Below are 72,089 nucleotides of genomic sequence, written 5' to 3'. Positions count from 1 at the left end.
ATGGGTCAGCTCTTTATAAATTTAGCTTAAGAAAAAAGAAAAACGAATAGTTTTCCCTCTTCTCAAAAAAGACCTTCTTGGTCTTATCTGTACTTCAAGACCTCAACATCATTCTTCAAAAGATCCAATTGCTGTAATCTTACCCAAGATCTGATATATTAAGATCTCATATGATATCACTCAACTCTGATTAAGTTTATGTAGTATTAATATTTTTGCTACAAATTAAAGGATATATGATGTTAAAGACTTAAGTTAAGTTCTTCATAGTCTACACTAGATTATACGAATATTAGATTAAATTTATATTGCATCTTTTTCCAGTAGTGTCAGTAACTTTTTGTATTTCCAACGCTGTAGCTTTTTATTCATCATTACAATCGTCTTCTGTCATCTACTAGTACACTACTGTGACATTTTGAACAAGTTACGTCATTTAGTTTGCTTCAAAAATAGAAGAAAGTGATATTTATGTGCTTATCAAGCACTAATATTTGCATAAAAAACGAAAGCAAGGAAAGGTTTTATAAATAGCATGTGTCTCTACACTATCACTTTAATTATTTTACCAGCGCAAATCACGTCGCACGTTGAGACATAAGAGAGGCCAGAAATCGTCACAAATCCATAGGATATGTGACGATAAGAGAATGAAAGTACTTGAACAAGTTTTTAAAGTTTTTTAGTAGCCATGATGGATTCTTATCGTTTATCTTGAAAATAGTAATACAATCACCAGTAAATATTATTCACATCTTTTGGACAGCCTTGATTTTAATTTTAAGCAAAAATGGCCGCATTTGGCGAGGAAGCAGTTTTTTTTAAAATATAATTGGAGTACCAATTGTTACCCCTACCAGCATACTTTCCAGATTTAACACCCTGTGAATATTTCCTCTTTCCAAATCCAAAGAAATGGCTGAATGGTAAGACAACTGTGTGGAATCTTTTCACATATACATATATATTAGGTTTGATGCCATTAATATTACTTTTGTTTACTAAATTAATTTGTTGATTGTACTATAATAATTTAATGGATACTTACGGTACAGTATGGACTGATAGGTAGTGGAGGTTAGACGCAGAGCAATTGTTAAAACAATAATCAATCAATTAATTAAAACTACATGATATTAATTATAGTACTATTAAAAATATTTATACTTATGTGGCATTTATTAGTTAAACTGTTCTAAACAAAAACCAGCTATCATATATAGCTAATAAATACGTTTGGAGTAGAGAAAGAACTAATGTTGTACCTGGAAATCGAACAAGTGGTATAATAAATCGAATAGTTTGGTATTTTAATATTTCTATTTTTATTCACATTACAACAATCATTTAATAGATTTTTGTGACATGTTGATATAAAACACTTTCAAGCTAGATATTCTACATCAGATACAAAAAAAAAATATTCTAAATTAACAGACAATGCAATGCAAGAAAAGAAATGTGGTTCTAATGATGATTTGATTTTGTTAATTAGGCATTGTTGTCCAAGCTCTTAAACCCAAATTCATAGCATTAGAGATTGAAGAATTTTAAATCCGGACCAAGAAAGGATTGAAAAGTTTTCAGAATATACAGGAACTTTTAAATATATATTTCGGCATATTTTGTCTTAAGGTAGGGGATGTTGGCAGCATCATTTAAAATTCTGCTTATAATAAGTGCCTTTAATGAAAAATATTACTGGAATTTATAGTCCATTGTATATAGAAAAATACTATTATGATATTAATTATGCAAATAATCGCTTAACTCTTAAAATCTTATACAGAATAGAAAATTTTCAAGACTAGTTCAGATTGGTAAAACTGTGAACTCAAGCTATTATTATAGTTATCTTAGGCCAATATGAGGTTTATAATTTGGAAAATTTTTGGAATAAATATATTGAGGTCGAGGGAAATTATATTGAAGATAAAGTTCATTTGTACAACTTATTGAACGACGTAGTCTATATAAATTTAAATAAGTTGAATCTAATGTAATGAAAATTTAACGTTCCATAATATTAGAAAATTATTTTTGTATAAATTAAAGTTTTAACTAGAAAAAAATCATTTACAGGCATATACTATCAATGTCTCTATAAATAAAATATTAACTAATATGTTTCAGAAAGCAACTAAATACACACATGCAGTAAATGTAATATCAAAATATGTTGCATGCGAGGCAAATAAAATATTTTACGTCCATTTAATGTAACAGATGTGAAGAGCAGAGCGGAGTTATTGAAGCATCTTTCCTGTCAAAGAACCACTCCTAAATGCATGTATTATATTTTCGCAGGAAAAATCATATTTCCTTATAGCAAATATGTTTGTACGTTCATAGGAAACTCACATATTTTCGTTGTACCACTCGGTAGGAAATATAAATTATTTGTGGATTCTATTGAAGAAAAATAGGTTTTACGGTATATAAATAATTGTTTATCTGAAATATAACAACAGATATGTTTACGGCGTACTGATTTTAGATTTTTGAAATATAATATATTCATATACATTTCATACAGTAATATTCTATATATATATATATATATATATATATATATATATATATATATATATATATATATATATATATATATATATATATATATATAGACCAAAGCTGTAGATGGCGCGCATGTATGTTTTGAAGGTCGTGGCTTCAGTATATGATAGCTGAGTCCCTTACGAACAGTGTGGCAGGATTTTTAACGCGAATATTCACTACAGACGAGACATGGGTATACTATTACACACTCGAAAGCAAGATGTCTTCTAAGAATGGAAGAAGATAGAGAAAGGGGCGCCAGTCAAAGCGAAGACAACCAGGTCCGCGAGTAAGGTTCTGTGCAGGGCGTTCTGGGACCGGCGGGGCGTGCTGTACGTCGATTTCCTGCGCACCCAACGTACCATTAATGCTGCTTGCTACTCTAACCTTCTGAAAACGCACGTGGAACCCGTTTATCGCTCGAAGCGGAGGAGCATTCCAGCACGGAGTGCGATTATTCTCCAAGATAACGCGCGGCCTCATACCACGCGTCTCACGCTCGATACAATATAGGAATTAGGGTGGGAGGTACTGGAACACCCCCCACCTACTGACTGGATTTATCACCCTGCGAGATGTTTGGATCACTGAAAGCCCTCAGAGGTCAAAGATTGAACACTGACGACAAGGTAGAGGAGTTCGTGCGCACATGGCTGTCCGAGTTGCCCAAAAATTTTTCGATACCGGCATCAAAAAATTTCCGGAAAGATAGACAAAATGCAAAACTAGTGAGGGGAAATACCTAGAAAAATTGTAAATTTTAAATTTTTGAAATAGTAAATAAACGTGTCACAGTATTGGTCTCGATAATATTTAAACCACTGTCGTATATACAAACCTATATCATTCATCTTTAGGGAGTTCGATAACCGCAAAAACTCCTTCCTTCCTTCCCTCCATGTAAATTAACCCGTGTATAAGTAAATAAAGCTGCAGAATCAAGGCGAAACACCTGGGATATAGTTCCCTTCGGAATTTATTTTTCGTATATTTTGGTTCGGGCTCAGAGCAGCTTTAAAAGCTGTTATTACCCGAGCCAAGAAGCTAAATTTCCACTGGCGCGCATTAATTTTGCTTATTCGTTGCTGCAAACTTTTCATGTTTGCCCTTGTTATTTAATGCTTCTTTATATTCGACGTAATTTTACGCAAAATATTTATTGCTTATGAGATTTCTTAAATGGGGAAGGTCTAAGCGCGAACAAAGGTCTGGGAATCGGTGGTGATAAAAAAAATTATTCGAGTATTCGTTATTATAATATGTGAGAATAACAAGTAGGCTTTTTCGGCAGTATAACTGGATTGTTTTGGAAACTAATCAGGTTTTTTCACAATCTTGTGTTGATTTTATGAAGAAAATCTTTGGCAAAGGTTATTTTTGTATCACCATTAAATAAGTCACCAATCGTCTGGAATTATTGACCGTTAACATTACTTAAATTTAATTAAATATATCTAATGAAAAATTGAACAATTTCAATATGATTAAACCAGGTCTAAAACGTAAAATTAAAATGTATAGATGAGTTAATCTTGTAAATTTCGACTTCTCAATATCTGAACTAATTTCGGCTGAAGTTTGGCATGATAATCCATTGGAACCATTTCTGTATCAGCTCTATACTATTTATATTCTAGAAACTACAAAAAATACTTGAAATGCTATGGCAAAAAACATACATCCTCCTAGGGCTCTAAAAGATTTAAGATCCTATACCTATATATTAATCCTATAACCTAACATCAAAGAAATATATAGTCTATTCAAATGTAGTTTGCATATACGTCATCTAAATATCTGACGTCAAAATGTTGACGCATCAACTCCAGTTTTAGGTCAGTTTGACTTATACGAGTACATAAAACAAAATTCTAACCTAAATAAAATAATTTAACAAAAATGTTATCAAATAGAATTTATTTTACCATTATAGTACAACTTACAAACTACATTTAATTATACAACCACAATAGTTTATACATTAAAGTTATAACTACTTATCACTATTGCTTTCAAAAATTTTGCATACGTCTGATCACCGGACGACTTTGACAGGCTCATTCGTGTACGTGTTGGAGCTAATCAGACAGCAGTGGGTCTGTTTTTAACTAGAATAAAATGAGAAGGAAAATATTGTGTTGTTCTGAAACTAAATTAGAATTAGCGGGTGGCAATACATTAAACATCTTGATGACGTATATACAAAAAAGCATTGAATAGACTATATGTTCCTTCTTTCCTCTTATATTATTTATTCCATTCTATTCTAGTTGCCTGTCTAGATTTTCTAATTTCGATTCTTTGGCATGTAGTAGAATAATTAATTTCCCATTCCATCTGGTTATAAAGATATTGGTAAGTTCTTATCGTGCATCCTGTTAATTTTATGTTTCATTATATTTGTAATTATATTTAGCATTAAGAAGATTGGTCTTCCTTCTCCCTCGTGCTTATTTCACTCTCCCCACCATATATAACTAGTTTTGCTAAAGCTTAAGTTTTCTGACTTGATTGGCATAGTGGTCAAGGAGACAAAACAGTCCTCCTACTGTTGCTATAGTCGCGGCTTCGAATACTACTGGGACATGATTGTAAATTTATGTTTGTGAGTGTTTAAAATTTGTGACTATCCTAGGCAAGAGTGTAAAATTCGACAGGGGAAATAATCCCAATCATGTCAGCAACCAGACTGATGAAATAAGCTCTGAAATTGCAGTTTCTGAGCTAGCCCTAGATGGTAAAAACGGGGCCCTAAATTATAACAAAAAAAATTTCATTTCCAAACGTCAAAAATCAAATATTAGGTGAGCTTAATTCTAAATAACCAAAGAATAATATTGATAATCACATAACCCACCCAGATTAGTCGTACTAAATCTTTTTTGGGCCACCTTTTGTATTCGTTTTTTATCCAGATGAATATAATGGCCCACGGTCCGTGGTAGGGGCAATAAATTTTTCCGAAACGGACAAAAGCAGCTTCGCTACATAAATATGTACCAACAATCAGATACTGTAGCTGCCGCTGTATAATCCGTCACTTAAAGATTAATTTCCTGGTCGGAAAGGAACATGTCCATTGGCGTAACGCATGGCACGGAGGGTGGTTTTCCTGTACTGCTCCTGCCCCCAAAACCATTTAACACTCCTTTTGATATCAATTAAACTCGAAGGAATAATATATTGTATTTCGCGAAACCTTTATAACAGCTTCTGCACTTGAAATATATTTAAATCTTTTTTTGTCGCTAGACTAGCTTGCCTTAATACACTAAAGCAGACTTCTAGTCTTCAAAAAATCTGTTGAAATCAGTTTTTTAAATGGTCTCTAAAACTTTTATTCTTTAAGAGCTATTAACTTTTATTGATTTTAATATTCTCCACCTAGAAAATAAATATTCTTGAATAAGCTTTTTGAACCTAAAGGGCAGCCAGAAATTATTTATCATCTATTAGGAATTCAAATTCCATTGTTTGTTTGTTGACTTGACTGCACAAATTCATATAGACAGCAGAACAAGTTATGCTTCTCAATATTTCTTTACCATTCGATATGCTTAGTACAATCTTAATTCACTAATTAATTTTTTACTACTGTTCTGTTGTACTTACATAAATATACAAGCAAAACATGTACGGGATTAATACATCCGTATGTATTTCTCAATTTAGAATAAAACTAATCTAAATCAGCTATACTTAAAAATACACTTATACACTAAACTAGTTCGTGTGGTTTGGTTAGCTTCAATCTTCTGATTTCTTGCGTGTTGTCTAGTAGCTTCCACGTTGCTGCGATTTAGCAACCTTGTTTCATGTTTTAGGGCGAAATCTTGAATCACTTCAGTGCAGCCCTTCGGTGGTTACGTAGCGATAAGTATTGGTAATTATTCATAGAACTTTATTTTAGGTGCGTTAGATTACCAGTTGGTTTCATGTTTTAGTGTAGCCCCATATTTGCACTCCAGAGGTCTAAATAGACTTTAAGATTAAATAGACTATATAACATATTACTACCAAATATCATATCATCCCTACTGAATGGTTGCAGACGTTAGTTAAACGTTAGAAGTCGTTAGCAACACTTATACAATTTATTCAAGCTTAGTTCTACGTTGAAATATTCGATAATTTTATGGATCCATTGGATATCGCAGATCGTTGTCTTCGTTGGCTAAATTAAACTTTGGTTTGGCAGTGTTGGATTACCAGTTTTATGATTTATTGCAACCCCATATTTTGCAAGGCGGATATTCGAATAGACTTTATTCGAACCAGTATAGATGTTTAATTTTAAGTGGAAATAAAGACAGAAATGCAAGGTACTAGGATGATCTTTGGTTATTCCATAAAAAGCGTTACACACTGCGCATCTCGCAACGCAACAATTTCATGGCTGGTTTAACGTCATATACCTAGGTCTCCACTTGATGGTTCGAAAACTAGAAAGCAATCCAGGAAGTTTCGGGGATAGAAACCTGCTACCCTCTCTGATCTTCCCTTCTAACAGACTTCCCATCTCCATCACTTAGTTAATTTACAAGATGTTAATTTGATCCGTACGTCTCTACCGATGTCTACTTCAAATTTGTTACATCAAACCTAGTGAGGCGGCTTCAGGTTTTCCAATATAAGTTCCTCAGGAGAATCATAACCGCTCCATGGTTCGTCAGAAATAATCAAATTCGAAGGGAAACTGTGCACTTCATATCTCAATCCTTCCACAAACAACAACTCAGCTCAAGTTCTTCTGAAAACGCGCTGATTCGCAAGCTGGTCGTCATGCTGGGAGCTTAGCGCCGCGTCACCGCTAACCTCCTCTTTTCCAGGCTGAAACGACCTCATTCGTCATTGCAGTCATAACTTTTGCCCTCATACGACTACATTCAGCCGTGTAATAATTAACTCAAGTTGGCGAATCTCTAGTTAGTTTCACTACCGGGTCCTCGTGCCCAAAAACTTATTCCCAAATTTAATGAAGTAACAGTAGCGACTCATGTTATGCCAAGTGGCAGTCCCACATAACTCGGTAGAACCTCTCACTCCAGGGCAAGTATCCGCGGCCAGGTATGCGTCATGCATTCCAACGCCTGGTTTTAGGCCAGAACAAAAAAAAGCAACCATTACTTTCCTGATAACTAAATATTTAACATAATCAGATATTTAGTAGAACAATGGCAATAAAACCGCATCGAAAACGGAAAGGATAGGCACAATTAACAAGCAAACGTTTACAGGAACTCTCCCCTTTCTGGCCGAAATTTAGTTCCTCCCGTATCGGGCTCGGCCATCAGCAAGAATCACTTTTCTATGCAAATTTACATGTGTATAAGCAAATAAGTTTACGAAATCATGCGACCGCGACGATATATTTGCTATCCGAAATTTATTTGTCGTATATTTTAGCGAGGTTAAAAGCTATTTCGAAAAGTGCTTTTATTCGATGGGCACGCTTGAATAAACTACGTTTAAACGAGTATTACACTAAATGTATTTATTGTCTCGTGTTAGCGATGTTGTTCGCTTTATTAATTGCCAGTCTACAAAAATATTTTATTGGAAGTAAAACCAATATGATTGTTAATATTACATATTATAAATCATTCACTATCAACTAATAACCAGTTTTATTTGCAAATTGAGAAAAGTCTTCATTACTTAGAATTATTGTTTTAATTACTGAAAATCATTTATTTTTATTATTTACATCATACATTAGACAATCTTAAGTACAATCTTAAGTATAAATTAATTTATTGTTACTGTTCTAAGGTACTTGCATCAATACACAAGCACGAGGAATTTGGGATAAATACATCAATATGTAAGTCTCAAATTAAAATAAAACTAAACTACTTCATTTAATGTTAAGATGAAACAATTATAAATTAAAAGCAAAATATATGCTTGCATTTAAACTAATATTGGTTTGTCAGATGAGAGACTATCAGAAATACTCCTTATATAAGAATATATAGCTATCACAAAACCAATATGTAGTCCTATTAAGACCTACATAATTATATCATGAAGTACTCCTAGCAAATCTAATATAACTATAATCAATGGTTCTAAGACAAAGTTATGCGTGCTATAGCCGTTATTTTCTACTATGTCTCTAGTGAAATAACACAACGTGATATCCCTCTAGAATCTACAAGGAATATAATTCAAGATAAAAGTGATAAGTACTTCGACAGAATATCACTACTCCCAAATATACCTGCCAATTAATTAAATATGAGTGAGGAAAGGGAACTGCGTAAACTATAATATTTACTACCATTCTATCTTCCAATCAAATTAATTGACATATGTGGACTTTAGCACAATATTTATAATAATTTATTTTACGTAGGAAAACAGTGAAGGAATATTCTACATATCATATAATTTAAAAATATCATGAGATATACTTAGTCCTTACAATGCGTATTATTAAACCACTAGTGAGTACTACGATAGTGTCTTGTCTATGTCTTATGTTACATCTTGATTATCTGAATACGGAAGATAATGTTGAATATTCCACGCTTTGTAATAATGAGGCAATATAAATTCTAAATGATCCTAAATGATCATCCTCATTATCTTCATCATCATACATTGAACTCTGATGCATTAACTGTAAGAAAATTAACACAAGAAATTTTAGAACAAAAAAACAAATTGGTATCACATCAAGAACTAAACTTTGTGGTAGAAGATAGCCGGGCAACGCCGAAAGAATAAAATTTTTTCATCGGACAAACTTCCAGTGTTTTATAGAAACATTTCATATACAATGAAAATATCCTCATTATCAAAATAAATTTGGGTCCTGATTATCCTCGATATGTCAGAGACATCCCGTAAAAGATAAAATCATAGATAACGATTTTCCTAGGTATTCTAAACTAAACATATCTTCACACTCTTATTATTTATTTTTCTGATTGTATATTACTTTGTAAAAAAAGGATTAAAATTTAAATTTATCTAATTACGATATGGTAAGATATATATGATATAGTAAAAATATTAAATATATATTAAATATATATAAAGGAAATATTGATTTCAATAGTATTTTGCCCTTTGTTTCTTCAGCTGATTAAGAATTTTAGGTATCATTTGAAGTAAATCACTATTTAACCGCTTTTTAAGAAAAACTATGCTGTGTAAACGGGCAAAATCGTTAATAAATCTGAAAATTAAAGACAACATTAATTGCATATTTTGACGAAGTAATAAAAAAGAAACTACGAAGGTTAAACCTACAAAGTTAAAAGAGATTAACAGTCGAGTCCAAAAATCTAGTAAAATACAAATGAGTATTATTATGTAATTTTTTTTACATGTAGGCATCCCGATCTACAGAGAAAAATTAAGCTTTACCTTATAACTATTGTCAAGAAAGATAAGGCAGAACTAATCAGGCCAATACTACAGCAATACATTCTTCCATTATAATCCAAATTGAAGAAAACTCATTAAAATCATTGACATTGCAGCTAAAATGGAGTATAAAATGCTTCAGTATTGTTTCCTCAATTTTTCGATATCAAAATGAAATAAAGCTATATATCACATTCCTACTACAATCAATTGCAAAAATCCATTTTTATTTATACCACCATCTCTTAAAATAAGTCAGAATAGAGCAATTGTAGAAAATATCAAGGATCGATCACATACTCTATTTCAAGTAGTAATTAAATTTAACATCTTCATTGGATTTGACACCTCCTGAATGTTATTTATTCAGACCCATGCGACATGACCCATCTTTCCAAACCCACTTTCTCCGTTCCATTATAAACATACAAGAGTAGACCTTAATAGCAACAATATAATATTATATTAAATTTCGTTATTTTTACTCCATGATAATATTGTACACTCATCCAGAAAAAATATCCGAAACTTTGGAAACAGGGACTCTATAATCAGGAAACGAAATGAGGTCTTTCTCCAACATGTATGTCATATAATTTTAAATCTTTCTTGTTTCTGACATCAAAAAAACCCTATTATGTCGCAATTTTATGCTCTTTGCCTTTCCGTTGTTTCTCATTCACTTTATACAAAGTTTCGGGCAACGCTTTGTTGACTAATCTCCGTATATTAAGTTTGAAACAATATGGTAAAAAATAACTCAAAAGACATATGTCACAAGAGATACATTAAAAATGATATTCGTGTTGTAATTACCCATATTTATATATACCAACATATCGTATTTGTTATTTTGCTGGAATACTGCGCTATATTATATTATTACTTCTATATACAGACATAACGTTACATCTTTGGCGTAAATAGATATGGCTCGGTGAATGGAGGTAAAACGAAATAAAACAGTGGTGTTTACATTATGTGACCGTTATTTATTGAAATAATATAAAAATGTGAAAAATACAATATAGATAAAACGGATGGCAGCGATGTTACCTGTTGACGAGGCTTGGACAGTCAATGGTGGCACGTCTAAACCAAACGATAGTCGAGTATTGAAGGATTGGAAATACCCTTCAATAACATCCCAGATAAACGTCTCGGGGTTGCCAGCTATTCGTTATCAGGTTCTAGTTGGCGCTGCTGGCACCCCGCCCGTGTTCTACATCTGGGATTATATTTCGACATGCCTCAAAGTCGCTACACATCTAAAATAATATTATTGTTTTGTTTGTTCGCATTGTTTTAGAAGCTAACTGGAACCAGTAAACCAATAACGCAACAAAGATAGTTTAAAGAGAATATAATGAGATGTTTTACACTGCTGTTAGTATGGAAGAAACTGGCTTTATAATGCACAGGATATATAGTAATTTAACTTTGCTAGATTTAGAAATATAATGTTATTTTATTCTTGTATCACTTAACACTGGATATTTATATAATATATATTTATCCCTCCTTAGTATCTACCATACGAATGGCCATACATAAATTAACATTGCTGTCTATTTCATTGAGATACATTTCACTATTCTACAAAAGAGAAATTATTTAATTCTTTTGACTCTACGTCCTAATCAAGTACTGAATATACGTCTCTTTGCCAAAGGTCTCAAAGTAAAAAATATTTTCTAAAACATCTAGGTTCATCTAGGATATTTTATAAAATTGTATCGCTTTTAAAAGTACAACTTTTAAAAGTTGTACAAATGTCTGTACTACAGTATATTTCAGCTTTGTATTGGGATTAATCTCAAAATAATTGCGTATAATATATGGAGTGATAATAGTATTCATACTAAAACTACGCAAATATCATTAATTTATATTTGAAAAGCATATAAGTAAATTCGGTTTAAAAAAATACGAAAATACGTCAAATTACATTTAACTCTATCCGCTATACCATTCACTACGATTAATATGTTTTACACAGTATATTATCAGCATAACACATACGCATATCAGTATGTATCTAAAATATAAAAACTCAGTGTCACAATATGAATAACACGATATATTATTCCAATTTTAACATGTCAATTATCCGGAAATTGACTAAATCTATTGTGTATTTTAAATTGTTGTTTATTATGAAAATACGATAATTTTTTATGTTTCGCAACAGCAACTAGTGCTGTTATTTGAAAATTGACCCTTTCATGATAAAATTTGATATACTAGGTTATTTAATAAGTTCGAAAAGAAAAAACCAGAAAAAAAATAAAATAGTTGTAGAATTAATTTTATTTTCAGTATAGCGCACAACACTTTTACAGACAGCTGGTAAGTGGCAGCAGCTACCCTTTGTATGATAAAAAAATTTCTATGAGAACAAAATCTGACTAATGTATATGTAATTCAACTCTAGACCGTAAGAAATCATTGAAGAACTATCTGTGAAAATTATCTCGTTATTTTTGTAATTATTAATGCTGTTAACTTAGTAAACACTGATAAAACGATTAGGGCGACCACCACACATTTAATCCCGCATAAAACTTAAGAAATCAACTTGCTTGTTGCTTGTTGGACTTGTTTTCTATTCTGAAAAAGTGACTTAAAAATATATAAAATGTTCTTGACCTTCATGGTGGGTATATAATCTAATTGAAGCAATTGGCATCCCAGAAACTTAATTTCCTGATGATGAGCCAACAATGAACGAATCGCAAATCGCAAAAAAAAAATCCAAAATGTGTGATAATGCTGCTAGAGTCGACCAACTTACGACACATTTGATAAAGGTCAGTGGAGTAACGTAGTTCCAAAACGCAAGAACTGCTCCAAAAAAAAAGAAAACGATCTGAAATATATGAAAGTTACGTTCTTCAAGGCCAGAGCTGCTGCGGTCGATCGCCAACTGTGGAGGAATTTAGTGAGGAATATGTACCGCCTTACGGACTAAGGATTGATGATGATAATAAAATGATAAGCGATAACATTAGATCTCAAATCCTGAAATATGAAAGGCAACCAACCTAGAAGTATTCGTTAAAAGACAAAATTTGTTATCTATACATAAAAGACCAACAAATGCTAATTAAAACTGTATAACAATATTTGATACTCCTTAACAAAACGTTACTTCCTCACTTATTTAATTAAACATATTTAATTAGTACACCTAACCGGTAAACATCAGTTATATAATTTGAGTTTATAACGATTCCAGCTAAAAATAGCATCAATTAAAATAAAATAATTTCCATACGTTTAACATCTAAAAATAGAGAGAAGGAAGAGAAACAATTGTAAGATAATATTTTAAGTCGTGTAATTTCTATGGAAGCTACAAACTACCGGTAAGATTATAAAGTTGCACGCAGGCCCAAGGAAAGTTGGTTAAGAAACTTTGAATAAGAAGAGGATTTCCGGCCCTTACCTGAAACAACTCGAACTTTTTCCCGAACATATATGCCACATAATTTTAAGTCTTTTAAGTTTGTTACATTAAAAGAACATGCTCGATTACAATGTAATTCTTGATAGAGTTTTTTTGTAGTCAGAGTAATAAGCTTTTTTAGTTTATTTCTCTATTTTTTACTTCAAATTTATTTGTCCCTACAAAATTCTACATAATTACTTACAATTTATTTGTGCTTAGTTATGTTCATTATAAGATCATGTTATAAAGGACAACATTTTAAGCAAATTTATTATATTCCATCATATAAAAATACAGATATAGAGCATATATAGAGGAATACTTAAATAGGCAAAACCGAGGAATCCTTCTGCGTGGTTTAACCAATGCTGGCTCTGAGACCACTTTTTAATTGGTTCATTTGAATTGGCCTACAATGGCGTTTGATTGTCTCATTTCTATAATACCATTGTTTGTTTTAGTTTGTTTACGACGCCATTTTTGTGTGTTCAATATAATCACTATAATGTGATTATAATATATCTTCATCCTCAAAAGTATTGTGTATCCAGTGTATGTGTTGCTTTTAACTGGTACGTATAAAATTAATTATATAAAGCATTTGTGTTCATATATATTATTATTTACAGGAATACAACAGAAGAAATCATGAAGATATTACACCCAGTTTAAGGATAAAATGTGTTCAAAAGGGACGATGGCGTAATTACATTGAAGGTAAATATAATTATACTGCATGAAAAGATTTTGCACATAAGAAGTTGTTTGTAAAGTGCCATCAATTAAAAACTCAATTATTTTGAAGGGGTTCATTTACTTGAAAGAGATGTATATTGGTCAAGATATTTATAATTAATATTTTGGCTTAAGGCTCCTTAACTGAGATAACCTTTCCAACAAGGATGTTAATAAAATACATTAATACAAAATAATATAATACACTTTGTAGACCAACAAGATAAGCTTGATGTTATAGACACGATACTATCATGCTTGTTTTATTATATTGTTAACTAGCGACCCGCCCCGGCTTCGCACGGGTGCAATGCTGATACTAAATTAAATACACTACAGAAAAAATATGAACGTTGTATATAAAAACATAGCGGCCCGCTCCGACTTTGCACGGGCATAAAATATATATGCCTATGTCACTCAATGAAAACATGATTAAAATCGATCCAGTATTTTTGGTTCATTCATTACTGCCCTTGGCCTGCACGCATTAAATTTGGAGTAAAACAATTCCTCTTCCCCTATACTTACTATGAAGATTTCCTGCTATCTTTGGAATATCTAAATTCATACAATTTTTATTAAATTACACATTTTTAAACGCAAATTTTAAATTTGTAATATCTCCGAAAATATTTGTTTAATTTACATGCTGTAAGGAACCATATTGATCTATATTAATTGCACACTGTATTTAAGGTACTTAATTCGATAAGGATTAATGCCGTATTGCTTAAAATAGCTTCGTAAATAAGCCATTTTCTCACGTAAAAAGTAAACAATAAAAATGGTTAATGTGGGTTATCCCTAAAAGATAAACATATACCATCGGGGACTTTTTTGTAGACCTTTTTATGGTGTACAATACTGTAGTACATTAATTTGATCTAACTCGTAGGGTTAGGCAGCGTTTTTGCTAATTGCTAAATAAACCTAAAAAATAGGTTAATTTACTACATCACGTTAGAAACCTCTAAAATTAGCAATGTTGCCTTACTATATTATGCATGTATTATACATATAAACCTTCCTCTTGAATAACTCTATCTACTGAAAAAAACCGCATCAAAATCCGTTGCGTAGTTTTAAAGATTTAAGCGCACATAGGGATATAGGGACAGAAAAGGCGACTTTGTTTTATACTATCTAGTGATAACTCCTCGATTTTACTACAATAAGAGCACAACAATAATTCATATATCGTACGTATTTTTTGTTGCTAAGTATTACTTTTTGGTCGGTCCATTACTTGTTGGTATTCTCCAACTTTGTTTCTGAGGCATAATCCCAGAAGACATCCGGTCTTACCCAGCCTGGTTACTGGCGTGACTGGGATTATTTCCCTTGTAATATTTTGCACTCCTGAATAAGATTAATTGCAAATGTTAAGCAATCACAAACATAAATTTACGACCATGCCACAACAGGATTCGAACCCGCGACTATAGCGTCAGCAGAAGGACCGTTCTGTCACCTTTACCACTACGCTAAGCAAGCCGACTCCTGCAAAAATTAGTTCATGTTATTAAAACTTTAATTTACTTAAAAGTATTGCACCCAATATTAATTGTAATTCAAGTAATCACATCAAATAATACTCAAAAAGGCACATTTAAAATGGCCGACGTCTCATCAAATTCGACCCATCAACGAAGTCAGAAGTTCAGCGTCTGTCTTTATCATTGTGACCCGGTTTATATCTGACTGACTCCGAAATCTAATATTCCTTTCATGTCGAACCAAGTCGAAAATACTAAACCTGAAGGAGACTTAAATATTAAAATATTAATAAACTTCATTCCGCGTATAACAGGAGCCCGCAAAGATGCGAAAGAATGTCGAACAACTAATAAAATTTCCCGTCTGTGAGCCATCGCGTATGAAGTAAAGCTTTAGCCTTATTCAGTTGATATGAATTCTCCTCCGTATTTGTCCGTGTTGTTCATTTCGCTTTTGTTTTAAAACGTATATAATGAAAGGAACTCTTAAATATCTTAAGAGGTTAAATGAGTTTAAATCTTGGTAAAATTGTCATAGAATAAAATGGAGCGATTATCTTGTATTTTGTATGCTTCTCATTTTCGGCTCATCTAAAATATGTCTATATACGCTATGTAGAATTTTTGAAGCTTATTGGCGTTAACACTGTTGCTCTCGAAGTGAATTTCATAATCTTTCTGTGGTAGTTGATAAACACAATATATCTTATTCTGTGTGGTTAAAGGAGTAAAAAATGTATACCACACCAAACATTAAGTCAACATATTACGGTAATACTTAAAATGGGAAACATAAGAAAGTACAGTAAAATACTTAAAATGACGTATTCGACCTATTCCATATTCAAGCACTTTTCTACACTACTTCAAGAGAAAAAACTGCAGAGGTTGACCAATTGAGATGAGCGATATTATTCTTGATTTGTCGAAGAAGGAGGATGAAGGTTTTTTACAAGAGAAAAATCTGAATTGAAAATTGTTGGTACACTACAGTGTGTTCTTCCAACAATTACATAATGAAAATATTATCAAAATATTTTCTTGAATTAAAATGGCTTAATTTCTTGTATTCCTACTGTTTTTATATCGTTTAACGTGGAATATTGAACATTTGATATATATTTGATCGGAAATATGTCAAGATTTAGTTTAAAAGTTAGGGAGGGTTTAATTAAAGAGTCATTGTTAAAAGACCAAGTACTCAATGTCACAATTTAATGAAAACGATGGTCCATTGAAATTTTAGTTCAAATCTGATCGCCAGTCACAATGGTCATATATTAATGCAATGCTTTAGAATAAAAGATTTGGTTTAAAAGAAAACATGATTGTTCATGTTGAAGCCTATTTTGATAGCAAAGACAAATTCCTCTTGGATAAGATTTACAAGAGTCACGATGAAGAATACGCCATATTTTTATTTCTTTGTAAGACAACTTCTTTGTCATATATTTGGGAAATTAAGTGTGTTTGGACTTCAACGCTATGCTTATTTGCTTCAAGCTGATCAAGCCAGATACGAATATTCCCTTTGACCATGGAAATTGAGGCATGATCTACCCCATAATATTCTATATTTTGGTTTATGTAATTGCTCAATGCTTTGGATCTTAAGCTCTTATTGATAGAGCATGTTTTGTTGATAACGATTTTTTTACGAATTCTATTTATTCTCAAATACAATGTCTTTACAAAACAAACCAACTAGTAGTCCAGTGTACCCAAACCAAAGTTCTACGATTTATTGCCTATGGTTATCGCTACGTAACTAACGAAGATCAGGACGATCCTATATTTCGCCTTAAAATATGAAATAAGTTCGCTAAGTCATAACAGCGTCGAAAAATACACCTACTGGACAACACGCAGGAAACTAGAAGATCAAAACCACGCGAACTTGTTTAGTGAAGTATATTCTTAAGTTTCTATTCCTTGACACTGTTCCAACTCGCTTTTTGAGTACGAATGAGCAACGTTGGAAATATTTCATCACCGAAAATCTGTCTGATTTGCGGACCAACAAAAACCCCAACCTTAACTTTTGCTTCTGATAATTTCGGAAAAAATTTTCTCAAGTATTCAAAGGCTTCTGAGGTTTGATCCAGTTTTTTAACAAATTGTTTCATCAACCCTAACTTAATATGCAGAGGCGGCACTAACACATTTTCTGCTTCAACGATTGGCTCAAATTTTACGTTTTCTTTCCCGATAAAAAGTTCTGCTCTTACGGGCAATGACCGTTGAGCATAATGCTTAGCCCTGGTATCCCATAAACACCAATAAGACGGATACTTTGTATATCCACTTTTAAATCATATAAAGATCCCACCATTTTAAAATGTCCAATCAGCTGCCAGTTTTACTCGCGATACTTTACAAACTCAAGCAAAATTTTGACACTTTCATTTTCTTTAGAATGTACTGAGTGGGCGATTAGAAGAGATGGGAATTCATTTCCGATGTGTAATAAATCAGCTTTTTGTAGAGCTGTCAATCAATAAACGCCATTCGTAAGGTTGCTAGAGCCACAAGGTATTCCAATTTCTTCGAACATACCTTTTATGTCATTGCAAAAACAAAGTCCCTTGTCAGCCAGTCAATTGACCTTTTCTCATCTCGATACCAACCTAAAATATAGAAATAGAATTTAATATGTCCATTATGCCGGCTTGATGGCGCAGTGGTAAAGGCGATGGGACGGTACTCCTACTGTTGAGATAGCCGCGGGTTCGAATCCTGCGGGGCATGGTCGTAAATTTATTTTTGTGAGTGTTTAAAATTTGTGACAGTCCTAGGCAATAGTGTAAAATAAGACAAGGAAAATGATCCCAATTACGCCAGTAACCAGGCTGTGTAAGACCGGATGTCTTCTGGGATGATTCTAAAGTTGGTCACTTGCCAGTCGGTAGGATTAGCGCATATGTATATATATATATATATATATATATATATATATATATACATATATATATATATATATATATATATATATATATATATATACATATATATATATATATATATATATATATATATATATATATATATATATATATATATATATATGTATATATATAATATGTCTAAAATATGAATTAATTAATATTATATTGAATTCACCTTTCAAACATATTTTACAATTATTAGAACCAACATGTGGAGCACATGTCTTGTCTTGATTCCGAACAGGACAGTTAAAATATGCTTCGTAGGCTTCACAGAGAACGTAAGATGTATTTAGTTCGTATTTTATGTCTCGAAATTTAATAAATTTCCCACATATATAACAAAATGCATCAGTATCATATTTTCAATTTCGCAACAACATTTTAAGGTAAAACATTTGCACAAAACACCTAATCGTTGTTTATCACTCTAGTGCCATCTACCAGCGCTCTATGAACGTTTAAACACCACTCCGATCGCGCGGTATTTTTAATTATATTAAAATGCCGGCTTGGTGGCGTAGTGGTAGAGGCGATAGCAAGATCCTCCTACTGTTACTATAGCCGCGAGTCCGAATCCTGCTGGGGCATGGTCGCAAATTTACGTTTGTAATTGTTTAAAATTTGTGATTGTCTTAGGCAAGAGTGTAAAATCAGACAAGGGAAATGATCACAATTACGCCAGTAACCAGGCTGGGTAAGACCGGATGTCTTTTGGGATGATTCTAAAGTTGGTCACCCGACAGTCGGTAGTCCTAAAGCTGAGGACCGTGGTTCGGAGCCGACGTTAAACTGTAGGCTCAGTCCGCATAAACCCTTAGTTGGTAAAAGGAGACTTTAAAATATATTTTAAAAATTTATTAAAATAATTAATATTTATAAAAATTTCAAATATGAGTATTATTACTATAACTATTACAAAAGCAGACTCCATACCCAAAAAAGGTATTTTCTATTGGTTTTTGTTCATAACTAAACCAACAATCATAAAATAAGCTTTAGGACAAAGAATGATTTTTTTTTCGTAGAGTCGTGTTATCAATGGATATTGAACATTAGATGTTTCGAAATTTACATTTGATGGAACAGACTCAGGTTTTCAATGGAAATTCCAATATTTGGTATCAGTGGGGCAAATGACTCTCGTATACTCCGTTACAATACGCATCACCTAAATTGAATGCGTTCGATAATGTGCATTAACTGCAATCGCATAACAATGCAACCGAACAATCGCAGCCTCCTTTTCAAACGAGCAATTTGAAAAAGTCAAAATGAGTTTTCGATTTGCTGGTAATTGTTATGGCTTCTAAAGCGACAAATTGTAGTTGCATAATTAAAGTAATTAAAGCGAAATTTCCAAGCCCGAGAAGAATTGGCTTCATTACCGTTAAACAGTTAACGTATCGACCGAATTGTGTTAATTAAAAACAATTATTTAATACATTTAAACGAATTAAGCGAAACAAAGGCAACATGTTTGATATATAGGTCATTAAGCAAGTGTAAGATTTTCAATGATTTACCAAATTGTGTATTTATGGTAAAATAACACATGTGTCGAGTTGTCAAGGACGGAAAACCATGTAGTAAAAATATTTTCAACAAAAAATTGAACCGACTCACTAAAAATTAAAAAATAAGCAAACTTAGATGTTTAACACAAAAAAAAACATTCAAAAATAAAATATGTAAATTTTAATCGTTATAATAACTATCGTTAAATATAAACAAAAACCTTATTTCACATAAATACAGCACGTATTTTATATTCTACTATATATTACAATTTGGCTTAACACCTACCTAAACCTATTTATCTATTTACGATTTTATTTTAACTACTACCAACTGACTATTTTGAAGTCGGTGCCGAACCCAAACAATTATATTAATTTAGATTTGTTTTTGTATTGTTTTTTTTTGTAAAATCTAAGTTTGATTATTTTTTAATCTTTAGTGAGTTCCTTATTTATTTTTTGAAGTCGGTTCAATTTTTTTATTAAAAATTTATTTTTCTCTTTTTAGTGTTAGATATTTACTCAATAAATTACACAGTTATTTTATTTAATACTAACTGAGCCGTCAGACTTCGTACTGCCTCAATCGGTTGAATCTCAATGTTATTTTGAACATGTTTACTAAATTGTTGTTCTGATGAAGAAACATTTATAATTCTTGGACAATGGTTCCTTTTACTGTTGGATTATGAGCACAATGCTTATTAACTTCGGCAGTTTAATTGCTCATAAAATAAATTTGTTAAAATTGATGATCTATATCTGGTAGCGGGTAACCGCGCCCCCAGTAAGTGATAAATTTGTCCCTTTATCTGTAATTTTTAAAGATTTCTTTGCAATACTTTATTGAACATCAACAAGTAACAAAGATATGGTGGTGGGACCAATTATGGCAATTTAACTTTGCCTCCAGTACAACATAATCCAGTAGATTCACCACTGTATTTTAACGCCTTGGAATATTTACAAATTATTGTCATTTACCCAATGGTTACCGATTTCTACTGTTGAATCTATTGCCCCATCATAGTGGAATGCAGCTCGTTGTAGGATCACAGAAGCACTGTGTTTGCGGAATCGCTCAATTTCATTATGTCGTGCCCGCTGTTGTTGTGTTTGATGTGCACGAACTCTTTGCATTCTAAGCATATCTACTTAATTGTCACTCCCTGAAGAACGCAATTCTGACATAGCAATACGACAATTTTCTTGATCTGTCTCTCTCTGGTCATCAGTGCGGTTAGAATGTGAGGTAACTCTTCGCACGTTTGATTGACTGCGACGATCTAAGTCAGGTCGCCTTCTCCTCGGCATTTGCGATGCCGATGAGTCGATGATTGTAATTAATGTGTGAGAATGTGTGAATTAAGTGAGAAAAGTTTTCGTGCCCTTAGCAGTAAAGTGTCACTATCACAATTAACCTACATGAAAATAATCTGACAATTAACAACCGCAGTTAGTTAAAATTAGTTATTCATTTTAAACAATTCTTTCCGTTTGATTTCTGAACGACGGCGAATACATCAAAGAAAAAACAAAATTATTGTATTTATTTAATTTCGAGCATTTTCATATTTATTCACCTGTTAAACCTTCCCTGGACTTCCACAAATAATTCAAGACCAAAATTATCCAAATTGGTCCAGCCGTTCTCGAGTTTTAACGAGACTGACGAACAACGATTTATTTATATATATATATATATAGATTACAGTGGGTAGTGCAAGTAAAGGTACTGCCCGTATGGGGAAAATCACTACTCACTACATAGTATAAAACAAAGTCGCCTTTTCTGTCCCTATATGCCTATGTGCGCTTAAATCTTTAAAACTACGCAACGGATTTTGATGCGGTTTTTTTCAATAGATAGAGTGATTCAAGAGGATGGTTTATATGTATAATAAATGCATAATATACTAAGGCAACGTTGCTAATTTTAGAGGTGTCTAACGTGATGTCGTAAATTAACCTATTTTTTTAGGCTTATTTAGCAATTAGCAAAAACGCTGCCTAACCCTACGAGTTAGATCAAATTAATGTACTACAGTATTGTACACCATAAAAAGGTCTACAAAAAAGTCCGCGATGGTATATGTTTATCTTTTAGCGATAACCCACATTAACCATTTTTATTGTTTACTTTTTACGTGAGAAAATGGCTTATTTACGAAGCTATTTTAAGTAATACGGCATTAATCCTTATCGAATTAAGTACCTTAAATACAGTGTGCAATTAATATAAATCAATATGGTTCCTTACAGCATGTAAATTAAACAAATATTTTCGGAGATATTACAAATTTAAAATTTGCGTTTAAAAATGTGTAATGTAATAAAAATTGTATGAATTTAGATATTCCAAAGATAGCAGGAAATCTTCATAGTAAGTATAGGGGAAGAGGAATTGTTTTACTCCAAATTTAATGCGTGCAGGCCAAGGGCAGTAATGAATGAACCAAAAATACTGGATCGATTTTAATCATGTTTTCATTGAGTGACATAGGCATATATATTTTATGCCCGTGCAAAGTCGGAGCGGGCCGTTATGTTTTTATATACAACGTTCATATTTTTTCTGTAGTGTATTTAATTTAGTATCAGCATTGCACCCGTGCGAAGCCGGGGCGGGTCGCTAGTTAGGAATAAAGAAACAACGATTAAAAATAATGAGCACTTCAAGTGCCGGGGACTGCTACTAGGTGATTTGACAAATGTTCTAACTAAACTAGAATAACAAAAAATTATTATCTTCGCCGGTAATGGAACCCGCGACCTCCATTAGGCAGCTAAACGCTCTAACCATTATACCATAGAAGCAACTATCAGTAATATTTCTACGAGATTTTGATAACGAGGTAGTGCTTAAAAAGCAAACTGAATGACTTTTGGACTGAATGACTTCCGATATTCCGTCATATCAGCTCAGCAATTACATTGCATACAAATGTCTGATTATTTTATATAAAGAAATATGTGAGAACTTTTAAATGCCTTTGATATTTGAGCTTTTCCCTCGTGGGGAAGGGTGTAATTCCCCACAACATATCCCAACTTGGTTCCAACAAGACCACCTCGAAAGAGCACCTTCAAACATTGATAATCGGTCGACAGTTGACGGAGACTCGGAGAACATAGCTACATTAAAAAATATATATACTGCCGAACATAGAACCTTCTGCTTTTTCGAATGCTGATAAAAATTTAATTTATTTTATTCCTTATTTGCGTAAATTAATGCACAATGGCGAATTTGTTTATTTAAGTGAATAATATAACTATGTATGTGATTCATAAACTGAAAGAAGTAATTTAGAAATAATATAAAATCCATAGAAATGCTGAAGAGAATTATGAATTGAATTGAATTGAATGATCCAAATAATACTTATAGAGACGACTATATGAGAATTCTATTGTTCTTTATGATGTGATCTTGTACTCTGACGAAAATTTCATTCGGTTCTGACTGTTACTTTTCAATGAACTATTCCTGTGTAGTTTCTGATCTCGATAATTGATGTTGACCTTTTCCTTTTTTTACTCCTAATGCTTATTTGTGTGAAAACTGTTCTGATCTTCTGTAACTAAATGTAAGTGTATGTAATTTTTCTCTAAGCAATTTAAGGATCTAATAGATTACACCGTTAAACTATACTAAAAAAATCCTAAACTTAAGATTAAACAACTTCCTTAAATATATATATATATATATATATATATATATATATATATATATATATATATATATATATATATAATTACGTCCGAACAAGATGGCTATATTTTGTACAGAGTATTATATTATTTTATCATCTCCTATAGGAACTTTCGAAGGAAGTTTAATGAAATAAAGAAGCTGTTTGAAATGTCAACGATAATACCATAAGACATACAATTTTCTTGATGCACACGTCATACAGCAAAGGACATTGCTTGATTAATATTTGCTCCAATTTCCGCAAAAAGCTTGTAGTGGAGTAAAACTGTCTTTATAATGAAGTTTAGAAAAACTGCTTATTTCAACATTTTCACAATAATATATTTATGGTTTATAACATAAGGTTATGAATCGAAACGGCAAATATAACATTAAATAGAATAAGCTGATAAAAATGTATATAACCGAAATTTTTCTCCATCCCATTATAGCAGTAATGTTGAAGTGACTATTAGGAATTATTGTAATTATGCAATAATAAGCCATTTATTCAAATTAAGAATATAACAACGTGCATAACGAATTTTTCTTTGTACTGGTAAGTAATTTATAAAAGATAAATAAATGTTATGAAATGTGTAAAATAGGAAAATATATTGGCTAATTGGAAAAAATCACAATTATTAGTACATAATAAATTGATATTATATAAGCAAATACTGAAACCTATATGGACATATGGAGTTCAATTATGGGGATGTTCCGCAAAGAGTAACATATACAAAATACAATTTTTTTTAAGTATTATCACATTTAAGTTATTATCTTTAAAAACTGTTCATACTATAATTTATCTGATGAAATGAAATGACATTTACAACGGCACGGCACAAATCAAAATAGTTTATATGCAAAACTGCTGCCATTATTTTGTGGGAAATGGGTTTTCGACGTCCCATGCTGCAGATAAATTTGTAAAATAGTAAATAAAACTACAATAGCTAACCATCAATTTTCTTTTAGAAAGCGAATGCTTTTAATTCCGTCCAATTTGAAACTTTTATTCAATTTTGTTCCAATAACAGAAAGTTGAATATATTTTTACTTGTGTTCTACAATAAAAAGAGAGAGAAATTAATTTGAAAATACTATCGACTATTCCAAATTGTTGTTTTATTTGGCTCTTTTAAAATGGACATTTCATTTTTTGTTCATTTGGGGAAGCAGTATTTTTCTTTTATAAGTTCCACTATGTCAGACATTCTCAGCTTCATTTACATGTTTGTTTTCAATCAGTGAAGGTACTTGGTAGTTAAATTAATTACAAAATATTTTAATAAACAATTTTTATCGGCGTCAATGTCAAGTTGTTTGGTATCAAATGTTAAGTACATTATTTTTTCAATAAGCTTTTATAGAGTAAGTTAAAGTATAGAGTGAAGCTGCGATGCTGCGATTATAATAAGGTTCGTTGATTGAGTTGGGTGCTGATATCAAAATTATCCTCAACGGGAGATCGACAATCACCTGCGACAGTCACCATGGAGGTAATCTATCCTCGGAGGTGTATATCGTTGAAAAAGTCAGCGATAAGCGACTACAAACTACATAAAATCTATGATAAGAGCCCCTGTGTTGCTCTCTAGAAACTTGAGTTTGTTGCTTGATGGAAATAAATGTCTGTAATGCGACGGCCTTAGATCCCCAAAGCAATTCTAAAAGCTGAGTAGTGGATTGGGTTCAATATATTTATGTAGGAGGGGCAGCGGAAATGCAACATTAGCAGCCATACTCCAATTTGCTTAGCGTTCATGCTTTATAAATATTTCGTAAAGTGACCCTAGGGGCGCCCCAATGAAAGTTGGTTGAAAGTGCGTAAGAACAACAGTATTAATACATACATACTATTACACCAATGACTAATATAGGGTCGATGTATCCTCTTAGATGTATACTTACATTTCATTCATTGTGAAGAAAAATTATATAGTCTATTCAAAGCATTTTTAGTAATGCGTCATTGATATTTGTGACGTCAAAACATTGCAATGCTGCCGCATCAGCTCTTATTTTAGTTTAGTTTGAACAAAAAAAAATTGTACAAAAACGTTATAAATATAATTTATTTTAACATTATAGTACATCTAATACATATATTATCGAAGGACGTAAGACTACAATTAAGAACACAGGTATAATAGTTTGTACGTTATATTTGTTTTGTTTACATTGAACTCTATTCCACACCACCTATGAGGTAGAGTTTCTAGGGTTTTTTTATGTATTGTAAACGTATTTTACTTTCATTCGAGAACATATTTACATTTTTACGCTTAGTTTTTCTTTCCTTCGATGGTGTGTTTACTTGTCAAATCATCACGGTATCACTGTATGTTTTATTTCTTCTGCTACTATCTGTGTACACCATTCTTCATAAAATTAATCAGTGAATTCAATCTAATGCATTTACCATATCTACAAAATAATTAGTATTCATTCTCTCCTCATACGTTGTAACTTAATGCTCATGATTAATTTTGAATAATTACAATCATATCTGTGCGCACAAATCTTTCACGCCATACAATACCATTTTCTTGACACCTCTTTGTACTCTTGATGACATATACGGAATGTATATATTTATAGTTAAAAAACTAGCTTTGTAATTAATTTGTTTCAGATAACGAGAGCGTGATAATTACCGAAAACATCGTTATGTTGTTGTTGTTTCAGCAATTCGAGTTTAGCGTATCCACGTTGGCATCCCGACTGAAAGTTTTTTCTTGAGTCCCATTACAAAAGTTCAAATTGCATGTTCCTTAATTATACCGAATAAATTGAGTTTTCGTCAAGTACGCCAACATTTCCGCGCAAAAACGTATGTTTACCTGTAATTCTCGACAACAGGCCTTTCTGTTCGTAAAGAATAATGGCAGCTGTTTTACCTTATAAACAGTCGTGTTCGGAGCCATTATATTGTCTGCGCATTTCATTTTGTGAAATAAATTACGCTCCGTTCTGACACCGTAGATTTTACGGGTCCGCTACGTATAGACAATGAAAGTTTCGATTTTGAGTGACTCATTTCTAACAATATCATGCCTTGTCCCAAATGAGATTTGACAACCATCTTAAACAATTTCGTCCTTTGTATATTTTTACTTGAGTCAGTATCTGTATATTATGATATGCATATATACAAGTACTGGTAAATAAGTGTATCTAAAAATAATTAAATAATCTATCTAGTGTTGGGAACTATCGACGGTTTAGTAATTAACTACTGTTTACTATCGAGTGTTTCAATCGTTATTTTTGGTTCGACTGATTTTATTACTTTTTACCGCTGACTGTTTCAGTCGACTGTTTTCAGTCGCTATTTTCGATCTGGTTGATTTTGTTACTATTTACTATCTACTGTTTTAGTCGTGGATTTTTAGTTACTATTTTACTAGTTTCATTCAACTGATTTTTAACTTTCTTTTTTTATAACTCCTCGTCCTATCGACAAAAATGTACGCAATTTATGCTTACATAGATTTTTATGTAATATATATAATTTTATGATTATTTTGTTAGTTTGCTAGTAAATAAATCTATATTAGATATTAATATAGCATCATTTTGTAACGATATTTTTCTAGATTGTTAATGTAACAGGGTACAAAGATTAAAATTGTGCATGATAAATAGTAAAATTATTTTGACTGTTTTTATTGCAGTAATAGGTAATATTTCGATTACTCTCTCGATTTTCGTTAAAAAAACATTTCCGTTCAATACTAAATAAAGCCTTTACTTTATTTAAAAAGCTCTAGTAGTTATTCTATAATCAGTTTTAGTTATGTCATGAATTAGTTTGTTTCCTGTGATTAGGTATTTGTTTAAGTTCTATTGTATTGTCTATATTTATTATAGTATATTATTTGAAAATAACAATGAACATATCAAAATACGATAAAACCTTTGTGGGGTATTATTCTATTCCATAGAAGGTCATTTTCATCTGACATCACGAATTAAACAAAACGGTCGAACCGTGCATTTGACTAGTTTTTTGCTAGTTTTTTGACTATCGACTGTTTCCACTGTTTTCAGTCAATAGTTCCAAAAGCTAAATCTATCCAAAGTAGCAGTAAACTTAGGTCATCTCAATTTATGACGTCAAAATGGTGTAATTCTTCCGCATTTAACGTTGATATTTTACGCATTTTAGATTGTTTAAGCTTCCATATATATTGAAATTCTAATATAAACAAACTAATGAAAAAAAAATCATAAAATATAGTTTATTTTAAAATTATTGTACATCTAATGCATATATTATCGAATATATATAATATATTTTATTGTCATTAGAGAACATATTTACCTTTTTATTTTTAGTTCTTATTATCTTCGTTGCTATGTTTTCTCCATTTCTCTATTTCTCCTTAGCTTCTTTTGTTACCACCTGTGTACATTTTGATAAAATTAGATTTGATTACTGCATTCTCCCTAATGCAGATTAGATTAGTATTCATTTTCTCCTTGAACATTTTAACCAAATGTTTACTTATATTCTAAACAATTACACACATATCTATATTTATTATATACTCATATACTCATATACTCATCTTTAGCTATTTCCTCTCTCATCTCTCTGTCTTGGTATTGCCAGCATACAATCCTAATCCTACACCCACAAAGTTTCATTCGTTGAATGTCGTATTCCGAGCCATTATTCAGGTCAATAACTAAGCTGTTAATTTTCAATCTAATGCTAGTTCACTATTCCAGCATTTCTGTTTCTAATATTTCGGATTATTTCAGTGATGGAACATATTTCTATAGGTCACTGAAATGAAGCAATACTTCTGAATTACTGATAGTTTAAGTCCAGGTAAGCTCTAGAGGTCATTCAAGAGAAAAGCCAAAGGACAAACAGATTCTTTTCAAATTCAACCACCGGATGATTAATGATTTAAAATGTAAATGTTGTTTTAAAAAGAATACCCACAAGTATATATAATTTACAATTTTTTCAAAGTTACAACTTTTATCTATTACATACCATTTTTCCTAACCATATTAACGAAAATTAATTAAAAAGACGCATTTTTTCATTTAGTAATAATTAGTATACTACCGGCTATAAAGTTTGCCCAATCTTAATAATCATATACAAATTAGCTGGCAACACATAATTCCTAACTTACGTAAATATATACAGTTTCACGGTTTCTACAATTTTGAGAAAACATACATATTTTGTACTTAAGTTGTAGCTAATGTAAGTTGAATTTAAACTTTATAAAGGTAAAATCCCTTAGCAATTCTGAAAGTGGGTTAAATACACAGTAAAATAATTAGATTTTAATCATTTAATTATATCAATATATTTAGTATATCCGAGAGGATATTCTGCCTTAAATATTTGGTGATTTCCCAAATAGGATTTAAAAAATAAAAATTTAGAGTTAGGAGATTTTAATTATATTATTTATTTATTAATTATTCATGACGTAATTATTATTTTGTTCCATGCAGTAAATCATAATCGTTTATATATAATTTTTATAGGACTTCGAATATTCTTCACTAAAATTTACCAACGTTGGCCACGCAAGTCTGTGAGACATATGACATACATGTCTAAACCATTGTAACCTACGTTTCTGAATTTGTTCCTCAACTATGGTCTGATTGTCCCATTTTATGGTGGGTACAATCCTGAGCAGAACTATTGCGTAGTAATATAACATTATTATATTTGTTCAAACTTTTTGGAATGGCTATGTTATTTCTAGTACTTCTCTAGTAAATTTCATATATGTGCCGAACAATAATATATAGAAAAATAATGGTCCAACAAACCTCGGAAAACCTAATTTGTTATGCTGTTAATAATTATTTTGTATGAGATTATTCTTAAAGAGCTTTCCTCTCGACAGTTATAACATAGCTTTTCTATATTATTTGATGAATTTTCCTTTTTTTTAAGTTTTTTGTGCCACAGAAGATATCAATAAATGTAATTCCTTTCAATTTAATGAAGAATAAGGAAAACTTTGCTTATATTTTTAAGATATTATTTAATTTTCATGACTCGTTTTTGATAATTGCAATCTGCGAGGTAGAAATCCGATCCAAGTATTATTTCAGATTTCATAACATGATTCTTGCAAGGAGAATATACTGTACTGTACTGAGGTCTGTACCCACCATTAGACAGGATACATTACTCAATAGAAAAGAATAAACTATATTCTCTTCCTTTTCTAATGGCCGTACATTCTTTTCGGGTCGTTCGATACAGTAGCTTAAGTAAAAACACAACATAAAATTCCAGAATATTTAGATCTTGTTTTACATTTATACTATAGTAATAATAATTAAATTGTTGGGTTATTCTTAGTGGCTTAACATATATTGGTTTTAAAATATGGAAGAATAAGGGTAGGTGCAGAGTGTAAGGTTAAATTTTTAAAGATTATAAAATCCAAACCCCATAACTTTTATTTTTAGTTGAATGGTTAGAAAATGAAGGAAGCCAAATTTATAACACATCATTTTCAACGACATCGTATAGCAACAAGAAGAGAGAAGAAAATTATTCTTGTTCATCAAGAATAGTAGCAAAAATTATAGTAACAGGTAATAATTAAATATTTATTTTAAACGTAATATATTTTAGTAATGATTTCAATTTTATTTTATAGCTAAGATGTATCTAGAATTTGTTTATAGTGAAAGTTGAAGATTGTGAAAATCAGAGAAGAAGAAATTAGACAGCAATTTGCTAAGATGAAAGAACAGTGTACAGTGATACTATGAAATAAATAAAGTTGCTAACAAAAGTATACCTGGACCAAATAAACAAAATGTAACTACTAAAGACACCCTAATGGTTTAATGAAAAGGAAAATACAATGCATTATTATATATAGTCATAATTGATCATATTTGAAGATTTTTCGGAGAATTTCACTACTTTCACATATGGTGGTGGCGTTTTGGTTTGGTAGTTAAATATATTGGCTGGGTTTGATCTAAAGATTTTTTGTTTTTTTTTATGGTAATGTTTATTTATATGGTTCACGGGGTTCTTATCAATTGTTCAAATATGTAAATTAATTAAAATATGGTCTTTTTATAAAAATAGAAAGGCATATAAAAATTATTTTCATTATTTCATTTTATTCAATAACTAGCGACCCGCCCCGGCTTCGCACGGGTGCAATGCTGATACTAAATTAAATACACTACAGAAAAAATATGAACGTTGTATATAAAAACATAGCGGCCCGCTCCGACTTTGCACGGGCATAAAATATATATGCCTATGTCACTCAATGAAAACATGATTAAAATCGATCCAGTACTTTTGGTTCATTCATTACTGCCGTTGGCCTGCACGCATTAAATTTGGAGTAAAACAATTCCTCTTCCCCTATTACTTACTATGAAGATTTCCTGCTATCTTTGGAATATCTAAATTCATACTATTTTTATTACATTACACATTTTTAAACGCAAATTTTAAATTTGTAATATCTCCGAAAATATTTGTTTAATTTACATGCTGTAAGGAACCATATTGATCTATATTAATTGCACACTGTATTTAAGGTACTTAATTCGATAAGGATTAATGCCGTATTGCTTAAAATAGTTTCGCAAATAAGCCATTTTCTCACGTAAAAAGTAAACAATAAAAATGGTTAATGTGGGTTATCCCTAAAAGATAAACATATACCATCAGGGACTTTTTCGTAGACCTTTTTATGGTGTACAATACTGTAGTACATTAATTTGATCTAACTCGTAGGGTTAGGCAGCGTTTTTGCTAATTGCTAAATAAGCCTAAAAATAGGTTAATTTACGACATCACGTTAGAAACCTTTAAAATTAGCAATGTTGCCTTAGTATATTATGCATGTATTATACATATAAACCTTCCTCTTGAATCACTCTATCTATTGAAAAAAACCGCATCAAAATCCGTTGCGTAGTTTTAAAGATTTAAGCACACATAAGGATATAGGGACAGAAAATGCGACTTTGTTTTATACTATGTAGTGATGTCTTAAATAAAATGTGTTTTTTCAAAAAATGTTCAATGTTTATTTCCCTCCTTATATATAGTTTCAACATTAAACTAATTATTTATCAAATTTGTATATATTTATTTATAAAAAATAATTTATATATAAAAAAGGAGTAACTAAATGAAGCTGTATATACGCATGCGTCAAAATTCAATTATTCTCTGTATCAAAAATATACGGATATTTGTTGAGTAAAACATACCGTTGATATATAAAAATGGGGCCCATCCGCCAGTTGGCAATATTTTGATTTTTTCTTCATTAATTGTATTATGTATTATTTAAGTTTATCACTATGACTAAAAACGAACGTCATAAATATAATAACTATGAGACAACTGCTTTGCATTTATCAAACCTTATTATCTACCACAAAATAGCGAAGTCCCTCTTTCGAAAAAAGAAACGGCCATAACGAGAACAAAACTCAACTATTTTTCATTATTTAAAAAAAGATTTTTCCAACAATACTATGTCGTTGCCGTATTATTCGTCGTGAAATATTAATAGAAAAGCCAGATAGTTAAATCAGCTTTATTGTCCGAATCCAGCGGCCTAAATAAATCTTTCACAAATAATTTCCCGACTTTAGAAATGCCCTTTGTTTTCGGATTAGCTCGCAGGTTTAAGTTTTGCGGTTTAGTTTTGGAAAATAATCAGCTGAACTGTCGAATTAGCGTTGTGACTGAATTTAGGTTTGAATTTTATGCATTTCAAGCATTAATCTTTAGTATTTTTAACAGCTCTTTAGTTTATTTGAATTATTTTTAATTTTCTAAAAATACACCGGTTTTGATCACCGAAATCAAAGACTAAAACATAAGCAATATTTTCTGAAATTATACATAATCTCGTATTTACTAAATGATTGCAGTTATGTTGACTTAATTGTAACAAATTTATTGTTACAATTAAGGTATAATAATTTTGTTTGTACTGTAAAAAAGAATTTATAAAGCATACAAAAATCAAAAATCGTTTATTTATAACATAATATAGTATGTTGCTTCAAAAGCAGTTCAGGCCATAATTTATTTGATAAAATAAAATGACACTTATAACGCAACGTCATATATCAGAACAGTTTATATGCAAAACTGCTGACATTATTTTATGGGAAATGTGTTTTCAGCATCCCATGTTGTACATAAAATTGTAAAATAATAAATAAAACTAGAGTATCCATCAATTTTCCATTAGAAAGATAATATTTTTAATTCCTTTGATTAATTTTAATTTAATTAATTTGAACCTTTTATTTAGTGAAATGAGAAATATATTTCTATTTCTTTTATAGTATAACTAGCGACCCGCCCCGGCTTCGCACGGGTGCAATGCTGATACTAAATTAAATATACTACAGAAAAAATATGAACGTTGTACATAAAAACTTAGCGGTCCACTCCGACTTTGCACGGGCATAAAATATATATGCCTATGTCACTCAATGAAAACATGATTAAAATCGATCCAGTATTTTTGGTTCATTCATTACTGCCCTTGGCCTGCACGCATTAAATTTGGAGTAAAACAATTCCTCTTCCCCTATACTTACTATGAAGATTTCCTGCTATCTTTGGAATATCTAAATTCATACAATTTTTATTACATTACACATTTTTAAACGCAAATTTTAAATTTGTAATATCTCCGAAAATATTTGTTTAATTTACATGCTCTAAGGAACCATATTGATCCATATTAATTGCACACTGTATTTAAGGTACTTAATTCGATAAGGATTAATGCCGTATTGCTTAAAATAGCTTCGTAAATAAGCCATTTTCTCACGTAAAAAGTAAACAATAAAAATGGTTAATGTGGGTTATCCCTAAAAGATAAACATATACCATCGTGGACTTTTTTGTAGACCTTTTTATGGTGTACAATACTGTAGTACAATAATTTGATCTAACTCGTAGGGTTAGGCAGCGTTTTTGCTAATTGCTAAATAACCCTAAAAAAATAGGTTACTTTACGACATCACGTTAGAAACCTCTAAAATTAGCAATGTTGCCTTAGTATATTATGCATGTGTTATACACATAAACCTTCCTCTTGAATCACTCTATCTATTGAAAAAAACCGCATCAAAATCCGTTGCGTAGTTTTAAAGATTTGAGCGCACATAGGGATATAGGGACAGAAAAGGCGACTTTGTTTCATACTATGTAGTGATAAGTGAGTAAAATTAATTTAAAAATACGCAAAAGAAAAAGAAAATATCGCATTGCTGAAACCTCTTATTCATGTCAAAACCTAGCGAGGCCCAAATGAACAAAATTTCGAATATATACAGAGCAATTGGCTAAGTAAAAGTTGGTATTTTATTTCTAATTGTAATTCTTCCATAAACATTATCTTAGAAAATAAAGCACTGCAGCATGTCCTCATTTAGTATTTTATTTTGGTTCAATATCATAGTGATAAACCCAAGTGTCATCCAAACTGATAAAATGATTGAAATTATTTTGAAAAACGCCTTCCAAAGTTTTGTCTCATTATTAACGAATAAAGTACTGCTTCTACAAATGCATATCAAAAATTATTTTTAAAAAATACATCAACTCATCATTTAAAAAGTCCAGATGGATTTTATTGTTGATATTCTAGCCCGATTTACAAGTTACTCGAAGTATAGCCGCCGTGTGTATCCCGCAGCTATCACAGCAGAAGCTAAACTGTCAAACAGTAGGGGCAGAGCAATAATAGTGCTTTGGTAAAAGGAATTAGCCGTGGTAATACACCCGGAAATAATTTAAAAAGCACCTTCCAATGTTTTCTTGTTAATATTAGCGAATAGAGTAGTAGTAATATAAAATAATGTAAATTTTCTTGAAAAGTATATACCAATTCATCACTTCCAAATTACTTTTATTTTTGATATAGCAGATCTACTTGAAATCACAGTAGTATTAGAACAGAGTAAGCTAGAGTAATAATATAGTGCTTTAATAAAGCAATTAACAAAGCATGCTAATAAAGAATCTGACTAATTCGCAATCTTTTTACAAGCTTACTGGAAACTACTTGAAATTCATGATATTTCAGGAACAATTAAAACCGTATTAAAAATATTACATAGCGACAGTAATGCGCGAACCAAACGAATTTATAACTAATTAAGCTTGCTCGCTCTAACTTCTAGGCTATTCGTTTTAATTGTCGCTTTTATGATTCGACTCCCTTTTCGACTTGTTAAGTATTTATCTGCATAAAATGATTTTAGAAGGCGTGTTTTTAAAGCAATAAATACCCTTAGTAACAATTTAGTACTTATTAGACAGTATTTATCATTTTTTCAGGTCCAGTGTTAACATTTAATAATTCTTAACTTGTAATATTATAAAATGTGACAATGATGATGATGACAATATGATAAATGCCAAAAAATATGACTCTCATAAAACAAAAAGTTATTTCACTTATTAAAAATACCAACATAAAAATGATAATGAATAAAGGGGCATGAGAAATTAAATTATAAAATATATATCTATAGATAAGAAATTAATCTCTTTCAGATAAGTTTGTTACGGGAAAATAATTTACAAATATTTACTGGCTAGTCCTACAACTTCAGTTTGCACGAGTTTTGCAAATATGTGGCGAAAACTGATGTTTGATGTCATGATGATGTTTGTGCTCAAGTTTGATGTCGAAACAGTTTCCCTATATAAATAAGATGAAAGTGTTTAGTAATTTTGAACAATATCTAACAATTTTTAATTAATAAGGTCAATATTGATCTTTTAAGAATGGTATATTTGCAATGGAAACACTTATGTAAATGTAATATACCTTTGTAGACTTGAATGTGTTCATTTGAAGAGTTCTAAACATACGTAGTTTCATTTATATGAGGACATATTATGCCTAGTTGGAAGAGTACTTTTTTTTGACGGATTATTCTAATTTCGAAACTTGAAATAATCGATCTGTTCGTATTTTCAAAGCTTAAACCTTTAAGAATATGCCCTTCAAAATGCAACTTATATTTGGAGATATAGCGGTTCTACTGACGCGGTACCTAAAAAGGAAACTCTAAACGTTTTAGTCTCTAAGCTACATTTCTCGACACGACTGACGTGATATTTCAAGTTTTAATGAATATATAGACTTGAGCTTTGGTGTGGGCTTTCTCTATATATTCTTACTTCACATCAAAACTATAACAAAATTCTAATTTTCTTTATTATTTTTGGAAATGTCAAAGAAATGGGTAAAGAATCCGGCATGTTCAAAAAGTCATAATTTTTTAATAAATTTGACTAATATTGATTTATCTTTATCTTCATTGAAATTATTATTAGGATTTGTTATTTGTTATAAAGATTGGCCTAGATTTACAACTCTCAATACGTAAAATTAACAAAGCTCAGACAAATATTTCAATAAGAATATACAGGTGGTTGCTGGTTTATATTTAAAAAAGCAAACTAAACGAATTGCTGTATTTATATCTGGAACAAAATTAATTCTAGTCTAGCCATATCAAAAAGGTTTGAAAAAAAACACCACATTCAGAAATCTGAACAAATATTTTTATTTATTCTTGGTTTTTCTCATTGGAGGAACGTTTATATTATTACTAAATTTTATACGCAGATTTTTTTTTTTTAACAAATTGTGTCTCACTATGATATATTTCTCCTATAATGTTAGGTATATGATTTAATATTTACAAATTCTTCGTCTATAAAAAACAGACTGGGAGCTAAATCCTGAAAATATTTTTCATTGGTTTTTATCATTTAGGTTCAAAGGCCACCGCGAAAAAAATTCACCGACTATTTTATATTGTTTACCAACTTTAATGGGGACAAATCTGTATATGTTGCGTGAGAAACAACCTCCACATCCCAAATATGCAGGGTTTTTTGAGTCACATGAACAACATGTCTAATAAATCGCCACTTCTAAACAAATTCTTCACTGAATTTACTTAACCGTAGTAATTAAATATACTATTATTATAATACTTACCCATTTTATATGTTTAAGAAGTCAGCACATGTTTAATTTTTTCCAAACCTGGATACATGTTTTTGATAGAATTCTCACAGAATGCAGTGTTGTCTATTAGTTGCCATCACATTTTTTTTTATTACGAGAGATTACATATGATTTTTTCATCTCAACAATTATGTGTTTGTGTAAAACAAATCAATTTAACAAACGAAGGAAAGCTAGTAAATAAAAAACTGGCATTAAAGGTAGTTAAAAATGAATTAAATAAATGAAACTAATTTAAGTATATGAAATATAAATGTTGTCAATGAAAAAGCACTCAATTTTCATTGACAATGATAAAAATTGTAAGCACGTCCAAGTAAGCATATTAATTGTAACGATGACAAATAATAGCACTAACTCCCTAACGTACATCATATCCAAATATAAATAGCCATATTTCGATATCACTTAGTAACAGATACCTATTTAGTCCTATATAACTCTTAGCTAAATCAGTGTACTAAATTAATATATTTAGATGGCATAAACATGAGTAAATAAGAACAGTTATAATAGTAGCAAACGATGCATAGTCAATTAAAAAAAGAGAAAGAAAATCAGAATATTTTATGGCAAAATTCAATATACTAATCATAACTTCTGAAATCGGTTGGCATAAGAATATCAAAAAATTCACAGTTCATTAAAACTAATCGCTAAAAATGTATGACTGGACTATTATGTCCACCAAAAAAGACGTATAAATTATCTAAATACAATATGTTCTTCGACGGCCTGCCAATAACATAAACATTCGAATTTTTATATACTTGAAATGTAATTCAGGTTTATTTATATACCTTTTTGTTAAGATTAATACTGAAAATATTGCAGTAAATAATACAATCAAAATCCACGTTAATGTTTATGTTTATATTAGTTAGTAAAAAGGAAGCTTTAAATTAAAAAAAAAATGACGTGGCATTTGTCTGGTACTATTAATATCTCTGATATCTACCATTAATGAAAAACGCATTGGAAACAAATATATTCGGTTTTTCTCAAATTTTTTAAAGCATATTCCTTCATCCATCCAATCTTATATAAATGATTTAGAATTACTTCTGGAGAAATGTTTAATTTTTTTTATATTTTAAAGAGTCCTTTTACCAACTATGGGTTTATCTGGACTGAACCTACAGTGACTGAATAAATAAATAAATTTCGTAAGAATTAGTGTTGAGAACTATCGACCGAAATTGACTATCGACTGTTTAGTAATTGACTACGTTTTACTATCGACAGTTTCAGTCGGTATTTTTGGTTCGACTAATTTTAATACTTTTTACCAGTGATTGTTTCAGTCAACTGTTTTCAGTAGCTATTTTCGGTCCGACTGATTTTGTTACTATTTACTATCGACTGTTTCAGTCGTACTTTTATTTACTATTTTTGGTTCTACTTGCTTCACTCGACTGATTTTTAACGTTCTGGCTCTGTCGTCCTAGTCGCAACCTTGACAAAAATTTACCCAGTTTATGCTTACATAGATTTAAATGTAATATATGTAGTTTTATGATGTTTTTTGTAGTTTGCTTGTAAATAACAATATATTGTATATTAATATTATAGCATTTGGTTACAGTACTTTTCAAGAGTGTTAGTGTAATAGGGTAAGAACTATTAAGATTATAAATGATAAACAGTAAAAAACTTTTAACTGTTTTTGTGGCAATAATAGGTAATATTTCGATTACTCTCTCGATTCTCGTTAACAAATATTTCCATTCAATAATCAATAAAGCATTTATATCATTTCATTCGGATAATTTTATATGTTTAATTTCTATATAATATTTATGGTAATTGTACATTTTTAGTGTTTAGGTTTTGTTTAAGTTTTATTGTATATATTTATTATAGTAAATTATTTAAAAATAACAACTATAATATTAAAACACAATAAAACATTTGTGGGGTATTATTTCATTCCATAGAAAAATTCCATTCGTTTTTACAAATCCACAGAACATTCATATTTAAAGGTAACTCTACTTCGTTTAAGATTAAATCATAAATTGCATATTAATAGTATTCAGTAATTTCTTTCTCTTCTTATTTAAAGCTAGTTCGTGAAGAAATGTATCTCCGTTTCGCCTATACTACTATTGGAAAATATAACCGCATAAAAAATTAACTGACCCAAGCTATCTCCGTCGTTTCCTCTCTCACGATATATACAAGAAGGGATTCGTGTACATCTTCGTCTGACATTACGAATTGAAAAAAACAGTCCAACTGTGCATTTGACCGAATATAGTAATTACTATTTTCAGTCGCTAGTTTTATGTCTATCGACTCTTTCGACTGTTTTGCAACTATCAACTGTTTTCATTCGATTGATCCCAACGCTAATAAGAATTTAACAATGTTTATTCCAGTTTCATCTAAATATTTAATCAAAGTCAACATGTATATCAATCAACACCCGTAACATTCATCCCAATCAATTTTTTTTTTTTTGATCGTAGCATCGAACAAATTTACAACCGGTAATAACGGCTTATCAAAGAACAAACACGAGATACGAATCGTTGGTTGTTCCAAGGGCGGACTCATATCCCATTGTGTTCAGATGCAATATTTATGCGCTACTAGAAGCGCCGTAAATCTATCCTGCACCATCAATTAGAGTGCAAGTGGGCAGCTGATTAGGCGGCTTTGTTAGCCTCATGAATCTCATATTGATGCTTTGACGGCTGTTCTTTTTTTTGTCGCTATGACTTTATTAATAGCCGATAGTTAGCGCGGTAGACGGACCGATTTTAGATTTTAGTCCTGTATGAGGGTAATTTATGGCACATCGCATCTTTGATGTGTGTAAATCTGTGTATTGATGAAGGTCTACAGCGCTTATTATGAATTAATTGTTTATTATCAATGGTGATGTTTGACGTGTTAAATTTTCGTTAAAAGTGGATCTTTAACTACGTTCTCTAAAAGAAAATTTTCTATATCACACACCTGATAAATCCAGATTAATTTTATTATCGATATAGTAAACTCATTTGCAATCACAACTGTAGGATAACTGCCTAACAGGTCAATTGAATGAAATACATATGTTTTTAATTAGCCCATACTCTCAAAAGATGCGTGTATAAATTTGACAGCTGTCGGATAATTAGTATGTGATTTATAACATTTTGATTGAAGCAACTTTTGTTATTGTGAAAAAAAAGGGATAAAAATGAATTTCGCGTTGATAAAATATTGTTTTTTGAAGCAAAAAAATACAGTTGAAGCAAAAACTTGACTTGACGCCGAGTTTCCGGACACTGCCCCAGGAAAATCAACCATCAAGTATTAATATGCTGAGTTTAGACGTGGCGAAATGAGCACCGAAGACAGTGAACGCAGTGGACGCCCAAAAGAGGTTGTTACCGACGAAAACATTAAAAAAATTCCACAAAACGATTTTGAATGACCGTAAATTGAAATTGAATGAAATTTCTTAACGACTTAATATTATTTAACTATAAAAAAACAAAGGGAACAAAAAGTTGTTATAAAATATATTAAGTCCAAAAAAAATCATTTTTGCTAGAGAATTACAAACCAAAAAAAAACCAGAAAATGGACTAACAAATTAATGAAACTAGAAAAATAAATCAAAATGTAAAAATATTGATGAAAGCCAGACTAATTATACATAAATTATATCAGTAAGAACATGAACTAACACCAGTGCGCTAATAGTTGACGAAAGTGTGTCAATATATAAAATATAAACTGGACAGACTGATCCATTCTGAAAGTTTGTAAAACTAAATAAATTCATAAGTCATCAGAAGGAGTTTCAGATGTCAATATCTAAAATACTAATATGATATAAAATATAGGGAGTACAAAAGTATTGCCTGTTATTACAACTGTAAAGTTTTCATACCATCAATCGTATTATTATAAGTCTTATATATTTGTTTTAAAAAATTTTCTTTAATTTTATGTTTATTATGTTACTCTCAACAATATTATGATATTTTTTTAGATATACTGGCAGTTTGTAATATATTATTGATTCAACATAGCAATGTTCTTTTTTCTAATAATCTCCTATGATTATTCAATAAGCAGTCAATATGTGTCACATGCATATTTCTTTTAAACCAAAGAAGAAGAACATAAACTTGCAAAATCGCCTATCTAGTCACTAGGAAAAGTATATTTAGGAAAATATAATCTACCTAAAAGTTTATGAAACATTTACCGAAACCTTAGCCATTCAGAAAACATATTTGATAGAGAATCCTCCCAAATTATAAAGGATTCGATCAACTCAAATTTCTAATTAGACGGAAGTTCAAAGGCCTTGTATATTTGGTCACGTTATTAATTAAACTTAGAAATAAATCCGGTAAAGCCGTAAGCACCTCTTCGTTTAAACGCGGAAAGATAATATAATGAAAAACCACAACGGGCTTCATTAACGGATTTTTGTTTCCATTAATAAATAATACGTAGATTTATTTTGTTATACGAGAACCCAAAAGTTATCTTTTTTTGGGAAAAGTCGTTACATTCGTTATATCATATCTTGAAAAATTCGAACAAATTCTCGAATATACAACGTGTTTTCTTTTCGTTATATGTGTTCATAACCTTATATGACGTTGAATTGAACTAATACTTGTATAAATTATACTTTTCTTATAAGCTTTAAATTGAATATAATTGTTTTAAGAAAAAAGGTTCTAAAAGAATATTGGAAGTATAAAATATTTATATAATAATCAATAATGATAACTTCGTATTCCATTACTATTAACAAGTTCTTTGGTAATATTTTTCCAATATTTTTGAGCATATGACGGTAAGGTGAAAATCTCTCTTCCTGACAATGAAATATATAATATCTTATACACAACTGACTTTAATACACCTTATTTAGCATTTTTTTAATATCAGTATTTTTCCAGGTAACGACAGCCTGGAAGATGTTTTGAGTGCCAAATCAGAATAATAGGGGGAATAGTCAAATTTGGGGTATGATTTTGCTTTTTAACCATCGTAAAGAAAACTATGTTGGCTAAGCCTAAATCACTATATTGGTTTAATCAAGATAGTTGGGAGTAATTATTTCTACCTATTAGAGCACATGGAGTCAAAAATATTTATTATTCAACAGTTATGTTAAAAAAAAAACATATGTAATTTTTCTCTGCATTCTGTATACATCAAATAGACGAGACTAATTTTTTAGAGACAAGACAGATGATATACTGTCCCACTTAGCAACTGAATCAAATTTTATTTTGGTTTTATTATACTGTTGGAAAGTTTTCAAGCTAATTATTTCATTCATCGATTTTGCTAAGTCAATAATTTTGTTTTTAATATTTATTTATTACATTGTTACTAGCCGTTGCCGACTAACCTGCAATTTATCTTTACAACAAGTTAAATCTAGATAAATATCCAGTGTTTATGTATTACCACTTCTGTTTTTTTTCTATTAAATACACCTCACTGCACTACATTACAATAGGTTAGTTCTTTTGAGTCTGTATCCTATTTCGATGTAATCCAAGAATTGCAACACTTCCATATTGACATGGGAATGGATTTTCTCCTCATCACTACATAGTATAAAACAAAGTCGCCTTTTCTGTCCCTATATCCCTATGTGCGCTTAAATCTTTAAAACTACGCAACGGATTTTGATGCAGTTTTTTTCAATAGATAGAGTGATTCAAGAGGAAGGTTTATATGTATAATACATGCATAATATACTAAGGCAACATTGCTAATTTTAGAGGTTTCTAACGTGATGTCGTAAATTAACCTATTTTTTTAGGCTTATTTAGCAATTAGCAAAAACGCTGCCTAACCCTACGAGTTAGATCAAATTAATGTACTACAGTATTGTACACCATAAAAAGGTCTACAAAAAAGTCCGCGATGGTATATGTTTATCTTTTAGGGATAACCCACATTAACCATTTTTATTGTTTACTTTTTACGTGAGAAAATGGCTTATTTACGAAGCTATTTTAAGCAATACGGCATTAATCCTTATCGAATTAAGTACCTTAAATACAGTGTGCAATTAATATAGATCAATATGGTTCCTTACAGCATGTAAATTAAACAAATATTTTCGGAGATATTACAAATTTAAAATATGCGTTTAAAAATGTGTAATGTAATAAAAATTGTATGAATTTAGATATTCCAAAGATAGCAGGAAATCTTCATAGTAAGTATAGGGGAATAGGAATTGTTTTACTCCAAATTTAATGCGTGCAGGCCAAGGGCAGCAATGAATGAACCAAAAATACTGGATCCATTTTAATCATGTTTTCATTGAGTGACATAGGCATATATATTTGTTTTTATATACAACGTTCATATTTTTTCTGTAGTGTATTTAATTTAGTATCAGCATTGCACCCGTGCGAAGCCGGGGCGAGTCGCTAGTGTCTCTATATTCTCCTCATATATTTATATATATATATATATATATATATATATATATATATATATATATATATATATATATATATATATATATATATATATAGGTGCATCTATAATAATTCTCAGGACTTTATTCTTGAAGATTTGTATTATATTTATATTATTTTCCGTGGAACATCCCCATAACTCTATTCCATATTGGTTTGAATACTTGTTTGTATAATGGCAATTTATTATGTACAGATAATCGATTTTTTTACAATTCATTTATATATTTGATTATATTGAACTGAATTATTTCTTTTATTTACATGTTCCTTCCAGAGAAATTTTGCATCGACATGTATTCCAAGATATTATTTATTATTATAGTTATTGGTGCTTGTGCAGTCTGATTATACGTGAACTGTACACAAAAAGATTTAATATCGGTAATTTTATTTTTCCTAGTTTGTGTTCAATTATTTATGTTGTCTGTTGCCTATTGTAACTCTTGAGTGGCTTTTTTTAGCCATTTTCTCTTATTTAACTCTACACATTCTGGTCGAAATGTAATAGTTCAGTGTGTTATTTTGGTAAGATTTTCTGCAGCATATGAATAAGGACGTTATGGCAAACCTTATCAAAGTATTCTGCTACATCTACGAATATAGTGAACATATAATTTTGCCTTCATAAAAAATCATATCACAGTAATTTTAACACATGTATTTTAAAAATTATAAATGTTAAACCTTTATGAAACAACTTTGTGAAACATAACAAACTTTCAAAATAAAAAATTTCAAATAATGATAAAATGTAATGTATCTCTGTATTAAAAAGTACAATTTCATAGAAAATGGACAAAAAGATCGTTTTCTTATGCTTATCGTTATCTTCATATTTAATAAATTAATATTTACATACATTATATTTTATTTCAATGCTTCCACGGGTACTATATGTGAGATATTATTCCGGGTTTGGTACCTAGAAGAACTTATAGTTCTTCTAGGAACTAATATTATATATATATATATATATATATATATATATATATATATATATATATATACATATATATATATATATATATATATATATGTATATATATATATAATATATAGCTATATATAATATCTATAACTATGTTTCGGTAGAATCTCATTTCTCATCTTCAGGTCTTACTTATTACCTTACTTTTCTCGTTAGTTCAGTTCAACTGGTGTAACAAGATGTAGAATTTAGTTTTTTTTTAATTTTATTTATAAGAAGTTAGTTACATAATGAAACTATACAAACTAACTGGTAAACCCTACTTAAGCTCCAATCAAATGCTTTCAGAACAAAATAATTCTTTGCAGGTGTCTATAATGATATATAAATATAATATAATATCATAGTACCATCTAGTTACTTTTTGGTAAAGAAACTACAAATTGAAACACAATTGTCAGACCAACTAACAGCACGTCCACAATGGCAAAACATATACATTTTTGCTGATTGTAAGAAATGTTTAGCCTCATAGTCTCATAGTCACATGACTGCTTTTGACCTCGATAATTAAATTTTTGATTCCTCTTTTACAGTCTGTTATATTTTGATGTATGGTATATATATTTTTATTATAACATATTTTGACGATAAATTAATGCTGTTACCCCAAAATAATCCGAGACAAATTAACGAAACGGCATCTGCAATCATTAGAATGATTTTCTCTTAGCAGAAAAACAACTCAATTCCCATCAGCGCAAATCCATTTATGATATCAAATTTTCCGCAACGCCGGTGATCAATATAACGCGAGCACGAAACTGAAAGGAGCAAAACATTTTTTTTTTCGATTGTGTTATCGTCAGATGGGCGAAATAGTTCGGCGAATGCGAACTTTGACAAATTGTCGGATCTTCCGAAATGTTTTATGAAACGGTCTTATTTTCAATTTAATGGAGTAAAGTTCATCCATTAAGTTTATATTAAAGTAACGACGTAGTAAAATAGGTTTAATGATTTTGAGTAATTTAGAATTTAGTTTAAATTTGGACATGTTCTTCATCATTGTCATCGATCATTGTTGAGTTGTTAAGGAAAGAAAACAACGTTGTAAATAAAATACAATTTATTTTCTCTTTGTTTGCGTAAATTATTGCACAAGGTGGAGATTTGGGACATTTATTGAAATGAATATCATGTAAAATCAAAAATTTTATGTCGATTCATAATGGTGAAAAGAATTATGAATTGGATGGAAATGTCTTACTAAATCGTATGTTTGACTGATTGCATCAACTGACCCAACTGATATTTATGCACACGCTGCATAAAAATTCTACTGTTTTTACAATTAACTATTCTTTGTTCTTCGATTATTGTTGCATTTTTCTTTCTTCTGAATTTGAGGTTTCTGTTCGCAATCTCGTCACTTCACTGTTCTGACTTATTCTGTACTTCTGTTCTGGCTATTATTTTGCTGATTCTTGTTCTGTTCTTAATTCTGTATCTTTAATTTTCACTAATTCTGTTATTCTCGATGTATCGTGTTTTATCGCTGAAGCTGCCCTCTCGAATTCTTGGTGGTGTCCGAGAAGGTTGGTTCAAGAAACTCTTTCCTGCATCCCGATTCATTCAAAATTTCTGGAAGGGAAAGATTCTTCCAGCTAGCAATTTCTCACGCCTATAGAACACGTGCGTTACGGGCTTTTAAGAAATGCTCCAAAATGCGATGTGTATTTAAAACACAAGCTACAGTAGTTTATCTGGACTGGACCTACTGTTTAACGTGGGCTCCGAACCACGATCTTCGGCATTAAGCCTACCAAATGGCGAATGATCATCATCCCAGAAGACATGCGGTCTTATCCAGCCTAATTACTGGCGTGACTGGGTCATTTACTTTATAGGAATTTACACTCTTGCCTAGGACATTCACAAATATTAAATAATCACAAATATAAATTTACGACCATGCACCAGCAGGATTTGAAGCCGCGACTATAGGTGGACCATCCTGCCGTCTTTACCACTGCGCCAGACAAGCTGGCTAACGGTATTCACTTTCGAGTATTTAAAATCCGAGGTTTCACAAAATATTCCACAGACAAGTAACCGCCTGTTTGGCACATATATGCGCAATAATTTAAGTAACTGTATTTATTTTTAATATATATCAGTTTATACAAAATGTGTCACATTCAGTCGGTAAATATTACCACATTAAATTCGCGTTGGTTTCAAAACGCATCATATACCTCAACAAAAAAACCTTTTCTGTCGAAATATTTACATACAAATAAAACAATAGAAAATATGATAAAATTGTTATTTTAGCTACAGAGTGTGCAGTTCCCCAAACCAAATTTCAAACACTGCAGTTTTTTCTGTTAAATAAACTTCACTGCACTGCTAGATCAGGACTTGCAATACTTTATTTATATTACTATTTGTGGAATATCCCTACAATTGGATTCCATAAGTCCATATCGGTTTTTGATTTTATTAATGAAACAGTAACTTATTATGTAGTGAGAAGTGAGATTTTCATCCAGTTAGTCACTACATTGTTTTATATTTCAATTCCAGTTCTTTTGCTTTCTTTTTAATGTGCTTGTTTTCATACAAAACCCTATTTTTCTAATTATGGTAGATGAATACAGAGGCACATTAGAGATTTCGGTACAGTAATTAGAATTAACAAAAATACATATTTGGCCAATACTATCACCAACAATTTTAAGCAAATGTGCTGATGATGGAGTCACAGAGCTATTTCTCCTTCGGTAACATTCTTACCAAGAATATCAACAAGTATCAACATATAATTTTAATACTTTAAAATGTTAAAAATATTTCATTTTGTCATATTGTCATCATATATTTTTATCCTAATTTGTGTCTTATTTGTGCAACATCTTATGTTGAAATATTTAGAAATATTACTACTGGAGTTAGTTGACTTTCGCCAATGCAATTAGACAGACTGTAAGTCATTTTTCTCTCAAGGATGAAACCCAACTTATATATATATAAAGATAAGTGTCATATATATAAGATGGCTGAAATGAGTTATAGACCAGATTATCGAATCTTTGCGGATATAAAATTTAAGGCTGTAGACTACCCCTCATAATTCTTTATTTCTGTAGAGATGGCGATAAAATCACTTAATTATTTTCTAACGTGGGTGTGGACGTACAGCAGATAACAACAAATTAATCATGCTGCTGGTTTAAGGGATTTTTCTCTTGAAGCCTGTCAAAGAACGGATACCATTTTATGAAACACTAAAAAAATACTTAAAATTAATTTTAATTGGATATAACATACAGCATGTGTAGAAAATGTCTGGAAAATATCCAAAATTTACCAAACTAACACAATTTTGTCAGTGCGTCTCAGAGTATAGATATGATTTTGTTTTATTAGTTGTAATTTCAGTTACTCTACAAATGTGTCCCAAATTACATGCTATAAAAGCGTCCAAATCAAAAGTTATTAATCTCATACAATATTCCAAAGACACCAAAAAGAAGTAACATTGCCAACTATAGCGACTGATGCTTTAAAATAGATTTGATGAATATTTGAAGTAAAGCGAATAAACAATAGGATCGGCAGAATTATACTAAACGAAAATGTAATACACGTTGATTGTTCAAAAATATACCAACTATAATTTATTGTAAACAATAAACTGTTTTTAAAACTGATTCCCTAGAACACGATGACTACTCAGATCATAATTGATCGAATTTAAGATTTATTACTTAAATATAATATTTTAGAACTCATTATAAAAATAACAAAATATATCGGTACTGTCATTTAAATTTCGGGATTTTTGGGAAATGTTATTTGGCAAAATTGACGTTTCCATTTTAAAGCTTAACTTAGTTAAACAATATACTAGGAGCCCACGCCATTTTAAATTGTTTGCAATAATATGGATTGAATTGCATATAGTCTATCCAAATTTGGTGTGAACATACCTTATCTAAATTTATGTTATCAAAATTATAATTTAAATAAAATAATGAAACAAAAATGTTTTAATTATAATTTATTTTAACATTATAGTACATCTAAAAACTACAGTTAATTATACAGCCACAATAGTTTATAGGTTAGGGTTATAACCTCTTATTACTACTGTTTCCAAGAATTTTGCATAAGCTTGACAACCGGTCGACTTTGACAGGCTGGTTCGGTTACACGTTCGAACTTATCAGCAGGCAATACATTAAACATGTTGATGACGTATGTTCACAGCAACTTTGGATAAACTATACATATACCATGATCGCCATTCGAGTAATTCGATTAGTTATAGACGCATGTGAAGGAAGGATTTCTTGGTGAACCCATTTAATTGAGTTTGCCATGTAAAAGCATGGCGTGACTAACCTTTAATGTCGTTTATCGACCGATAATATGAAAATGAAAAGCTAAAACAATCCTAACGAAGTTGCATTTCATATTCATATTGCTGATATGCAGAGCTAATCATAACAAAATATTACGTACAATAAGAAGTTAGAACCAACCAATTAGAATATCAATAAAATCAACAAAAAAATCTAATTATCTTTAACACAGATTACCTTAAACTAGAATAGAATGACACTCTAAAAAAAGTATTTATTGTAATTTTCTTGAAAGGCAAACGATGTGTTATTTCATATATTTCTGTACTTCCCGTTACATAACGTTATTTAGAACTAATATGCATTATAACGCATTAATTTTGATTATAATTTAGTTACGAAATCGTACAAAAATGCTAAACATATGTCCTGATACATAAACTGGCGTACAACATAAATAGACAGCAAAAACACCCTAGAAATGAAAGAAACCAACCAAACACCTTTACAGGTCCTAGCATAGCGATTTAAAAACACCAATAAAACGATTTAAAAGTGCGATTGTTCTTTTTTCCATTTTTTCATTTAAACGATTTTCGAAAGTAACCTATAGATTTGTTTCTATTTGCTCTTCTTAATTTTTCTTATCAAACGACAAAACTTATTGAACAACCCAGTATTTAATTCCTCTCAACTTGGGCCAATAAATCTGCAGATATATTGTATTTTTTTCTTATATCTCAGGATATAGTAACTATTATTGATTCTTTCATCATCATTTACTTCTTTCTGCCAATTTCACTTTTACTTCGCCACTCAACTTTCATAACGCCCTTATATTAGGTGGCTCTATTGTCTGGTCCGATATAAATCCCACAAAAAGTTTCTCCCAGAAAACAGTATCTAATAATATTAACTTTCCACTATATCTCCCCAACTTCGATAATAAATAAAAGTAAAACTAATGCACAAAACAGAATTCTTATCTTTAACACTTAAAAGAGTTTCGATATAATCCGAAAAGCAAACACGAGCGATCATTCGCGCGATTCATCATCGGTTTCGAGGTTTAGCCGCCGACACTTTCGTCCTACCCCGTACAGCAAGGAAAAAACTCGTTGAAAAAAACATCACAAAAGGAAGAGAGGGCTTGTGCATAAAAAAGTTTTATGGCAACCGTCAATCACAAGTCAAACAAAGTGTTTGGAAAGCGACTTCGCAGGCTTTTCCGAACGTTCCCGTCCCCATTTTCATTCATTTTCGCGGAAGTTCCCTCCCGACCTTGAAAAATGGTAAGCGATTCTTTGTTTAGTCATATAAAAGATGTGTTTCATTCGAATTTTAAATATATGAAAGCTAGAAAGTGTATATTTATTGATATAATTATTCAGTTATGTGAAATATTAAGATTTGGACTCATTAATAATGATATATTAGTTGAGTTAACTAAAAAATATTAAGTATTTTAATATATTTTTTAATTTTTGATAGTGTCACTAGAACTAACTAATTTCTCAGTATTTGGTAAAAAGTTTCTGACAATCTGTCACTAAATAGTAAATACGGTACATTGTTTGATTTTATGTAAGAAAAATTTTATAAACGCATATATAAAATTTACGAAAAAGTAATTATGGCTCTTCGTAATAGTTTAAAGCCTTTTATCTCCTCTAGTATTTATTCAAACAGCTATTACTAGTGTATATAAAAGGTAATAGCCCATAGAATATTCAAAACATGGAGAAAAGTTATGTATTCGCTGACTCGGTCTTTGCATTTTGAAAATCAACATTCCAGGAGCTTTTCGAACGTATCTTACGTATATAAAACCGTTTTAAATTATTTACGTATCACGGTTTCATTATAGTCCTATCTGTATTGCTGAATGAATAATTTTCTAATATTTTATTAACTCAGAATAATGCAAGTCTATACAAAACACTACTACTCAATAGAAAATTTAAATTTGTTATTATCTCTTTTAGAAATATGTACCTTGCACAATTGAATTCAAATTACAAAAGTGTAGCCTATCAAATAAAACTTTCCTACTTCCTATACTTTTTGCAATCGCTGTGGGTTATCTAATCGGCATATCTTGTCACACTGGGCTGACATCAAATTAAAATAAAACATTATATTCCAGTCCTATTTTGATAACCTTTTATTTCTTTTATTCTATAATATTTCTTTTACGGATAATGAATTAAAACAAAACTTTCCACTGATGAAGATAGGCGGATATACTTGAACAAAACACGCTCTACAATTTACATCCAAATTACTATTATTTCTGCTTCTTATATTACATTTTTTTACTGTTGATATTTATTATAAATGGTGCTCCAACTTTCGTGGCTTGTTGACACATTGAATAAAAATTTCTTAAAACTTAAGTTCGTTTAATAATCCAAACAAATTAAATATTTCTTACTTTTTAATAACAATATATGTTGTTTTCTTTCTCCTTGCTGCTTTTAGTTTAAAAAAGTAACTAGAAGGTTTAGTATATTGATAATACAACTAATTATATAGTCTTGCCCCTTTAAATATTTTTAATGAAGTATCTATATGGTATTTTTAAATTATTATCAGGAATATTTTCCTGATGAGTTTAGATAAGAAGTTTATTATTAAGGTACAACCTGCTGATTTTAACAAATATATAGCAATAAATGTGTTAAAATCTTTCTCTGTTTTAAAACAATTTTAATAGCTTCATCATCATCATCATCAATCCATAGCTAGCGCTCGGGTATGTGAAGCTTTCTGAATTTTTTCCTCAACACTGTACTGACTGTCGCATCTTAAATAAATGATTCCTAAAACAATGTGAGAGAGGAAGATGTAGAATGTGCCTCAAACATCACTTTTGAAATTCCTCAAGTTTACCGATGTCAGATTGTAACAGTATCCATGCCTGGAAGCCATAGAGATGGAATGGCAATATTACTTCAGCGTTAGATGCCACTATTTTCTCTTATAATACTGATCCAAAATACTTAAACACTTACATTTTGCTGCATTTTTTCTTTTTTAAATCTAAAGCCATATTACTCTGCAGTGCGAACTATATCACAACTATATCAACGAATATAACGCTATTATTTTTGTTCTCTTTGCTACCATTGCTTTACAAAAATTTTTTTGGATTACAAGCAAGAATATAAATTTACTGGATTGAGACTATTGAAGTTCATACGACCAAAATAACATTTGTTCAGTGTCTTAGAACATATTTGATTGCTTTATACGATTAAAAAAGTACATGTAAAGCAAATTACGAGTTTTAAACAAGTCTTGTAAAGCAACAGTAACAAAAATATTAAAATATACATTCTTAAACCTAATTATACTATATTAATTTATTAATTAACTTAACCACAACTCTAATTTATTTACAGCGTGAATGTATTTCTATCCACCTTGGCCAAGCAGGCGTACAAATTGGTAACGCTTGCTGGGAGCTGTACTGCCTGGAACATGGGATCCAGCCAGACGGCCAGATGCCCTCTGATAAGACGGTGGGTGGAGGTGATGACAGCTTCAACACCTTCTTCAGCGAAACTGGAGCCGGCAAGCACGTACCCCGAGCTGTATTCGTCGACCTAGAACCAACGGTGGTCGATGAAGTAAGGACCGGAACCTACAGGCAACTGTTTCACCCGGAACAGCTCATCACCGGAAAAGAAGATGCTGCCAATAACTATGCCAGAGGTCATTACACCATTGGCAAGGAGATCGTCGACCTGGTGTTGGACAGGATCCGGAAATTGGCCGACCAATGCACCGGGCTGCAGGGTTTCCTCATTTTCCATTCGTTTGGCGGCGGCACCGGATCCGGGTTCACTTCCCTGTTGATGGAACGTCTCTCGGTGGACTACGGAAAGAAATCCAAGTTGGAGTTCGCGATTTATCCGGCTCCCCAAGTCTCTACCGCTGTGGTAGAGCCGTATAATGCTATTCTGACCACCCACACTACCCTGGAACATTCCGATGCCGCTTTTATGGTGGACAATGAAGCTATCTATGATATCTGCAGACGAAACTTGGACATCGAGCGCCCAACCTACACTAATCTAAACCGACTGATCGGGCAAATAGTTTCCTCCATCACCGCATCCTTGAGATTCGATGGTGCCTTAAATGTTGACTTGACCGAGTTCCAAACCAACCTGGTACCGTATCCGCGTATTCACTTCCCTCTCGCCACATACGCTCCGGTAATTTCGGCCGAAAAGGCCTACCACGAGCAACTTTCAGTGGCCGAAATCACCAACGCATGTTTCGAACCTGCGAACCAAATGGTGAAGTGTGACCCACGTCATGGAAAGTACATGGCGTGCTGTATGTTGTACAGGGGAGATGTGGTGCCGAAAGACGTAAATGCGGCCATCGGTACCATCAAAACCAAGCGTACCATTCAATTCGTCGATTGGTGTCCCACCGGTTTCAAAGTGGGTATCAACTATCAACCGCCAACAGTAGTACCCGGAGGTGATTTGGCCAAAGTCCAGCGGGCGGTATGTATGTTGTCCAACACCACCGCCATAGCCGAAGCCTGGGCAAGGTTGGACCACAAGTTCGACCTGATGTACGCGAAAAGAGCCTTCGTTCACTGGTATGTAGGCGAGGGTATGGAGGAAGGTGAATTTTCCGAAGCCAGAGAGGATACTGCCGCTCTAGAAAAGGACTACGAGGAAGTGGGTATGGATTCGGGAGAGGGTGAAGGAGAAGGAGGCGAAGAGTATTAAATAATGACTTGGTGAAATGTATTTTTGTCGTTGTTTCGATAAATTCCATTTTTTTCATTGTGATTGTCAATGGTTCACCATTTAATGACAAATAAAGGCATTTTTACTTACTTATTGTTTAATTAAAAATCAAATTATACATGGTATATATTGGCTGTTTGTAGATCTTTTCTTGTCTTTTCATGTGGTAACATGTCTTCTAGTGGATAATCTAGATAGTCCCACGATATTCCTACACGTTCTAAGTTAACCAGATGAAACATTATTCTTCATGTTACACATTTTTTAAATATTCCATTTTTAAAATTTAAACCACCTAGTCTTATTTCAACAATTTATAACACAAAATATAATAATTGATAATATAATTAATTAACATTTAACTTTTTCTTTAAAATAAAAAACTTGTTTATGTTGTGGCTTAAAATCTAGAGTTACATTTTTTTCCTTATCATATTAATCTTTTATCCTAAAATTCGTAAAAATTGGATCATGAAGGGATGAAAATATTCTTAGGATATTGCAATGGAAAAAAATTAAATATATTTAAATAATTTACTATGCATGTAAAATCGCACTATCTACCTGACTATAACGATTCTTTTGAAGGATACCGGTACATATTTAAATATTAAAAACATATATTATTTTTCACATATATAAAATCTGAAGACAAGTTATACATAGCATAAGAAAGACAATCGCATAGAATATTGTAATATCCAAAAAACACCGATAATTATAAATCTAGCTTTAAATTGTTGTACTACAAAGAAATGTTGGCTATTTGTATTTGTATTTATTTATTATAATGTAATAAAATTTACGTTTAGTAAACGAGTTAATCACAAAAAATTATCTAAATAGTATCTGTAAATATTGAACCATCAATAGTCATTCAAATCTCTGGTATTAAAATCAAAAATAAGTAGTGTTTTTAGTACACCAATGCTAGGAGATCGCGCTTGAAGAGTTTATATTTTTTAACATATAATAACAATTATGTTTCTTAGTATAATAACCGTGCCTATTTATATGATTCAATATGATTTTATGGAATTTGTATGACCATAAATGTACCTTAAGTAATGTGATAATATTTAAATATTTAATATAGAAAAAAGATAATTGGAAATCAGTCTTACTTTCTGACTAAGAAGCAGTCTAATTTTTATTTAAATATTTCATTTATACTGTGTGTGTGTTTAATTGTGCCTTACTAAGATTAAAGTTTTTTTTATTTTGTTGCTTTTATTACAATAAAATTTGTTGTACTATATATCGTATAACAAACTTAATTCCTTTGCATTATTTATCTCCTCCGGAGAGTTATATAAAACGAAAGAAATAGTAGATTGCAAAGCTTCGTCAGATAATAGCTTCAAATCTTCTGTTATGAATTCATATCACACTTTCTAATAACTTAAATAATAATAAATAATAAATTTATACTATCTTAAAACTTCATGACAAAGATTCATATATCATCTACCTATTGTAAATCCCTTCAGGTAAAAAATCTGTAACATCAGAATGGCTTGAGGGTAAACATATTCACTTATAACCAGTTTTCATTTTTTAACTTCACTATCTTCAAACAAGTTCTATATTCATATTATTAATAACCAACATAAATAACTTTTTGTTTCAAAACAATCCGCAAAATTAGTATTATTAAATTGTAATATTTTACTAATAATTCATACCTTATGGGCGTATATTTATATTGTATGCTAATTATTTCCTCTATTATTTAATAAATAATTATATTTAAACAACGCACTCATAGAATAATGATTTAACCATAAAACTAACCTAAATTAGACCACCTAACCACTACTCTTTTAAACAGTAACGCGAGGGCAGTAGACACTGAAAAGGCAGCTATTAGTACCGGAAATTTGTAAAAACCAGGGCATGCGCAAAGAGGTGTGGATGGCGCGAAACATTGTATGTAATTTATTGTCATCTTACACCTAATAAGTCGTTTTAAAGATAGTGTAAATGGGCAAATAAATTAGTTCCTAACTGTTTATACGACTTCCTGGACTATGTAGCCTGATTTGCTTTTCGTTAACGAGCAATATTTACATTTTTAATATGCAGTTACTAATATAACAATTAATAATTAATTATTTATGTCCGCAAACAACTTTATAACTTTACAGAACACCAAACAAACAAGCATTTTTTTTAACCGAGACATTTTAACAAAAGTAAATAATGAAATTACTCAACAAAAATTTTAATGGTTTTATTTTTTTACGGAAATTTTTTTCCTCGAAGCATTAAAGTGTTTTTTTTTTGGCAATAAAAAAGAATTATCAACATCATTTGCACAACGATTACGTAATACACCAAAGGGGTCCTTGAGACTATGGGAGATCTTGTCGTTATAATTCACTTAGCCCCAACGGCACAAAAGTGCATAAAATATATCACGATAACCGCTAATTAAAAAACAAACAACACGAATGAAGATTAACCACGACCCGTAAATATTTAAAATAATTTACATTCCTTATCAATGTAGCGGTGAACATAGTCCAAACAGCCGATACGATATCTGGAAACTACGAGCATTTTGCAAATAACCTTCGTTTATGAAAATTATTTCTTTATAATCTTTTGATAAAAATTATCGCAGGTAAACCGAAAACACTCTATTTTATCGGTTCAGTGTACAGTTGCGCGACTAGCGCGTAGTGAATGTGTTACTATTTTTCGATCGCTGTGGGTTAAAAACCACAGCGAAGTGACAAATGTCGTGCGCATTTTTATAGGATTCCTTATCGGCCAGTCCCAATTTTATTCGCATGAAATGGATTAACCTTATATCTCCGTACAGCTGAATACAGTAAGTTAATACATACTTTCGAATATCATTTCCAGTTTATGACAATATATTAAAAAATTATTAACTAACACGTATATTCCAACCATCTTAATGATAATATTGTTCTTTATCGTAATCACAGAGTAACAGCTGGCGGACTATCAAAACCAAGCTTCGCGAAATAAGATATATGCTTTATTTATTTTCTTGACCTTGGTATTTAATTGTATGCAGTTCGATACAGTTTGCTTAGAAACCAACAATATCCAAATAATGAAGACGGATGGATTTTATCGCTTTTAATAAGATAAACCGATGTAATAACGATGTATAAATATGTCGGTGTTCTCGTTCAAATAAAAAAGCGCGAAAATTAATTCACCACCTAAAAGGAGGCCTGAAACTTTGAGGAATACTTAATTAAACCAGATCTCAAAGTTAATCAAAGTCTCGAATTGTTATGTAACTGAGATACTGTCACGGATAGTGATAAAAATATACATTACAATAATACAATTCGTCCGGTGAACTATAAAAACACCGTATGTTAGATGATTTAACAAGTTTTGACTGTTTACAATAAGAAGTTCTTTAAATTCGACATAAAATTACGTTTCCGCGGCTAATATTCCATCATCTCTCAATAAAAATGTTTGTACAACATCCAGAAGTTATAGAAGTCAACATCTGGCCAATAGTACATATCACTCTAGAGAAAATTAATTCAAGATTGATTTAGTTTGGTTGTATGAATCCAAATGTTAAAGCAGTGTCATTCCATGGCACAGAATGAAAGAAAAATGAACGAGGCCCTGGGTAATGAATCGAAAAAATATGGGTATCTTATAAGGTCATATTTCATTACAGAACTAAACAGTGACTATAAAATAGTTTTGAATATTTTTTATCACCGTCAATCCATAGTCGAGAGTGTCTACTTCTCAACCAATAAACTGCTGTTGAAGTAGCAGGACTCTTTCAGTCCGCTTTCTATAATTTTTTCAGAACTGTTTTATTTGGTCGGAACTCAGAATCATACAGACGGATTGGTAAAATAAGAGCACTAAAGAGGCAGATTTTAATCTTGATTGTAATATATCCTCTCAAGAAGTAGTTACTGGAAGATTCGGCTTGATACTTAGGCCACTTTCTTCTCCTTTATTACTTCTTGAATAATTTACGTGGAACTACATAAGGAAATAAGTTCGTTACACTCGTATAGTACTACAATAATGTGCAAAAAAGATTTGTGTTCGAACCTTCAGTCACTGTTGCGAGCACTGTAGTGATAGCAAGGAAGATGTTGAGGGTTAGCTGGGATTGTAAAGGAATTATCCATAATGCCAATCCAATAATGTATGTTAGATAGGGTCGATCAGTAATGCGATTGAAGTAGATAATTAATAATATTGACCAGAATTAATCAATAAGGAAATACAAAAATCTTCTAAAAATATTCTTTCAATGTGAAGATAACTTTTTTCGATTCTTTTCTCGCTCATTGTACCATGTTGCTACAACAACGTTTCTATAATTAGTACATTAATTTATCTTTATTATTTTTAGATATTTTTGCACGAAACAAATTTAAGACCTGACTAGGATATTCAACATTTTTCAAGTATTTTTCAGTATCAAGCTAAAAGTCCGCAATTGTCATGCTTCAAACTAATTCAACATTTCTAGCATTTATTTCTTTATAACCTCATCATATCATCATTTAAAATTATTTGATTCAAATGTATTAATAATAGGTTTTGTGAGAGAAAATCTGGATTATCGATAATTAATTGTACTTTTTATATGAAACAAAAACAATATCTTCGTAATTATTAAACACGTATCTTATTTCCATCTGGAAATAATTCTCTATTCGAATTATATTCTTAAATTATTCAGGCACACTAATAATATTAAAATATTAAGGCTGCTTATACATTACAAACTTTACTTGGCTATATTATATATGTTTATATTCTGTTTACAAATAAAGTTTCATTTACATCACAAAGAACAAAATATTTTGAATTTTTCTAGCTCTAGTTTCAACTGTATTTTGTGTAACCTAGTGTACTCCTTACAGTGTATTATTTTGGCTTTTTTCTAATATTATGCATACCTATACTTTCAAATTTTGATAACCAATTAAAGACTTTTTGATAGAAGATACAATAAACATTTCTCTAAGGCTTTTTCTTATTAGTAAATCATAATTCAATTGATCATTGACATTTTAAATAAAACCAATCTCTGGAGTAAACTCCTCACAAATAATATTAGTAATATTTTAGTACACATAAAATATATCAAATAAACATTAGCTTGTAAACCGCAAGAATACATAAAGTAGTAAATAATAACTATGAAATTGTAAACACTATATAAATATAAATTATTTCAAATATTCTTTTATCTCCTTTGACAGCCTTCAATAAACCTAATATAATGTTGTTTTAAATGTAAATAAAAAATTGGTATAACAACACATATAAATTGATTTATTATAAATAAATTACACAATGGAGATTAATAAAACTAATACATATCATCGTAGGTTGACATTATCAAAATAAAAGCTAAATATCTTGCACTAAAATCTCCTATGTTTTTTTTTAAATATATTTTAAAGTCTCCTTTTACCAACCATGGGTTTATCTGGACTGGGCCTAAAGTTTAACGTGGGCTCCGAACCACGGCCCTCAGCATTAAGCCTACCGACTGGCGAGTGACCAACTTTAGAAAACATCCCAAAAGATATCCGCTCTTACCCGCCTGGTTACTTACGTGATCGGGACCATTTTCCTTCTTGAATTTTACACTTTTGCCTTCACAAACATAAATTTACGACCATGCCCCAGCAGAATTCGAACCCGCAGCTATCGCAACACTACGAGGACCGTTCTATCGCCTTTACCACTGCGCCACCAAGCCGGACTCGCTTATGTTTTAAACAACTTATTTGACATAGTATTGGGATGTACCTAGCACTATATACTGTTTTCGCATCAACATAACATTATGATTCAGATCAGATTAGAATATCTTCCAAGCAGATAGAATATATCCTTTTTATCTTCTTCCCATAAGCCTTCCAGCAAGGTTTCGTGTTCCCTATCATTCCTATATATTATTCTGCATCAGTATATGACACTTTTACCTATATTAAAAAAGACTGATTTATTTTATTCGTTTAACTGAAGTTGACGTAGTACTAACACTGAAACAAATGTCTTGTTGCTTCATTATGATTTTTAATTAAAACCATTGTGGCATAATCACCATAAATATATATTGTGCAATAATTCAGGAATGTCAATGGTAAATTTTAATTAAGTAGCAGATTAATTGTCACCTGTCCCAACACACTTTATTTCCTATAATTTCGAGTAAACATCTTCAAGTTTAATCTTGAAATACAGGTACTCCTGTAGACAGATTGGGTCACATATTTAATTATAATTAAGACCCTCATGTCAATCCTAATCAAGTACCTGCGCAATGTCAAAAGATAGCGGAAAAAATGTTCCTTCCCTCATAACATTTTTCAAATATGTTTGTGATTGTATAAGTTTTGCATCTAGTGGAGTGACTTCCCTTGAACCTAAATACCAAATGCACTGCTCACCAATATTATTAAAACATTTCTCCGATTCACATTTATTTCTCAGTTAAATCAGATTGTCTAATAGGTATTTTTTGAATGTCCATATAATGTACAAGTGCATTTCTTAACATGAAGAAATCAATTAAATCTGGAAATTCCATTATTTCGATAATATTTGTTGATAATAATGAACACTTAAGTAGGATCACTGCTTAAGGTTGCTTTTGTTTCATAGTCACTTGCAGCAGGTTGAATTTCCCCTGGAGATACTTCTCTAAACACTTAAATTATAAATTCATAACAAATATTATACAAAAAGCATTATATCAACATTGCTTACAATATAAAGGACATACGAGTAAATATAAATAATTATATTTATAGTTACCAGAAACATTTATGTAATACGCTGAAATAGCATGAAAGAAATATACTGTAAACATTTGGAATATTATCAGATATGCCACGCGAACTGAAGACTATTTTGTTGCAAAGTGATATCATAAAATAAACATGTCCTCGATTAAGTCTGTACTTAATCTAACATTCAATTTTAAAATAAACCTTAACTCTTTTATATCTACATACATCATGTTCCGTAAATATCTCATTGAATATTATTGAACAAATATGTCTAAACATTAGCTAAGCAAAGTTACACTTATCTAACATCGATAACTTAATAAATACATCAGAATTTGTTGATAAAATATAAATTTGTTAATAGATATATACCCCAATATGTTTGCTCTAAAAAATATAGTCATAAATATAAAAGATGTAATTGTCTTTGAATATCATGATCTGTATTAAAACTAGTCTAATATATTATATCAACTAGGGTAGGGAATTATCGACTGAAAACAATAGAAAGAGTCGATAATCGCAAAAAAGAGTAGAAACAGTTGATATTCAACAAACTAGTGACTGAAGATAGTAATCACTGGTTCAGCTGTTTTATTCAGTTTGTGATGTCGAATATATGCGAACCCTTTCCCGTATAAACTGTGAGAGAGTATGGGAGAGGAGAAAGGTTGGAGATGATTGCTTGGAGCAGTTAATTTTATATGTTTTTATATTTCCCAATGGTAGTATAAGAGAGATGGAGATATTCCTTTACGTACTAAATTTAAAAAACAAAAGGAAAAAAAGTACTGAATACTATTAACATGCAATTAATAATTTCATTTTAATGGAAGTAGAATGTCTTTTTTATTTGAATGTTCTGTGAATCAGTAAAAAGGAGCCGAAGTTTTCGATGGAATGATATAATACCCCAATAGTAGTTGCCAGTTTTAAATAATATACTATGATTAATATAGGAATCCCAATAGAAATTAAACAAAACGTATAAACTAAACATATGTGTACAATAACCATGAATACTAAATAAAAATTAAACATATACCTAATCATAGAAAGAAACTTATCCAATGGTATAATTAAAAATGATCGTACAATAACTACTAGAGCCTTTTTAAATAAAATAAATTCTTTATTTATTATTGAACGGAAATATTTTTTAACAAAAATCGAGAGAGTAACCGAAATATTACCTATTATTTATTTCACATTCACAATTATAATCTTTTTACCCTATTACATTAACAATCTTAAAAAATATCGTTCCAAAATGCTGCTCTATTAATATACAATGTGTTGTTACTTACAAGCAAACTACCACAAAAATCATAAAACTATATATATTACATATAAATCTATGTAAGCATAAATTGGGTACATTTTTGTCAAAGTCGCGAGTAGGAGGACAGAGCCGGAACGTTAAACATCAGTGGAATGAAACTAGCAGAACCAAAAATAGTAACTAAATATACACGACTGAAACAGTCGATAGTAAATAGTAACAAAAACAGTCGGATCGAAAATAGCGACTGAAAACAATCGACAGAAAAAGTAGTCAATTACTAAACAGCCACTAGTCCATTTCAGTCGATAGTTTCCAACAATACAGAAGATATTCTAAACAAAGAAATAAATCATTGTAATTTTGGGAATTGTTATTTAATTGATGTCGTCTCTTTTACTGTACCCAAGAAACTTTTTTATATACCTGTTATCAGTTTCCATTCCATACATTAGCTATCTAAACAGTATTATTTTAATCACCTAACTGATCACATATTAACGAGACGTTATCGTTTCAGATACCAGCCTGATATGTTGTCGAAAATCTATCTCTGCCCGACCGATAAGAAGCACTCCTGTTCCTGGGAAGGTAGCTGCAACGACATAGTGGATCACTTCAACGAGGAACACGATGACTTAATCTCATACAGCAACACCATCAGAATAAACTTGTCCTATTCTAGCGAGAGCTATTTGCTCCTGTTCGACACGGAAATATATCTCCTGCAAACTCGCACCATGGACGATCAACTCCAGATATTCCTGCGATATCTGGGACCTCCAAAAATGGCCGCCCATTTAAAATACGACATCAGTATCGAATGCGACAATAAAAGACTGGACAACCATAACATCCAACTGCAGGATAATTATTTCGCCATCAGCTTGGAGTGTATACAAACTTATTTCGGGGATACCGCTCATATTTACTGCGGTATCTTCATTCAGAAGACGCTGGAAAGTACAAGTTCTGATGACGGGGTTGATTTGGATGACGACAAGTCTATCAACGCATCGGCTGATTCGGTATCAGGGACCTTACCAGTAGAACTAGACTACAACGGATTAATTTCCAGACAGACGGATGGCATATCGATCAGATCAGGATCAGTAAGCCTCCCTAAAAAAAGACTACGCTCGGAGGCGGATGACAGAACCACCATTTGGTACGAAAAGGAGGATCCTCGAAGCCACAGCAATCTTCAAAGATCGAGTAGTTGCATCACCTCGTCCAAGATAAGAGCCGCTACACGGACTGGAAGCACTTTGAGGGCGATTAATGAGACGGATTTGGATGTAGAGTTACATTGCAGCAACTGTCACGAACACCTCTCACTACCCATATTTTTGTGTAAAAACAGGCATAATATCTGCCAGATTTGTTACCGAGACGAGAAGTTTTGTAAAATATGCGACAAGGATATCACTGCGGATAGGAATATCGAATTAGAGAAAAGAAGCGAAGGTCACTCATACGTCTGTCGTTATAAATTAAACGGTTGTCCAGAAACCCACGTCTATCCGAATATACGAATACACGAAATCAACTGCATGTTCTGCGTGTACACTTGTCCCATGGATCAGTGCGGGTACAAAAACTCCTACAAACCCATGGTAACCCATTTGAATTTGATACATAGTAGCGTGAAAATACTCGAGTCCTTCATAGCCGTATTCGCCAAATACACCGAACTGTTCCTTGTAAACGAGAGACTGGGAATATTTTACTGCTCGGTAAGAATCGTCGAGAACGATAAGGTCATCTGGACAGCCAAATTTTCCGGACCTCCACAACGCAAATTCTTCTGCGAGCTAAAATTCAAGAACAAGAGCATCAAACGTCCCACGCTTCTGACCAAAATCGGGGACCACTACGTCATCGAACTGCTGATCTCGGAGATGAAAGACCTAAAAGTGAAAACGAAAAATTCGATCTTAACCATAACAGGATCGTGATACACTTTCTTTATTGTTAAATGTCTTGTATATGCAGCTAATAGGTGTCGATATATTTTTAGCTAATTTATATAGACTAGTAAATTAGTATTAAATTTAAAACGAATTTTTGCTTTCAAGTTTCAATACTACTTTATTTTGTGTGATTTTTATTGTAAATAATTGTTTTAGTTTATCCCAAATAAAAAACTCATTGTCAAATATGTATGTTTTGTACAAGCAGCTTTGCTGTTTTTCTATATGTTATTTTAATGATTGAATGAACAGTATTACATTTTTCTCTATAATGTATATTAGAAAATTGCAATGTTTACCATTATGGAAATGTAAATAATTAAGCAGAAATTTATACTTAATATGTAGTATCGGTCTTTGTATAAGTTACCTTTGATGTGTTACCTTTTATGCAGCTTTATACTTTTAAATATAGTACTGATTGAATTAAAATTGTTATTTCTTACATTCCAATTACACCCTACTACAGTGATAAAGGCAAATTATCTAGAATAGCGATTAATATTAAAATTGGTTCTATTTTTGGTAAGACCATCAATATATTTAACAGATATCACCCACGCGTCGTTTTAAATTACAAGAACAAACCTTCCTATTCGGAAGTCATATGTAGGAAATCATGAAACACTCCTTTAAGTTTATCACCATATACTTTCAAAACTCATACTAGAGCAGAATCCCTTAAAAAATATTTGTATTCTATTTAAAATATTCACATCCCAAGAAAGAACACCTTTGAACTCTTTTCGCAATTTCGTAACCATAAAGGTCCTACCAAAAGTTATACGTAAAATAGAATAGAAGAATATTTGATTGTATTGAACAAAATTAAATCGATGATATATAGGAATAATGTATAACCATTTTAATGAGATTATTTTAGTACTCAATAATAATATAAATATTATATAGGACCTAGGAATATATGAGTGATGATCATTTTCATTATTTGGAATAAACAATAACAGATATAACAAAAACTACATAAGTAGCTACCACTACAACCCTTGAGGCCACCACGCATTCACCTACAACAAGTTCAAAGAGGGGCAACGCTAGTGGGTTGGTACCATGGGGTTCCTGGCTATAGAAGGCCACGACGACGACGTCTCGCTCTCTTTTATTTACCTAACTCCGTACTTCCTTTACCAAATCTAATATCCTGTCCATTCTCCCGTCGACCACATGTATCATTCAATATCGAAATAAACACGTTTTTATTCAACCAGTGTTTTCAGTTCCCGTGCGAATTTCTTCCACAAAATAGTAGTGAGTGTTCGGACAAACAATCGCATCGACAGCCATACATTCCGACCGACCCGACGAACATTCCTTCCTAAACATACATAACAGAATTTTATATATACAGCTTTAAAAACCTCTGTGGATTTACAATTTACAAAAACCTGCGAACATAGTTAAGTATAGTTATGCCAAATTATGTGTGAAAAAAATGTCGTTTTAAATATATGTGAACTGCACTGGCCCAAACATGAACTTGAATAGCATTATTGAAACAAAATTACTAGACAGCGGAAACCAGTCGTAACATATGTGCCATGTCGTTAGATTTCAGCTTAACGTCTCAAAGTTATTTCCAAATATTTATGTCGTATTAGATGTACAAAGATCAGTCTGTTCTCTTTTTAGATAAACAAATGGCTCTTGATCCTACAGTACCTTATTTAAATGGCATTATTTCACGCAATTTATATATATATATATATATATATATATATATATATATATATATATATATATATATATATATATATATATATATATATATGGTTGCATATCTGCATATCCATTTAGAACCGCATAACCTATTAATTTATCAGTTTTATGTAACTGTTCTATTTTATGCAGTTACTGTTGCTACTCTGTAAATAACTGATAAAACATACATATAATATAGATAATGCTCGTAATAGACAAATTGAAATGTTTTTGATTCATTTTAACGCAAATACTGGATTATTAAATTACATATATGTGAACATGTGGTTCATATGAAATTGTTTATCAACTGTTAAATATTAATATATTATTATCGTCCAAAGATAATTATTTAAAAGATTTTTGTCAACAGGTCTCTTGGATCAACCATCAATTTATTTCTGACATTTATAAGTTCACATACACTATACACCCCTTTCACTTGCGCCCTTTTCATGTTATGCACGCCAGTTCTCTGGGTTTACTCCTTATCATTTGTCAGATTTTAGATCGGTTTGCTCCACTTTATTATTATATGACTAACTGTGCATGAACATTTCTTTGTAGATATTTCTTTACTTTTATGTACTATCAATAACCTTCTGCATGTGTAGTTATCATAATTTTCTACATTACTAGTACAGCACTAGTATAATGCAGATAGAGTATTGATATCAAAAACTGCTTTAGATGACTCCTGTATATATTCAATCCAGAATATTCATCCTCCTATTTGATTTTGAATGTAGTAGGTACATGTTTTAGTCTAATAACTGTTAAATAAGCTCGTAAGTTTTACTGGAGACTTCCTAGGTGCTCCCTAAGTCTATGGGCTGCCCTATAATCCACTGTCGCTTCTTGGGGGGTAGACATGTTATAAAATTCTTAAACCTGATAGTGAGTGATTAAAGATACTCTCTATCTGCTGATATGTCTTGCAGATGAAGGCTTAATCATTATTTTTTCAGCTCTTGAATTTCTCCCCTAAGATATTGAGTTTTATTGCTAATTATGTTTTTTTATTTAAAATTCCAAGTTTGTACCTCCTCTCTGTTTCCTTTGTTGTATAGTTGATATCTTTGGTCATATATCGAATCATATTAGTTTTTTTATATGCTGCTCCTTTAATAACCTTCACACGAAGACTCATCAATTATTAACACAATGATCATTTGACAATGATCAAAGTTTTTTTTTATGCTAAATTCATGAAGAACGACGACGCTTTTAATAAGAAATATATGCTAATAAAAGTATTTTATTAGGGTAAAAATGATGTGGCTCGGTGAATGGAGGTAAAACGAAATAAAACAGTGGTGTTTACATAATGTGACCGTTATTTATTGGCAATATAAAAAAAATGTGAAAATACCAAATAATAAAACGGATGGCAGCGGAGTTACCTGAAGACGAGGCTTGGGCAGTCGATGGTGGCACGTCTTAACCGAACGAGGGTTGAGCACTGAATGACCGAAATACCCTTCAATAATATCCCAGATAAACGTATCGGGGTTGCCGGCAGCTATTCGTTGTCGGGTTCCAGTTGGCACCCCGCCCGTGTTCAACATCTGTGATTATATTTCTGGGTATTTTATAGACCGTTATTCCACGATGTAAAATTCGACATGCTCAAGGTCGCTACAATACTCCCCTGCCAGAATTTTACATAAAATTATTTCAAGCAACAAAAATACAAAAATGTTTGAAAAAAAATATCAATACAAAAAAATATATACCAAACAAAATGTGCTGTGTAAAATGGGCTTTGAAAAATATGATAGTTCGAAACGGTTGTGGTTGGTACGGTTGCGATCTGGTACGGCTGTTGATATCTTCCGGTCCTACAGATACTGTTGCATCATCGTCGCTTTGGCACTTGAATGTGGTCCATCGACGACGTTGAAAACAAGCTATTCTTCAGACAGGGCTCCCGTAATCGACGCTGTGGGAGGATCGACTGTTCGACGACGTGGTAGCTTATTTTCTTCGACGACGAGACGTTAGCAATTCTGGTACTTCGGCGAAGACATAACGAATCTACGGTAACTGCAATCGGTACCTAGCTTCTGGAGCTGCTCTGTGATTAATCCGTAGTCACATACGTTAGGTTAATTCAGAAAAAACAAATAACGACGGTATCCGCCCGAAGCTGCCCAAAGCCTTTTAAATCAAAATATCTGCCATTATGACGGAGACGGCGAGCGAAGGAAGACATTATGATTTAAACATAGCGCCGAAAGAAATGTTTAGCCGAGACGCTAATGATTAAGCAGTGATGTAAAAATATTCCAAAAGATTGTGAAATAAAAATTTTGACAAAAAAAAATTTAAAAAAATGAATTGGAAATAATGAAATTAATCGGAATAAAATGAAAATGAACCTTGAAGGTAAAATTGAAAACGAATCGAATTAAAAATATTTAAAATTTTTAAACAAAAAAAAAATATAACGGTCACGTAAAATACACCATTTTCTACGTACCCTCCATTCACGAGTCCAAACCCAATTTTGCGAAAGATCACGTCGGGGTCACCACTTTAGGGTAAAAATGATGTGGCTCGGTGAATGGAGGTAAAACGAAATAAAACAGTGGTGTTTACATAATGTGACCGTTATTTATTGGCAATATAAAAAAATGTGAAAATACCAAATAATAAAACGGATGGCAGCGGAGTTACCTGAAGACGAGGCTTGGGCAGTCGATGGTGGCACGTCTTAACCGAACGAGGGTTGAGCACTGAATGACCGAAATACCCTTCAATAATATCCCAGATAAACGTCTCGGGGTTGCCGGCAGCTATTCGTTGTGGCGTTCCAGTTGGCACCCCGCCTGTGTTCAACATCTGGGATTATATTTCTGGATATTTTGTAGACCGTTATTCCACGATGTAAAATTCGACATGCTCAAGGTCGCTACAGTATAGATTTCAAAAGATGTATTGTGATTTACCAGTAAGTACCTTGGTTTAGACCACTTTACTGAATGAAAGGTGAATGAATTCCTTATAGGCTTTTATGTCGAAATCGGCCTTTTGGGTGGAAGAGGCAGCGAACAGCTCCGAAAAAGCCATTTTTGGTGAAAAATATTCGAGGTCCTGCAGGACCAACGGTAAGGTGCTGGTTGAGATGTAGACACTTCTCATTGGACACCGGCTGATGATGAGCATCATATTTATTAAATTATCAATAAACAACAAAAGATGGTACTGTTAACAGCATTAGATGTTGGCTCATTGAATAGCAGACATGATATGAATATAGCACAGAACTCGGGATGACTAGATGTTTTCAATAACCTGTTTTTTCATTTTCATTTCTATAATATTCTATTTAATTTCCTCCTAACTTAATGAATACCTTCGTATGCTACCAATTTTAATAAATAAATTTCATTTTCCATTTCGACCCATTTCAAAAACTTTTCTCTTTATATTTCGGCCATTATTCTCCGAAATACTGCAAATAATTTCCACCTAAATAATTCTTATCCCACTTTATCGGTCCGCACCAAAACCATACATGAAAAACCGTTCCAAATTCAATATATCTGATGTAGATAAACAAAAGACCAAACATTCATATTAAGCTCCTTCCGCCAAAATAAACACATGGTTAAAGTTTAACTCGACAAACATTACAGCTCAGGCGAAGTTTGTTTTGTTCCCACGAAAAACTACACAAATATTGTTGTTGGCGGCGCGAGCTGTGTAGAACTTGTTATAAAAGCGGATGCTTTTTCGGATTGTTGGAACTGCTGGAAATAAATTTAATACACTATTTACCACTGGTGAGTGTGGGACACGTTACCTTGTTCAACAAAGTTTTAATCCTCCTTATTTTATATTCTCTTTGTATTAACAGTTCAATTGAAAGGTCCCCAGCCTACCATAGTAAAACACATTTTTTGGTAAAATGAGTTTTTTTGAATCAACATAATTCCCTTCAAGGGTGACACATGGATTATAGCGACCCTCCTTATTTTCAAAGCCCAATTTATGGATTTTTGCCATCGTTTTCACTGACTTCTGACACGGTGCATTGTCTTAGTGAAGCAGCACTTTCTCTTTCTTCAAATGCGGCCGTTTTTCGGCGATTTCGTCCTTCAAACGGTCCAATAACGCTATGTAGTAGTCGCTGTTGATGGTTCTTCCTTTTTCAAGGTAGTAAATGGAAATTATTCCACGCGCATCCCAAAATACAGACGCCCGAAACTTGCCAGCCGACTGTTGTGTATTCTCACGCTAAGGAGCGGGTTCATCGTATGCACTCCACTCGGATGACTGTCGATTGGACTTCGGAGTGAAATGATGCAGCCATGTTTTATCCAGTATTACATATCGATACAGAAACTTAGGTTTATTACGGCTGATCATCTTTAAACGCTGTTCTGAATCATCAAGTCGCCGCTGTTCTTGGTCAAAAGTGAGCTGGCGCGGTACCCACTTTGCAATGAGCTTTCTCATACCCAAATTTTCGTAAATGATATGATGTACACGTTCAGTTGATATCTTTAGTGTCTGCTATTTCATTCAATTTCAATTTATGGTCATTCAAAATCATTTTATGGATTTTTTAAATGTTTTCGTCGGTAACAACCCCTTTTGGGCATCCACTGCGTTCACCGTCTTCGGTGTTCATTTCACCACATCTATACTGAGCATACCAATTCTTGATTATTGATGTTCCTGGTGCAGTATGCGGAAACTCGGCACCAAGCCAAGTACAACTGTATTTTTTCCATTCAAAAAGCAATATTTTATCAAAACGCGAAATTCCTTTTTATCCATTTTGTTCACAATAACAAAATTTGCTTCACTCATAATGCTATAATTCACAAGCTAATGACCCGACAGATGTCAAATTTCTACCCGCATTTTTTGAGGGTTAGGGTTAACTAAAAAAACGTATGGATTTAATTCTAGTAGCGCCATCTATGCGTCAGGCCGGGGACTTTTCAACTGACTTATTATGTAAAGCAGTTTTTCACATAAGTATATTAATTAGCTTTAAAGCTATTTTATTCAAGGTATTGTCAATCGATAGTCGCTAGTTTTTCCCACATTTCAGGCAATTTACGGATTTCATCTCGAATGAACGATGTATTTCTTGAGCCTATCTACTGATCGACCAATACGACTAATTTTTTAAATATTCTTAAAAAGTTAAGCGCTGCTCAGGCAGGTTACGACTCATCTGTCTGGAACGAACAAACTCGTATATATATGAAACAAATAGTAATCGGATTGTGTAAGGTCTGGGGAATACGGCAATTGGGGTAACAGTTCCCACTTTAATGGTCTCCAACTATATTTCAAAGAATTCATTGTAGTCGACAGTGGTTCCAATCAATGGTTTCATTAGGCTTTAGCAGTTCATAGTATACCACACCAAACTGATTCCCCAAAATACAGAGCTTTTGCTTGGGGACCCGGTTGGAAATTTACGTACTTCTGCTTATTATGACGCGTCCACTTTTCATCAACAGTAACAATACGATGCAAAAAACTTTTCCGATTTTGTCGGTGAAGCAGTACTTCACATATGACGAAACGGCTTTCGGTGCATCTTAGCTGCAATTGATACGGCACAAAAATACATTTCTTATGTTACTCTCAACAATTCTGCATATCCTTCTTAAGTTTTACACGGTTCTTATCATCGAGTAATGCCTCCAAATGTTTAGGCCTCTTTGTATTCGGTATAAATTCAACACCTTAAAAACGCAAAACCAGAATTAACATGTTAAAGTCTATGAAGCATAGTTGCCGTAAGCTTGATAGAATATTTAGTGAGCTTCAACCACATTTTTGTTCAATCTTCAACAAAATAATATACTGACATACTGAAAGTATAGTCTCACTAACGCTTTCACCATAAAGTTAAGTAAAGTACTTTAAAAATAATTGAGTAGCCCCTAAAAATAAAAAGACTATAATTTTAACTCTAAGAAGGATCGATGGAAGAGGTGGTACTACCATTAACGTTATATTCTAATGGAAACTAGTATTGTTCAATACTTAGTGACCATGCTAAAACATACCTTATATCTACCGAGATTTTTGACTCTATCGATTATGACTTTGCATATATTTGGTGAATATATTATCTTTTTTTTTTCGCGAAAACAATTGTAACCTAATTTAAAACAATTATTTCAGGGAAAATACAAGTCAAAATTTAAAATTCAGTCTTGAAAGCATCCATAAAAGCTGAAATATATGAAGCTATTTGAGGGATGCAGAACATCTCTTCATACACTGTTGGGTAGTATAGTAAGTAGTGTCAAGATAACCCACGAAGGGGTTTAAAGGAACTTCCAGATGCTGCTTTTAAAAGAATACAATTCTTAAAATCAACTAAGTAATTCAAGGAAGAATATAAATATCAAGCTGGTATATTAGGTCACTCATTGTAAGGCAAAGACAGTGAAAGTTGATGGAAAAAAGTAAACTTCGGAATCAGTATCGATTAGGTTTTGTTAGTCATAACATGTATTAATAATTCATTGCACACCTATAGTTTTCATGCTGGAAAAATGATTGGTTATATTCCTGGTACAGAATTAGTGTTTCGATAGGTCAAGGCTGACTAACATGGAGAAATAAACCCTAACTTATTTTTGCAGCGGTGTGAAAATCAGCTTTTAAAGAACTTGGAGGAACCATCTGTTATTGTTATGGACAATGCACCAAATCATAATTCACTGGTGGAGAAGATCCCAACAAGTATATCAACAAAGCCCGCAGTTAAGTTATGGCTTAAAGTAAATAAAATAAGTTTTGAGGAAACCACGTGAAAAAATAAACTATATCAAATTGTTACTTTGTAAATATAAATGAACTATTTAATTGGCATCCGGTGAAATCCCGATGAGAATTTGCCGTAATGGCATTTTCAGATAATTCGTATTCTGTTCAATATTCATTCAATCAA

General features: G+C 31.5%; 2 protein-coding genes across 2 annotated transcripts; both read left to right on the top strand.

Annotated features, from left to right (window-relative positions):
* Positions 1 to 49,790: 49,790 nt before the first annotated feature.
* On the top strand, positions 49,791 to 53,488 carry LOC143190779 (tubulin alpha-1 chain-like). Its single transcript, XM_076395338.1, has 2 exons — positions 49,791 to 49,916; positions 52,029 to 53,488. Exons 1-2 carry the CDS (start codon positions 49,914 to 49,916, stop codon positions 53,376 to 53,378), a joined length of 1,353 nt encoding a protein of 450 aa, XP_076251453.1. The 5' UTR covers positions 49,791 to 49,913; the 3' UTR covers positions 53,379 to 53,488.
* Positions 53,489 to 56,051: 2,563 nt separating this feature from the next.
* LOC143190778 (uncharacterized) lies at positions 56,052 to 63,868 on the top strand. The gene is made up of 2 exons (XM_076395337.1): positions 56,052 to 56,235; positions 61,984 to 63,868. Exon 2 carries the CDS (start codon positions 61,997 to 61,999, stop codon positions 63,419 to 63,421), a length of 1,425 nt encoding a protein of 474 aa, XP_076251452.1. The 5' UTR covers positions 56,052 to 56,235; positions 61,984 to 61,996; the 3' UTR covers positions 63,422 to 63,868.
* The last annotated feature ends 8,221 nt before the right edge of the window (positions 63,869 to 72,089 follow it).

This window comes from Rhynchophorus ferrugineus, unplaced genomic scaffold (assembly GCF_030347505.1).
Source record: "Rhynchophorus ferrugineus isolate W39M unplaced genomic scaffold, kcgeb_rfMv2 rfM2, whole genome shotgun sequence".
Lineage (NCBI taxonomy): Eukaryota > Metazoa > Arthropoda > Insecta > Coleoptera > Curculionidae > Rhynchophorus > Rhynchophorus ferrugineus.
This window is presented reverse-complemented; position numbering and strand designations above follow the sequence as displayed.

What these genes read in the sequence shown, in the direction of transcription:
- LOC143190778 (XM_076395337.1), top strand. Translation starts at nt 61,997, where the DNA reads ATGTTGTCGAAAATCTATCTCTGCCCGACCGATAAGAAGCACTCCTGT.